This window comes from Coregonus clupeaformis, chromosome 2 (assembly GCF_020615455.1).
Source record: "Coregonus clupeaformis isolate EN_2021a chromosome 2, ASM2061545v1, whole genome shotgun sequence".
NCBI classification, from domain to species: Eukaryota; Metazoa; Chordata; class Actinopteri; order Salmoniformes; family Salmonidae; genus Coregonus; species Coregonus clupeaformis.
In genome coordinates, this window is record NC_059193.1 from 29,503,778 (window position 1) to 29,575,866 (window position 72,089).

The 72,089-nt window shown below is 42.6% G+C and overlaps 2 protein-coding genes and 1 long non-coding RNA gene across 3 annotated transcripts in view; 2 read left to right on the forward strand and 1 right to left on the reverse strand.

The window, feature by feature from the left end:
* The first annotated feature begins 19,138 nt into the window (after window positions 1-19,138).
* Window positions 19,139-49,106, forward strand: LOC121534541 (neuronal membrane glycoprotein M6-a-like). Its single transcript, XM_041841123.2, has 7 exons — window positions 19,139-19,541; window positions 39,576-39,768; window positions 43,691-43,847; window positions 44,345-44,498; window positions 44,760-44,836; window positions 45,117-45,182; window positions 46,976-49,106. The coding sequence occupies exons 1-7, from the start codon at window positions 19,505-19,507 to the stop codon at window positions 47,126-47,128; spliced, it is 837 nt and encodes a 278-aa protein (XP_041697057.1). The 5' UTR covers window positions 19,139-19,504; the 3' UTR covers window positions 47,129-49,106.
* On the reverse strand, window positions 29,981-34,007 carry LOC121534551. The gene is made up of 4 exons (XR_005994633.2): window positions 33,828-34,007; window positions 31,134-31,208; window positions 30,486-30,695; window positions 29,981-30,128 (listed from the first exon to the last, which is right to left on the reverse strand). It is a non-coding gene; the product is annotated as an uncharacterized LOC121534551 (long non-coding RNA).
* A 13,728-nt stretch (window positions 49,107-62,834) lies between the features above and the next one.
* Window positions 62,835-72,089, forward strand: part of LOC121537087 (leucine-rich repeat, immunoglobulin-like domain and transmembrane domain-containing protein 3) — a 19,758-nt gene continuing 10,503 nt past the window's right edge. Inside the window, exons 1-2 of the mRNA XM_041844855.1 lie at window positions 62,835-63,011; window positions 64,292-64,758. Coding sequence (XP_041700789.1) covers window positions 62,896-63,011; window positions 64,292-64,758 — 583 coding nt within the window. The 5' untranslated portion in view covers window positions 62,835-62,895. The remainder of the gene's footprint in view (window positions 63,012-64,291; window positions 64,759-72,089) is intronic.

Here is a 72,089-nt window from a genome sequence, read left to right on the forward strand (position 1 = left end):
AGTCTTCTTTTTTACCTATGAACATTGAGGCTATGCGATATCCAGCATCTGCTCAAAGCCGTCGGATATGCATGTGGTCTTTTACCCTTTCGCCCACAGATGATGTCTATCGACAAATCATATGCAAACTACTAGCAGCATTTATTAAGTGTCAGCTGCATGTTAGTTGATATGCAGCAAAAATGAGTCATACTAAATATACTTCTAACTCTCCATAGTCGTTTTGTAAGTGTCTTTCTCTAAAAGGAAACATGAATTCACTCTCCATAGCTCCATTCAAACAACCCCCATCTTGTTACTATGGTTGTCAAAGAGAACCAAAGCTCTATTCACGTATGAACCTCCTCACGGGTGTTCTGCAAACTTTGATCTGTTGATTTCTCTCAGCTTGACTGGGCGTGAACACACATTAGCGCTTAACACTGAACACTCTTTTGACTTGTTCGGTTGCCCAGTGATTTGTACTGGAATTGCTGGGTTTTCGAGGTTGAGCAAATAATACAGTAGATTTCAATGGAGAGAAAAAAATGCCGCTGTACAAATACATATTGTGATTTTTTTTCTCAGTTTAATTTCATTCTGAAATAAGTAGGACAATAAACCATGTTTTGAGCGTGATGATGAATAGAGGGAGTGGCTGAGGTTACAGAGGTGCTATTATTATTTATTCCATATCTTTCCTATTGAACGATGTCTGGCGTTGGTTGCTATGGCAACTTGCGAGCACATAGAGCACAAACTGGAGAGCAACCAGGAGACAGTAATAAGCTTACTGTGAGCTTCTTTGGCTCCTTCTGTTTGTGATGAGCAACAAACGCTGGCATATAATTTCACATGGACGCACGAACACATGCGTCCACACACACATGCACGCATGCGCTCATACACAAACACATTCACGCACACACTGACACACACAAACACACACACACTCTTACACCTCATTTCATACAGGGCTTGGCAGTGCCAGCCAACTGACGAGGGATGCATACTGCCTAGATGCCCTCACAGAGCGTTTCGCCATCTGCCGTTTTTTCTCTCTCATTCCCTACATCGGTACCGACAGAGCTAAACAGGAGGGATGAGAGGGAGGGAAGTGGGCATGAGGAGGGGGAAGGTGGGGGTCAGCCCCCCTCATTGAAAGCACAGACAGGAACATGACTAGCCAGGGGGTTATTGCGGGGGCTTGCGAGCTAAGGATTCCCCCAGAAAAGACGCCAACCCCCAACAGCAAATCTCCCAGCGCCATTAACAAAGCAGCCACGGCAGGCCTGTGTGTGTGAGGCAATGGTATCCAGGCCAAGGGTGGGGCGCTTTGTGTGTGTGTGTGTGTAAGAATGTGTGTGTGCGTGCGTGTATGTGTGTGTGTGTGTGTGTGCGAGTGTGTGTTTAGTGGTGCATCCTTTATAGCAGATTTTAATATAGTGTTCTATATTTGTGCAGGCAATGAACCACACTTGCTCATTTACATATTTTATTCAATTTGGTAATAAAACATGCATTCATGACTAATTAGCTGTCAGCTACTTAACTGTACATACTAAATTCTCATAAGGCTGGCTCAAATTCATTTTAAACTGAACTGTTTTCCATTCTCCCTGAGATACTAATTTAAACAGCGTAATTTGATAACAGCTTTTTTTTAAATTAATATATTTAGTTGAATGTATTCCCATATGGCTGTAAAGCACTAACACTTATAAATAAAAATGCAATTACCAAACTGCCAATGACAGTCCAATGAAAAAGTAATGTAGTGGGAGGACACTGCTTTGCCCCAAATTATACCCTATTCTCTATGCAGTGCACTACTTTTGACCAGGCTTGGTCAAAAGTAGTGCACTATAAAGGGAATATGTTGACATTTGGGATGCAAACTGTGAAATGCAGCTATCGTGTGACATTTAGTGGCAGCCTCCCACCACTCTACCATTATTGCCACTGTGTCTAACCTTACGTAACTCCATGTTAAATAATGGCCCCTTACCTACACTGTAACACTAGGCCCTAAATTGAGCCCTTTTTATTCTCTCTATAGAAGTTAAATATAGCATATCATTGTGAAAAGAGTGGAGCAGATCTACCCCCACCATCACACTGCACTGCACTGCATACAAGTTAGGTGTTTAATCCATACTGGGAATAGATATGAGTGGAATGTAACCACAATGAAATACAGAGATACTGCAATTTTCTCAATATTTTATTTTGTCAACATGTGATTGAATAATTAGCTTTCTTTCATCAGGGACGTGAACAAATATGTTAATATAATGTTAGATTATTTAAATAAATGACCATTGACCAATGGTTTGAATTTCACTCATGGAACATTCACAGAAGTTGTCTTTTTTCTGTGCCATATGTATCAAGCTACTCAGTGTAGGATTGCTGATTTAGGATCAGTTTTGCCTTTTAGATCACAATGAATAAGATTACATGGACAGTGGGACTGATCTTATACCCCTTTCAAACCAAGATGAAAAGTCACCAACTGGACCAATCCGTCAACTTTTTGCCACCCTTTCTTTATATCTGAAAAGTATTGCCGGCATCAAAGCCTGTAGTTTGTTTTCCGCCAACCAAGGTAGTCATGATAGCGGTAATATACTGTATGTAAAAGTCCCGCCAACGCCTCAGTATAAACATCTGCTTTCATCTTACTGGCTTTTGGCACGCAATAAACATTCTATTGTTGTTGTCAGACATCAAACATGTCCTAAGTATAAACACATAAACAGCATGATATTGCAGCAGCCTGGTCCATATAGAAACGTTACATGCTCTATTTCTTTCACCAAAAAAACCATCTGTTTCAAAATGTATTTAGGACAAGCCAGGCAACTAAGCCACTTTCTAGACAATGTTTTGGTTCATTGCTAGCTTGTTAGCTACAGATGTAGGATATTAATAGGGGTGTAACGATCCATCTACTACATCGATGTATCGATTTATATTCCTATGATCCAACTACATCGATCTGTGCTCGGCGAGTTGGCCTTTTGGACAACATATAGCGATCTAACATCGTTTTAAAATGTAATAAATCGATTGTATCGATACTAGGAAATAACCCATTGGATTTAAGCGCGTCAGACTTTATATGGATGTTTTTTCTTAGCACTTTTAATGATAAAGGCTTTAAACATTACTCGATTCAGTCTGCCTATCCGTGACGTCATCGCGCCAGCAGCAGCGCAAAGGCGCAAAGACAACAAAACATAGCATGGCGGTCGACAGAGGAGAAGCCGACGAGCGAGAAATTATCAAGCCCCCATTGCGGTCCTTACAAGTTACAGGAATCTAGGAAACTTCACCTGCACTGTCCAGTATCCAGGTATTTATTTCAGTCACACTGGTTGAATTTTTGGCTAAAAGGTTACTGAATCGATTTCAAGTCACTGAATCGTTTCGGATCGTATCGTTCTAAATGAACCAATATCGTCCTTGAATCGTATCGACAACCACGAATCGTGATACAAATCGAATCGTTGTTAAAACGAATCGTTACACCCCTAGATATTAATTTGATCACCCTGTTGCAGGAGAACTTTCCTGAAATGCAGGAAATGTAAAACGTGTAGTGTATTTGAGGTTTAAAAAGGCTTCTGAAGTTTGTAATTTCCACTTTGAAATGTCAAGCTTCAAATAAAATGTTATTTGTCACATTCATCGTAAACAACAAGTGTAGACTAACAGTGAAATGCTTATGGCCCTTCCCAACAATGCAGAGAGAAAAATATAGAAAAAATAATAACACAAGGAATAAATGCACAATAATTAATGACAACTTGGTTATATACACGGGGTACCAGGACCGAGTCGATGTGCAGGGTTATTTGTATTTATTATGGATCCCCATTAGCTGCTGCCAAGTAAGGTAGAAGGTAGATATGTACATATCCAGTGCCTTCAAAAAGTATTCACACCACTTTACTTTTTCCACATTTTGTTGTGTTACTGCCTGATTTTAAAATGGATTAAATATTATTATTATTTATTTATTTTTGTCACTGGCCTACACACATTACCCCATAATGTCAAAGTGGAATTATGTTTTTCAAAATTTTTACAAATTAATAAATAATGAAAAGCTGAAATATCTTAGGTCAATAAGTATTCAACCCCTTTGTTATGGCAAGCCTAAATAAGTTCAGGAGTTTAAAAAAATTGCTTAACAAGTCACATAATAAATGGCATGGAATCACTCTGTGTGCAATAATAGTGTTAAACATGATTTTTGAATGACTACCTCATCTCTGTACCCCACACATACAATTATCTGTAAGGTCCCTCAGTCGAGCAGTGAATTTCAAACACAGATTCAACCACAAACACCAGGGAGGTTTTCCAATGCCTCGCAAAGACACCTATTGGTAGATGGGTAAAAATAAAAAAGCAGACATTGAATATTCCTTTGAGCATGGTGAAGTTATTAATTACATTTTGGATGGTGTATCAATACACCCAGTCACTACAAAGATACAGGCATAAAACACTTACAGAGTTACTTTAAAACAGTTAGAGAGTTAATGGCTGTGATAGGAGAAAAGTGAGGATGGATCAACAACTTTGTAGCTACTCCACAATACTAACCTAATTGAAAGAGTAAAAAGAAGGACAACTGTACAGAATTCAAATATCCCAAAACATGCATCCTGTATGCAAAAAGGCACTAAAGTAATATTTTTAAAAAATGTGGCAAAGCAATTCACTTTTTCTCCTCAACACAAAGTGTTATATTTTGGGCATCATGTTATGAGGACAGTATGCTTGTAATCGTTAAGGACTGGGGAGTTTTTCAGGATAAAAAAGAAACGTAATGGAGATTAGCACAAGCAAAATCCTAGAAGAAAACCTGGTTCAGTATGCTTTCCACCTGTCACACCAGCCTTCACTTTGCCTCTCCCTCCTGTCCAGCTCAGGTGTTCGGCGTCGCCGGCCTTCTAGCTGCTGCTGAACCTGCTGGTGGCAAACGCCCTTAACTCATCAACACCGGACTTGTCTCGTCATCATTACACACACCTGGTTCCAATCCCCACTCTATCACTGTATATATACTCCCTCTGTCATTTGTCTTTGTCGGTCATTGTATATGTTGCTTGTTTTCCTGAGAGGAATCGCTCCTACTATTTCCTGAATACTTTATATTTTGCACTGTGGGTTTCGTCCCGCTTTAAGCTATGGTGCTTTACAGTTTTTTTTTACGATTGCTTACACACTAAAATTAAACTTTTCCCACAATTAGCAAAACCTTACACTCAAGGAGCAAAACACAAGGCTAGATTTGCACAACTGTAAGCACATTGTCAGCTTCACACTATTTACAAAACATTACACACAGTGATTTGCAAAACACTAAACACACTTGTATACATCAGACACAGAAGTAAATCATGATGTCACTTCCTTGCAATTCCAAAGCACTGACTGTCAAATTACCACACCTATGAGCCAATCTGTTAAACACAGCCATCAGGTGCACAAACACATGATTGCTAAATTGTAGACACACCAATCAGGTTTAAGCACTATAAAAATGCAGCAGGTAGGTTCACCTGCCTTCAACCAAAATGGAAGGAGTCAGAAGAAGTGTGAGGGTGAGAGGAGGAGTACACAGAGGAGGAGAAGGAGGTAGAGGAAGAGGCAGAGGCCGAGCCAGAGGTCGAGGAAGACCTGAAGCAGGAGGAGAACGTGCACAAAGAAGAAGAGTACCAAACTTATCAAATGACATTCGTGCAACACTAGTGGACCATGTTGTGACCCACGGATTGACGCTGAGGGAGGCTGGACTGAGAGTTCAGCCAAATCTTAGCAGATATAGAGTGGCATCTGTCATAAGGACTTTTCGACAGGAAAACAGGTGAAAGAAGATCTGTCTACAGTTACAGTAATCAGCCGCTTATTTTATGCACCATATCAGCACTTGTGATACCCCTTCCTGTGACATTGTACAGTAAGTTACATGTATTACTCTCTACATAGGATTGAGGGTCGGGAACGACAAGGAGGAAGGGGGCCCATATTCACGCAAGAACAAGAGAGAGAGAGATAATAAACATGGTTTTGGCCAATAATGCTATCAGGCTCAGAGAACTACAAGCCAACATTATCAGTGACCATGCCATTTTCAATAATGTCCATCAGGTCTCTCAGTCAACACTGGCACCCATCCTGAAAAGACATCAGGTTCAAATGAAACAACTTTATCAAGTGCCTTTTGAGCGGAATTCAGAGAGGGTCAAATGGCTGCGGCATGAGTATGTGGAGGTTTGTATTGTTCACTTTAGCACTGTGATGTTGCATACTGCACACATGACTTTTTTACATTGACTGTATACTAGACCTATCCTGAACTACACAATCTTGTCTTTCACTGTATTTCATAGAGTTTTGCAGATGGATGCTGAGGAAATCCTGCATGAATTCATATATATTGATGAGGCAGGGTTCAACCTCACAAAAGCAAGAAGGAGAGGCAGAAATATCATTGGCCACAGGGCTATAATCAATGTCCCAGGGCAACGTGGGGGTAACATCACCCTTTGCGCTGCCATTTCACAGCATGGGGTTCTCCTCCGTCATGCCAAAATGGGCCCTTACAACACACCTCACATTCTCGCATTTTTGGACCGATTGCACCACATCGTCACAGCAGGTAATGAAATGCACCAGATGCAATACACTGTCATCTAGGACAATGTGTCATTCCACCGCTCTGCTTTGGTCCAGAACTGGTTTCAACACCATCCACAGTTGACAGTACTATACCTTCCACCATACTCTCCGTTTCTAAACCCTATCGAAGAGTTTTTCTCTGCATGGCGTTGGAAGGTTTACAATCTCCAGCCCCAGGCTCCGGTACCCCTCATTCAGGCCATGGAGGACGCCTGTGACCAAGTCGATGCCGCAGCTGTGCAAGGATGGATTCAACATTCAAGACGGTTCTTCCCGCGTTGTCTTGCTAATGAGGATATTGCTTGTGATGTTGATGAAATTCTCTGGCCAGATCCAGCTAGGCGAAGAGATAATGTATTGTATGTTTACTGCAGTATTTTCTGTACAATATTGTCCGTTTTTTTCAGATTATTTTTTATGTTTGTTGTTGTTGTTATTTACTGTAATTGTAACCTGTACTGGATGCAGTAATTTACGTTTGTCTGTTTGCTGAGCTAACAGTGTTATGCACACTACTGTAGTAGCATGAAAACTGGGACATGTTTTGTTGTGATTCTCCATGTTGACATGTTGACTGATTTGGTCTTGTGTAGTGTTTGTGTAGTTGCACTTTCTCTGTGTACTTCATTTACAGTACTCTAATCACTGAGAATTAGACTTGCTAAAAGTGTTTTAGGTTAGCAACAGCAGTGTGTAACTGGTTCAAAAAGATTGAAGTCATATGAAATGTGTGTGTTTCGTATGCTAACAAAATATTGTTTTTATGAAGTCGTGTATAGTTTTGACAAAAGTGTTCCATTTTGCAAATTATCTGAAGTGTTGTGCTACTTTGGTGTAGGGATTTGCTAATTGTGTGTAGTGTTTTGACAAACCGGGCCCTGTTTTCAAAATTGTGCTTAAACAATTGAAAAAAAACTGTAATAAATTCAGTAGTTCTAAACCTGCGACTGCCTCCTGCCTACTCCTCTCTACACTTGTGACATCACCAGAACCTGGGAGAATAATTCACCTTTCAGCAGGAGGCAGGATAGAAAATAAACAGTAGCAGCAGCATATGTGATGAGTCAAAAGAGTTAGTGCAAAGAGAGTCAATGCAGATAGTCTGGGTAGCTATTTGTTTAACTATTTAGTAGTCTCATGGCTTGGGGGTAGAAGCTGTTCAGGGTCCTGTTGGTTCCAGACTTGATGCATCGGTACCACTTGCCATGCGGTAGCAGAGAGAACAGTCTGTGAAAATGTATCAACACCTGCAAAAATGTCCATTAATTATATTCCACATAATAATTCACATTTCCTTTTGCTGCAGGATTATTTTCCTGCTGTAGCAAACTGGCTCAAATTAAGATCCTACATCTGTAGCTAGCCAGCTCACATAATTACCAGAACATTACCGGCCCTCTCCTGTCCTCCTTTCGGCAAATCTGACCATGACTCCATTTTGCTCCTCCCCGCCTACAAACAAAGACTCAAGAGGTAAGTTCTGGTGGTCAGGTCTGTTTTGATTAAGTGGACTGGAATATGTTCCGGGTCGCCTCTGGGGATAACATCAATGAATACACCGACTCAGTCACTGGATTCATAAAAAAATGCATAGACGATGTGATACCGATGGTGTCTTTCAAAATGTACCCAAATCAAAAACTGTGGATTGATGGCAGCCTTGTCGGGAACTGAAGGACAGAGATGGTGACCAGGCACAATTGTATGGTTAAACAGTACAAATACGACCTATGTAGATGGATCAAGATGGCGAAACATAAGTATAGGGACAAAGTGGAGGAGCAGTTCAGCGGGTCGGACACGAGGTGTATGTGGCAGGGGCTTTTAAGGATCACGGATTACAAAAAGAAAGCCAGTCACGTCGCGGACACCAACGCCAACCTACTGGATGAGCTAAACACATTTTTCTCACACTTCGAGCATAACTACTGTGAGCTACGGTCTCCACGGAGGACGTATGTATGTAATTCAAACAAGACGGCATCTCTAGCCGCGCTCTCAGAGCATGTGGAGACCAGCTAGCTGTTGTGTTTTCAGACATTTTCAATCTCTCTCTAGCTCAGGCCGTTACCCCCACCTGCTTCATCCCCATGCCCAAGAAAAGGAACGTAACTGAACTGAATGACTCCCTAGCCATAGCACTCACTTTCTGTCATCATGAAGTGCTTTGATAGGCTAGTCAAAGAACACATCACCTCCTCCCTCCCTTTCACAGTCGACCCTTTCCAATTAAACTACCGCAAAGATAGATCCACGGACGATGCAATTGCCATTGCACTGCACACTGCCCTCACCCACCTGGACAAAAGGAATGCAAATGTGAGAATGCTGTTCATCGACTACAGCTCATCCTTCAATGCCATAGTGCCTACCAAGCTCACCACAAAGCTCATGGCCCTGGGACTGAACTCCTCCCTATGCAACTGGGTCCTGGACTTCCTGACGGGTGAAGGTAGGCAACATTACCTCCTCCACACTGATCCTCAACACGACGGCCCCACAAGGGTGCGTACTCAGTCCCCTCCTGTACTCCTTGTATACCCACGACTGCGTGGCCTCTCACAGGTCCAACTCCATCATCAAGTTCGCTGCTCACATGACAGTAGTAGGCCTGATTACCAACAATGACGAGATGGCCTACAGGGAGGAAGTAGGCACTCTGATGGATTGGTGCCAGCTAAACAACCTCTCCCTCAACATCAGCAAAAAAAAAGGATCAGATTGTGAACTTCAGGAGGAATCAGGCCTAATCAACGGGACTGCCATGGAGAAGGTGAAACATGTAAAGTTCCTCGGCGTACACATCTCTAAGGAGCTGAAATGGTCAAACCCCACGGACACCATGGTGAGATAGCCACAACATCGTCTCTTCAAACTCAGGAGTCTGAAGAAATTCAGCCTGTCCCTGAGGACCATCACAGTGTTCTACAGGAGCACCATCGAGAGCATATTGCGCTGCTGACCGCAAGGCGCTACAGAGGGTAGTACGCTCAGCCGAACGCACCATTGGATGCACACTGCCTGCCCTCCAGGACACCTACGCAGGAAGGCCAAGAAGATCATCAGGGACCCCAGCCACCCGAGCCACGGACTGTTCTCCCCGCTTCCATCAATCAGACGTGGGCAGTATAGGAGCATCATGGCAAAAACTGAAAGACTGTCCAATAGCGTCTACCTCCAGACCATAAGGCTGCTGAATAGCCACCACTAGTCAGCTACCTGCTCCCCTGTCTCACTTCTGCACCCCCGGACCACAGCTGTTCCTCTAAGGATATTTTTCCACCCACCTCAACTGACATTTACCCCCCTCCCCAAATGGTCAATGGTCATGTTCCAGTTGTTAATATATATTATAATGTATTTTTTTTATTGTTTCATTCACTTCCCTTTGTTTCATTCACTTCCCTTTAACCTGCACTGTTGGTGCTGGGAGCTTAAGATTTTCACTGTACCTTGCATTTCCATCTGCAACCCTGTGCATGTGACTAATTAAACTCTCTAAATCTAAATCGTATCTGACAACGTTTCAGTTTAACTGTAGCCAACTTTTTATTCACCATAACAGGAAAAGTAGCACATTACAAGGTAATTATTTATAAATTATTTACAAGTATGGCGAGCTGCTAACTATCTGTTGTGAATGTGAAAAAATGAAAAGCAATGCATTCTGTCTTTCTTACTTGTTGCTGTCACATCAGGTTACCATGACAACAATCTCAACGACAGGGTCAGATGAATGGGGCTGTTTGGAAGGTGATTATATAAACATTGCCCAATTGTTTTTACAGGCAACATACAGTGAATCCTATGTGAAAGGTGTATTAGTTCAGCACTCCTACTCTAAGATGCTTAGTAGATAGATAAGGCCCCTGATCTCTTTCAGTTGAAAGTAGGCTTAGTTGACGGAAGTTGAGAAACACTGGGCTGCAATTCTCAGTTCAAATGCATGAGATGAAGTAAACTGATATCAGGTGAGACATTGTGGTAATTACCCTAGTGATAAGAATCATCTTCGCACATATTTCTAGTTTCACCTAAGATATAAAGTGATGTTACATAATACTTTGCATAATTAATGTTTGGCATGTGATTCTTTGAAATCACTTCAGACACACTGTAGTTTTACCTAGCAACATGAATGCATGCTACGTCATTACACCCCTTCAGGGTTGTCTTTCATGACATGATACAATAACACAATACGTCATCCCCTTCCTATCTGATACTGACATATTCCCTGACTTAAAAGCGTCAACCATTTCTTGGGGGACTGTCAGTGTCTACCATCCATCCAGTGTCTACCATCCATCCATTCATCCATCAATCCATCAAACCACCCCATCAATCCACCCCATCAACCCTTAAGAAAAAAGATTGCTATCGGAGTGCAGTATAACCGCAGTGTGCTTCAAATACTGCATCCAATATACCACAGTCGACCACAGTTACTGCACTTTTACTGCAGTTTCAAAATGTAAATCATTTTTTGTAAGGGAATCCATCCACTTGTCTCACAGAGCAATAGTTTCACCCCATGACTGTATCAGCATTGCAATTGTATTCATTCAGTAATCAAAGAACTGGCTACACTCTTAAAAGAAAGGGTTCCAAAAGGGTTATCTTCAGAGGGATAGGGTTCTACCAAGAACCGTTATCATCTGAAGAACCCTTTTTGGAAGATGATGGTTCTTTGTAAAAAAAAAAATACTACAGTTTACTTTAGAATACTACATTACTTACTATAGAATTCTATAGTAAACTGTAGCATACTGTAGAATACTATACTACACACTGTGCTATCACTTGATCATGTGTAGTACTTACTATAGAATGTTGTAGTATACTGTAGAATACTATAGTAAATACAACAGTATCATCAGCAAAAAAAAGCACTGTAATAAATACTAAAGTAATGTCCACAAAAACACTACACTTTTTTAACTAAGTTTAAGTAAATAATACAGTATTTCATTTGCATATACCTTGCCCATTCCCCTCCCCATATCACAATTTGTGCCACCAATAAGTGAGAAACCTACATGACAAGTGCAGACCATATATTGTGTTCCCTATTGGTTGTAGAAAAGAGCAGAAGCTCTGAACTATCCATTCAGACCCCAGTCCTACCTACAGGTTATGTAAATGTGCTATTTTAGTATTTCTCTAGTAGGTGTCCTGAAGGAGAAAGCCTCCACTGCTGTGTCAAAGATAATAAAACAAAATCACTATATTAAATACTTTTTTTATTTTTTATTTCACCTTTATTTAACCAGGTAAACCAGTTGAGAACAAGTTCTAATTTACAACTGCGACCTGGCCAAGATAAAGCAAAGCAGTGCGATAAAAACAACAACACAGAGTTACATATGGGGTAAAACAAAACAAAGTCAGAAATACAACAGAAATACATATATACAGTGTGTGCAAATGTAGCAAGTTATGGAGGTAAGGCAATAAATAGGCTATAGTGCAAAATAATTACAATTAGTATTAACACTGGAATGATAGATGTGCAAGAGATGATGTGCAAATAGAGATACTGGGGTACAAATGAGCAAAATAAATAACAATATAGGGATGAGGTAGTTGTAACTAAATACTACAGTAATGTCTGCAAAAACACTACAGTAAATACTACAGTATATACTACAGTTTTATTTTACTACAGTATTTAGTTAACTATAAATACTACAGTATACCACAGTAAATACTATAGTTTTCACTGTAGTCTTTTTGAGGACTTTATTCACTACAGTGAATACTATAGTATTTCTACCATAGTATACTGTAGCATTTTTTTCATGTGGTAAGGGTTGTGATTAGAACCTTTTTCATCCTAAGAACTGTTTTTGGAAGAAAGGGTTATGTGATGATTATTTGGAAGGCAAGATGGATTCTTTGAAAGTCAAGAAGGATTCTTTGGAAGGCAAGAAGGGTTTATCAATTTATTGAAAATGAAATACAGAAGAATTGACACCTCAGAGTCAATACAAGGTAGAATACATTAACCTTTGGCAGTGATTACAGCTGTGAGTCTTTCTGGGTAAGTCTCTAAGATCATTGCACACATGGATTGTACAATATTTGCACATTATTATTTTTTTAATTCTTCAAGCTCTGTCAACTTGGTTGTTGATCATTGCTAAATAGCCATTTTCAAGTCTTGCAATAGATTTTCAAGCCGATTTAAGTCAAAACTATAACTAGGCCACTCAGGAACTGTCACGGATTCTGCCGAGGCTGCTCCTCCTCCTTGCTCGGGCAGGCTTCGGCGTTCGTCGTCCCCGGAGTACTAGCTACTGCCGTTCGATGTTATCGGTGTTTGTTTAGTTTTGTCTGTATTGTTTACACCTGTTCGTCATTATGTTAATTGTTTTCCTTATAATTACCCCTGTCTCTCATCTGTACTTTGTGTGTGATTGTTTTCCCCTTCACGGTTGTCTATTTTGTGAGCGGGTTATTTCCTCCCTGCGTGGAGTTATTTTCTGTGACCTTTTGGATCCTTTTCGTATTAAAAGTACGTATCCGAGAGTTCTGTGTCCTGCGCCTGACTTAGTTTACCGCATCTCACAGACAGTCGTGACAGAATCACACACCTTACCATGGAGTCAGCAGGAGCGACGGCACCGACTGGATCACTTGAGGAGCGCGTCCTACAACAGGCAGCGATGCTCCAAAATCTTGGTGGCGCTATGGATAACGTTATGAACACTTTGGGACAATGGGAGAGAGGAGGTTTGCCCACACCTCCTCCAACGATACCACCACCATCGGCTACTCCTATCGTCTCACATCCGGAGTCCAGTGGGATTCGGCTCTCGCTCCCGAGGGCTTATGATGGCACCGCAGCCGGGTGTCAGGGTTTCCTGCTCCAGGTGGAACTTTACCTGGCAACCATTCACCCGGCACCCTCGGGATACGAGAGCGTGTCCGCCCTCATCTCCTGTCTGTCTGGCAAGGCATTGGAGTGGGCCAACGCCGAGTGGGGAGGGATAGACGCCGCTACTGTGAACTATGCAGAGTTCACCCGCCGCTTCAGGGCAGTGTTCGATCATCCCCCGGAGGGGAAGGCGGCGGGTGCGCGTCTATTCCACCTCAGACAGGGGAGGAGGAGCGCGCAGGAATTCGCACTGGACTTCCGGACTCTGGCTGCCAATTCGGGATGGAATGAGAGGGCCCTCATCGACCACTACAGATGCAGCCTGAGGGAGGACGTTCGTCGAGAGCTGGCCTGCAGGGACACCAACCTAAGCTTCGATCAGCTGGTGGACATGTCGATTCGCTTGGATACCCTGTTGGCTACCCGTGGACGTCCAGCGCTGGGGCCGTCCATTCTATTCCCCAGCACCTCCGAGCCGAGCCCTATGGAGCTCGGGGTGCTGGTAGTAGGGAGGCCAGGAAGGAGGCTGTCCCCTGCACCAACTGTGGCCGCCGAGGGCACACGGCGGTTCGGTGCTGGGGAGGGTCTCCTCGAATTTTTTGATTTCTCATATAAGTTAGGGATCCCTTATTTCATGATCCATGCCCTAGATAGCCGGCCTTTGGGGTCGGGATTGATTAGGGAGGTCACAGCGCCACTTAAGATGAAAACGCAGGAGGGTCATGAGGAGACTATACAGTTGTATTTAATTGACTCTCCTGCGTTTCCAGTGGTGTTGGGACTTCCCTGGTTAATATCTCATGACCCCAACATTTCATGGCAACAGAGGGCTCTCAAGGGATGGTCTGATCAGTGTGTGGGGCGGTGTGTAGGTGTTTCCGTAGGGGCAACGACGGTGGAGAGTCCGAACCAAATGCCCACAATGCACATTCCTCCTGAGTATGCCGATTTGGCAAGCGCCTTCTGTAAGAAGAAGGCGACTCAATTACCACCTCATCGACAGGGGGATTGTGCGATAGACCTCCAGGTTGGCGCGGCGCTCCCTCGCAGCCATGTGTATCCTCTGTCTCAGGAGGAGACGGCTGCTATGGAGACATACGTCGCCGAATCCTTCAGACAGGGATACATACGGCCTTCCACTTCTCCTGCGTCCTCAAGTTTCTTTTTTGTGAAGAAGAAGGATGGGGGTTTACGCCCGTGTATTGATTACCGTGGTCTCAATCAGATCAAATACAGCTATATTAAATACAGCTATCCTCTCCCTCTGATTGCTAGTATGACGGAGTCATTACACGGGGCGCGCTTCTTCACAAAATTGGATCTCAGGAGCGCTTACAACCTGGTGCGCATTCGGGAGGGAGATGAGTGGAAAACAGCCTTCAGTACCACCTCGGGTCACTATGAGTACCTCGTCATGCCATACGGTCTAATGAATGCTCCTTCAGTCTTCCAATCATTTGTAGACGAGATTTTCCGGGATTTGCATGGACAGGGGGTAGTGGTGTATATTGATGACATTCTGATATACTCCGCTACACGTACCGAGCATGTGTCCCTGGTACGTCGTGTGTTGGAGCATGATCTGTATGTGAAGGCAGAGAAATGTCTGTTTTTCCAGGAGTCCATCTCCTTCCTGGGACACCGGTTGTCTGCGTCAGGGGTGGAGATGGAGATTGACCGCGTTTCAGCCGTGCGTAATTGGCAGACTCCAACTACAGTAAAGGAGGTGCAGCGGTTTTTGGGTTTTGCCAATTACTACAGGAGGTTCATCCGGGGTTTTGGACAGGTAGCGGCTCCCATTACCTCCCTGCTAAAGGGGGGCCCGGTGCGTTTGCAGTGGTCGGCTGAGGCGGACAGGGTGTTTAGTCATTTGAAGGACCTGTTCACCTCAGCTCCGGTGCTGGCACATCCGGATCCCTCTTTGGCGTTCCAAGTCGAGGTGGATGCGTCCGAGGCAAAGATCGGTCCTGTACTGTCTCAGCGCTCGGGCACGCCTCCAAAACTCAGCCCCTGTGCTTTCTATTCTAAGAAGCTCAGTCCGGCGGAGCGCAATTATGACGTGGGGGACAGGGAGCTGCTAGCTGTGGTCCAGGCCCTGAAGGTGTGGAGACATTGGCTTGAGGGGGCTAACCACCCTTTTCTCATTCTGACGGACCATCGTAACCTGGAGTACATTCGGGCAGCGAAGAGACTGAACCCTCGTCAGGCTAGGTGGGCCATGTTTCTGGCCCGGTTTGTATTTAAGATCACGTATATCCCCGGGTCACAGAACGTTAAGGCAGACGCCCTGTCCCGACGATATGACACAGAGGAGAGGTCCATTGAGCCCACTCCCATACTACCGGAGTCTTGTCTCATGGCACCGGTGGTGTGGGAGGTCGACACGGAAATCAAGCGGGCGTTACGTACAGACCCTTCTCCCCCAGAGTGTCCAGAGGGATGGAGGTACGTGCCGCTCGAGGTCCGTGACCGACTGATTTATTGGGCTCACACGTCACCCTCCTCTGGTCATCCTGGTATTGGTCGGACGGTGCACTGTCTTGGCGGGAAGTACTGGTGGCCCACCTTAGCTAAGGACGTGAGTGTTTACGTTTCTTCCTTCTCGGTGTGCGCCCAGTGTAAGGCGCCTAGACACCTGCCCAGGGGGAAGTTACAACCTCTCCCCGTTCCACAACGGCCGTGGTCTCACCTGTCGGTGGATTTTGTCACGGACCTTCCCCCCTCCCAGGGGAATACCACGATCTTGGTCGTTGTGGATCGGTTTTCTAAGGCCTGCCGTCTCATCCCTATGCCAGGTCTTCCTACAGCCCTACAAACGGCCGAAGCCATGTTTACTCACGTTTTCTGGCACTACGGGGTGCCTGAGGATATAGTGTCTGATCGGGGTCCCCAGTTCACCTCTAGAGTGTGGAGGGTGTTCATGGAACGTTTGGGGGTCTCGATCAGCCTTACCTCGGGTTTTCACCCTGAGAGTAATGGGCAGGTGGAGAGAGTAAACCAAGATGTAGGTAGGTTTCTGAGGTCCTACTGCCAGGACCGGCAGGAGGAGTGGTCGGGGTATATTCCCTTGGCAGAGATAGCCCAAAACTCACTCCGCCACTCCTCCACTAATCTCACTCCTTTCCAGTGTGTGTTGGGCTATCAGCCGGTTCTGGCACCCTGGCATCAGAGCCAGGTCGAGGCTCCTGCGGTGGATCAATGGTTTTGGCGCTCGGAGGAGACATGGAACGCTGCGCACGTCCATCTGCAGCGGGCCATCAGACGGCAAAAGGCGAGCGCCGATCGCCACCGCAGTGAGGGTCCGGTTTATGCACCGGGAGATCGGGTCTGGCTCTCGACCAGAAACCTGCCCCTTCACCTGCCCTACCGGAAGCTGGGCCGGCGGTTTGTCGGGCCATTTAAAGTCCTGAGGAGATTATAGGTTACAGCTGCCTGTTAATTATCGCATTAACCCCTCGTTCCATGTGTCTCTCCTCAGGCCGGTGGTAGCTGGTCCACTCCAGGAGAATGAGGTACGAGAGGCCCCTCCGCAACCACTAGACATCGAAGGGGCTCCAGTGTACTCAGTCCGTTCCATCGTGGATTCGAGGCGTCGGATGGGGGGTCTGCAGTATCTCGTGGAGTGGGAGGGGTACGGTCCGGAGGAACGGTGCTGGGTCCCTAGGAGGGACATCCTAGATCCCTCCCTGTTGACAGAGTTCCACCGGAGTCAGCCAACTCGCCCTGCTCCGCGTCCTCCTGGCCGTCCCCGAGGCCGTGGTCGGCGCACGGCTGGAGCCGCGCGTCAAGGGGGGGGTACTGTCACGGATTCTGCCGAGGCTGCTCCTCCTCCTTGCTCGGGCAGGCTTCGGCGTTCATCGTCCCCGGAGTACTAGCTACTGCCGTTCGATGTTATCTGTGTTTGTTTAGTTTTGTCTGTATTGTTTACACCTGTTCGTCATTATGTTAATTGTTTCCCTTATAATTACCCCTGTCTCTCATCTGTACTTTGTGTGTGATTGTTTTCCCCTTCACGGTTGTCTATTTTGTGAGCGGGTTATTTCCTCCCTGTGTCCTTTTGGATCCTTTTCGTATTAAAATTACGTATCCGAGAGTTCTGTGTCCTGCGCAGTCGTGACAGGAACATTCAATGTCATTTTGGTTAGCAACTCCAGTGTATATTTGGCCGTGAGTTTTAGATTATTTTACTGCTTAAAGGTGAATTCATCTCCCAGTGTCTGTTGGAAAGCAGACTGAACCAGGTTTTCCTCTAGGATTTTGCCTGTGCCTTAGCTTTATTCTGTTTCTTTTTATCCTATAAAACTTCCTAGTCCTTGCCGATCACAAGCATACCCATAACATGATGCAACCACCACCATGCTTGAAAATATGAAGAGTGGTACTCAGTGATGTGTTGGATTTGCTCCAAACATAACGCTTTGTATTCAGAACATAAAGTTTATTTCTTTGGCACATTTTTTGCAGTTTTACTTTAGTGCCTTACTGCAAACAGAATGCATGTTTTCCCCAAAACATTTTTCTGTAAAGGCTAGTGTTGTGGAATAACTACAATGATGTTGATCCATCCTCAGTTTTCTCCCATCAAAGCCATTAAACTCTATAACTTTTTTAAAGTCACTATTGGCCTTATGGTGAAATCCCTGAGCGATTTCCTTCCTCTCCGGCAACTGAGTTAGGAAAGACGTCTGTATCTTTGTAGTGACTGGGTGTATTGATACACCATCCAAAGTGTAATTAATAACTTCACCATGCTCAAAGGGATATTCAATGTTTGCTTTTTATATTTTTAACCATCTACCAATAGGTGCCCTTCTTTGCAAGGCATTGGAAAACCTCCCTGGTGTTTGTGGTTGAATCTGTGTTTGAAATTCCCTGCTCGACTGAGGGACCTTACAGATGATTGTTTGTGAGGTGTACAGAGATGAGATAGTCATTCAAAAATCGCTATTATTGCACACAGAGTGAGTCCATGCAACTTATGTGACTTGTGAAGCAAATTTGTACTCCCGATTTTATTTAGGCTTGCCATAACAAAGGGGTTGAATACTTATTGACTCAAGACATTTCAGCTTTTTATTTTTTATTAATTTGTAAAAAATTCTAAAACATAATTCCACTTTGACATTATGGAGTATTGTGTGTAGGCCAGTGACACAAAATCACAAAATGTGGAAAATGTGAAGGGGTGTGAGTACTATTTATGGAGACAAGCAGAAGAACCCTTTATGGTTCTACTTAGCACCTTTTTTCTATGAGTGTATGCCGCAGGCTAATTTTGGATGTTATTATTTTATCACTGTGGTTAATGCATGTCTTAAGGTAAACACCTATTATAAACTGATATTATATACTAAATACAGATTAATTATTTGTTGTATGACCATCATTTTCCAGATATTTTTGTCTTAAAGTGAACCAGTTTTCGAATGGACTACTACAAATGGTAGCCCACAGGTGGAAAATGAGGGACCATGGATAAAAACTTGTTTTAAACGCTTATTTGATCGTGAAGGACACATTCAACCCGACGAAGCAACTCCTTCGCCTACTCGGGTCTGTTTTTATGGTTGAGACCATTGCCTCTCTCTGCTTTCTGAGCACCTGTGCTTGCTAGCCCTCTCTCCTGCAAACATACTGCCTACTGAGACCACCCTTTTGCTCCCACAACGCCCTATTCTCCACTGCCAGAGCGACTCGCAATGGACAGCACTGTGAAGACGCACTGATCTCTCTCACGGCTCGACCACTTGAATGAAATCACTGCTGACAAGCAGTCTCAACACAGAACCGAGAGAGAGAGAGAGAGAGACAGAGAGAGAGAGCAAGGGAGAGCGAGATAGAGAGAGCTCTGTGGACTATCCCTCGCACACAGAAACAGGGTTTTGAACCTGCAAACCAAGGAGCTTCTGTCACATCTCTAGTTGCTCTACATCTAGAATAGCCAAGATGGAAGAAGATATGGATGAGGGGCAGACTCAGAAAGGTAAGGAAAGAGAAATAGTATTTTTTACATTTAGGTGGATGGATTGAGATTACCTTTAAGTAAAATCCTCTCCTAATATCTTTGTCTGTCTGTCAGTGAACTATTCATTCAGAAAGGATTGGGCAAATATTTGGTTAATACACTGGGTATGAAAGAGCATCTGTTTTGGTTGTTCCTTTGTCCACTGAGTGTCTGCTTGACTGAAGTGTGTTTGTGTGTGTGTGTTGTCTGCTGTCGAGACAGTCAGAGAGTGGTGTGAACTGCTTCTATGAACGTTAACTGTGAAAGCACAGGGAGAATTGTCTTTGTTCACTGGCGTCTCGGTAAGGCTCTCGCATGCCTGTCGAGATGGCTCAGGGGAACATTGAAGACAAGAGACCTCGAGCCAGCTCCGTTCACTAATAAAACCATTGTATCCAGAATATCCGCATGTCCAGCTATTGTATTAAAATCAAAGCTCTTTTATTATTTTAACAACCCCCCCAAAAAAGCAACAGGATTTGATGCATGTCAACATTTCTCTCTTGTTCATGTGCATGCAGGGTATGTCGTTTGCTTTGTGCAGAGGGGTTTCTATTTATAATGCAAACCCAACCCCTCCCATCCACCTGTGTTTAAGTGTACGCTTTTAGGGGAAAATAGTTGTGTATAAATACATTAATGTTTACCAGGTGCTGGCATTAGTTTGAATTTGCATTCTCCCATATTAATTCAATTGCTCTCTTTATGAATAAAGGATGCTATCGTTCTCTGAGGTGTGTCTCCCCCCTCCACTCCTCCTTCCTCCTTCCTTCCTTTTTTCCCTCCTTCCCAGGTTCTGTGCATGTGACAGGGCTTCATACGTCTGTGCTTCTTTTCTTGCCTCCTCCCCTCCCCGTCCCTCCCACCCTCCTTCCTCTCATCCCTGAAAACCAGTGAGTGCTACACAGGCATGAGGGAGAGCTGAAACAGTTGCCATGGCACTGGCCAAGTCTAGTCATTATCCCTGCAGCTACTCTCTGCTCTCTGTTCTGTTCCTGCAGATTACATTTTGGTATCCTGGCCAATCAGTTTACACAGTGTCTGTGTGCATGTGAGTGCGTTTGTGTGTGTGAGAGTGTCATGGATGCTAGTTTACCTAGAAATACTTATTGCAAAGTGATATGCCTTTATTGTGTGGTAAGATGTTAATACCATTGGTGGCTGCAATATTACATTGGCTCAGGAATTCTGTTTTCACAGTATGGTTCATGACTCTATAAGACTATAATGTCTCCAACCTGTGGGATGACTACCGGAAACTACCTGATAGCAGTGTTGATTAAATACACATCTGTCGCCATTACTAGGTGTGTACTCACTCTCTCTGTGTGAATTCTATTTCCTGAAAGCCCAATCTGTCACATCATACAGTTTGCAATCTCCCTCAATGTTCACCCAACTGAAAGAGACTAGCACCCAAGCTGTACATGCATGTCTTTAGTACACCATTTCCATTCATTTGGCTGAAGAAACCAGCTTGTTAGTCCATATATAATTACTTAGCCAAGCATGCGTTCCACTACTGGTGCTGCGGCCCCACTGTCCCAAATGTGGCTAACTGGCACATATCTTCTCTATCATATCTGGAAAGTTATACATCAAAACATGGCACTAAAGCAGTTTGGCTGAGTACTGCTCCACATTAATGTTCTTCTTTAGTGCTTCCTCACTGAATCAACACACTGACTGATGAACTTCAGTAGCCTGGTCCCAGACCTTTTTGCGCTGTATAGCCAACACCTATGGCCTTACATCATGCTAAACCATGACAATGATCATAGTTGGATACAGCACAAACAGGTCCGGGACCAGGTGTAATCGTTGTGAAATGCCTAGCTAGTTAGCGGTGAGTGCTAGTAGTGTTCAACCGGTGATGTCACTCGCTCTGAGACCTTGAAGTAGTTTCCCTTGCTCTGCAAGGACCATGGCTTTTGTGGAGCGATAGGTAATGGAGCTTCGTGGATGGCGGTTGTTGATGTGTTCAGAGGGTTCCTGGTTCGAGCCAGGTTCGGGCAAAGAGAGGGACGGAAGCAACACTGTTACACATGCTAGAACTACATCTAGGGACACCTAGCTAGAAGTCTAGTGCTTGAAACAAGACAATTTGATGCTCCTGTTTGCAATTATGTGAACCGAATGCATAAATAATGTAAGTGGCATGTAATAGACTGGCCTACATGCTGCTACAGTATATGCAGTGTGTCTTGCCCACTAGCAAATAATGGAATTTTGTTTCTCTGTTAATATTTGCTGTTTGGTTCCTCCATGCAAACCTTATCCCTAAAACCACCCCCTAAACAGAAAAAGCAACTACCTCAAACAAACAGAAAATTGCCCCAAAATTGTCATGACATTTCAAGTATTGACACAAGAAAAATACATTTGACTATACACAGCTACAGTAGCCATATTGAGGGGGACTTGGGTATGGTCTCACACTAATACCCTCACAGTGAGGTTATGTGGTTTATGTTATACTTTTTTTTAAATAACAGTAATAATCCACAGTGCAGCCATAAATAAAACTATTATTTGGCAAGCACCAAAACAACAATGAGTTATAACTATTTAATAATGATTTATACTTATAAAACCACCTAGCTTTTACCATGCATTTTTTCCACACTTATATATACAGTGTTGTTATGTGCTCTGTGCTGTAACCAGAAATCTGAGCAACCTCTCAGGAAGAAACAGCATTAAACAGTTTTGCTTTTCTATAATAGTCTATGTGACCTAACTATCATTTTGGGGTGACTGGTCACAATCTGACCCCCCACCTCAGAGAACCCTGAGTCCATTATGTATTTAAGAGGACAGTTGTAAGTGCACTTTCTCTGGGGTCATTCCTCCTGCAACTATCCCCCGTCACCTTCTATGAGGTCAGCTGTTATATGTGGACCAGAGCTCTATAGGTCATCTGTGGACCAGAGCTCTATAGGTCATCTGTGGACCAGAGCTCTATAGGTCATCTGTAGCCCTTTCCAGCCATTAGGAGCACTATGGACTAGCCAGGGGGCTACCATGAGAGAAGAGCAAAATGTAATGCACCTACTGTACAGAACATGACATCTTATGGTTTTCAGACACAACGTAACTGTACATGCATTGAAAAACAGTGTATTTTATACCTCTCAGTGCTGCTTTGTAAATCCTCAAAATAACAATAAACACCCACAAATAGTTTGCATTTCATTTATTTTTTACCATTAACAATTTCGAGGGACCTTCAATTGTCATTTGACAGGTATTGATCATCTTAGTGTTGATCTTCGGTTATATTGCTACTTATATTACAGATCCATTTAGGCTTTCAAATGGAAGAGGGATACTTCATAATAATAATATAAAGTACAGAGTTATAGATTGGGCCTTACTCTTATTTTGAGGTTCTAGAAACTAATAAAATATAGGAATATATTGTATTATAGGATCTCTATGGTCCATATACCTTCTTCCTTCCTCCTTCTCAGACTGCAAATCTCAGATTGTGAGTCAGATGCACCAGGTGGACTCAGCTCTCGTCATCTGTTAGCCAAATGTAGCGCTTCATGCCGCGTGCCACAAGGCACCAACATCAACAGCGGACGAACCTAATTCCCCAAAATAAAATGGCTTAATTAAAACTCATTTCTTATGTCAAAACATTAAATGAAGTCATAATCATATGTCCTAGCATGATCCGGAGGAATCAATTCCACTTTAGGCAGCATTTGTAATGACATACTGCTGTGACTGCTCCAGCTCTGAATGAAAGGAAAGATTGAGTAAGGCCCACCTGTTAGGATTAACTGAGCCAAGGCAAGGAATTAGTTCTCCTTCTGTTCAACTCAGTTGATCAAGTTTTATTGCCAATGTGTGATAATGTGCTCAGGAGTCAAGGCTCAATAGAGGGAAAATTCCACAGCAAATATGAATTCTTGGAATCTACAGTTGAAGTCGAAAGTTTACATACACCTTAGCCAAATACATTTAAACTCAGTTTTTCCACAATTCCTGACATTTAATCCTAGTAAAAATTCCCTGTTTTAGGTCAGTTAGGATCACCACTTTATTTTAAGAATGTGAAATGTCAGAATAATAGTAGAGAGAATGATTTATTTCAGCTTTTATTTCTTTCATCACATTCCCAGTGAGTGAGAAGTTTACATACACTCAATTTGTATTTGGTAGGATTGCCTTTAAATTGTTTAACTTGGGTCAAACGTTTCGGGTAGCCTTCCACAAGGTTCCCACAATAAGTTGGGTGAATTTTGGCCCATTCCTCCTGACAGAGCTACTGTAACTGAATCAGGTTTGAAGGCCTCCTTGCTCGCACACACTTTTTCAGTTCTGCCCACACATTTTCTATAGGATTGAGGTCAGGGCTTTGTGATGGCCACTCCAATACCTTGAATAGCCATTTTGCCACAACTTTGGAAGTATGCTTGGGGTCATTGTCCATTTGGAAGACCCATTTGCGACCAAGCTTTAACTTCCTGACTGATGTATTGAGATGTTGCTTCAATATATCCACATAATTTTCCTTCCTCATATTGCCATCTATTTTGTGAAGTGCACCAGTCCCTCCTGCAGCAAAGCACCCCACAGCATGATGCTGCCACCCCCGTGCTTCACGGTTGGGATGGTGTTCTTCGGCTTGCAAGCTACCCCCTTTTACCTCCAAACATAAAAATTGTCATTATGGGCAAACAGTTATATTTTTGTTTCATCAGACCAGAGGACATTTCTCCAAAAAGTAAGATCTTTGTCCCCATGTGCAGTTGCAAACCGTAGTCTGGCTTTTTTATGGCGGTTTTGGAGAAGTGGCTTCTTCCTTGCTGAGCGGCTTTCAGGTTATGTCGATATAGGAGTCGTTTTACTGTGGATATAGATACTTTTGTACCTGTTTCCTCCAGCATCTTCACAAGGTCCTTTGCTGTTGTTCTGGGATTGATTTGCACTTTTCGCACCAAAGCACGTTCATCTCTAGGAGACGAACGCCTCTCCTTCCTGAGCAGTATGATGGCTGCGTGGTCCCATGGTGTTTATACTTGCATACTATTGTTTGTACAGATGAACGTGGTACCTTCAGGCGTTTGGAAATTACTCCCAAGGATGAACCAGACTTGTGGAGGTCTACAAAACTTTTTCTGAGGTCTTGGCTCATTTCTTTTGATTTTCCCTTGATGTCAAGCAAAGAGGCACTGAGTTTGAAGGTAGGCCTTGAAATACATCCACAGGTACTCCTCCAATTGACTCAAATGATGTAAATTAGCCTATCAGAAGCTTCTATAGCCATTACATCATTTTCTGGAATTTTCCACGCTGTTTAAAGGCACAGTGAACATAGTGTATGTAAACTTCTGTCCCACTGGAATTGTGATACAGTGAATTATAAGTGAAATAATCTGTCTGTAAACAATTGTTGGAAAAATTACTTGTGTCATGCACAAAGTAGATATCCTAACCGATTTGCCAAAACTATAGTTTGTTAACAAGAAATTTGTGGAGTGGTTGAACAACGAGTTTTAATGACTCCAACCTAAGTGTATGTAAACTTCCGACTTCAACTGTATACTAAAACATTCATTGAAGTAGGGAAGCTATATCATTCAGATATTGCATTGCTGTAGTATATTAAATGTAAACTAATGAAATGTGCAATGTGGAACCATTAGCACACGTCATATGCTCTATTGCCCCATATAAACTGGACATTTGTGTTATAATGCAGCATTGCACATTTTGAGCCCCTCTAACATGGACTGTGACATTTCATGTCTTGATGCCTGGTTTCCCCTCTCCCAAATTCTTGCATTTATTATCCATGGAGTTCTTCTTCTCACACAGTGAATTCTGTCTTTCTCCACTGCTGACATGCTCTTCCACTTCCATTGTTTCGGACTCCAGCTGCCTCCCTCCAGGTCAAGGGAGTTCCACCAATTGTTCCCAAATGTTCCCCAAACTTTTGTCACAGCTATTAGGTGAGATTGGGGTAAGTTGAGCCGTTTTTACATTCAGCATCACTCTGCCAAGGGAAGTATAGAATTCTGTCTAACAAAGATATCTACATATATTTCAGGATGTTGTGTATCCATGGAAATAACCAGAATTATTGTAAACATTACAGTATAAAAAAAAGTGGTCTCTTGGCACAACTTACCCTGGGTATGGGACAGTGTAAGTTATGCCACCTACAAATGTCTGTACTTAATGAAATATTACCACCCTTTTTAAAACCATGTCTATCTTTATTTCCCAAACACTTTTTGTCTTTCAATCATTTTAAGCATATTTTAACACAGGTTGAACACCTAACAAACACTTTGTACTTTTAACATAGGCCACTTACCCCAAGGCAAACATTTTGCTAGGTTTAGAACCTCATATTGAAGCTTATAGAGATATTTAAAGTATCTACTTTGGTTTAGATACAAGCATCATGAAACTTCTAGCATAATAAATGTATTTGACTTGGTGAAAATCCGTTTTTCGGACCTAACTTGCTTACCACTTTTCCATGTGGTTTCTTTCTTCACAGACTCCATGAATTGATTACCTCTTCATAATTATTTGGTCAAATGATACATTTTGTATATAGTTTCCTATAAACAAGGGTGGCTCAACTGATGCCTTTGGCTCAACTTACCACACTCTCCCCTACTGGCCAACTTTTTTGGGTTTTCACAATGTTATCACAATAATTATTCACTAAAGTGTGATTTGACATCAGATTTGAGATAGTGTCTAGCAAGTGCTCAAAAAACGTGACAACATATTTCAATAACTTGACGGTGGGGATTGTCTTATCTTTTATCGAAGGTTATATGATTTTATATGATGTGATCATATTAACAGAAATATGAATTGTGCATCTAAAAACTTAATTTTAATGGTAAATATAGTCATTTTGGACTGAACTTAAAATCAGACATTGGAGACATCTGCACAAAACCTGCTCGCATGGTTAGAAATCTCACCAACCATTACAGAAGCATGTACATCGGTTGATTCATTGAGTCCCTTTAAAAACCAATGCCTGGGCTTTCAGACCTGACCTGGGCCTGTACTGCACTTCACCCCAGAGGGTTATCTGTGTAATGTGTCTCATTCACCCATTGTCCCAGTGAATTTGTTGACACACAGTAAGTGGGTCACAGCTCTGAAGTAACCGGTCTATTCTCAGATTTTGCACCGCGGTTGACATGGCAACCATACTGGTTGATTAAACATGCACAGAGTAGTCGGGGGCGTGCAGAGCTCTGAAAACCTGCTCGCTCCAGGCAGGGGAAGGGGCCGAACGAACGGTATAGGGAAAGCGAGTGTCGAGACTCTTCCGACATTCGCAGACTAAAACATCCAACCATACCCCCCACTGCTTAGTGTAAGTCTCCAGGCTACAAGATCTATTGAACATTAAATGTGCAAATGTACCTTATGTACACCACAAGCCACTCTAACCACACTCATTTGCTTTCTCTCATTTAATCTCTTTCCTTCTCTCTCAAGCTCTCCTTCTGTCTCCCTCCCTCCCCTCTTCATTATCAAACTTTGCATCATCAATGTTTTCTGAGAGGTGACCATTGTATGATGGTAACCTCTACCATTTATATGAGTCATTGGTTGTTGAGGGTGTGTGCATGTGTGCATGTTTGTGTGCTCGTGTGTGTGTGTATCCCTTTTGCCTGTCGGACATGACGCTGACAGATGGGAAAGAGGTGGGAATGGGGAGGGGGCATGGGAGAGGGATGTCCTTTCTCTTTGTATTAGAGACATGCCTTCTGTTGATTGGACTGGAGAGACATGTTTGGGGTCATGGCCAAATTACAGGCTTCAATTTTTGAAGAGAGGCTTTTTGTGTGGGGTACAATTGACCCTTCTCTAAGCCCCCCCTTTGTTACTGTTGCAACCTCGGACAACATTTCCCTCTGAAGCCCAATTCCTCATTCAAACTACTAGAGAAAACCCCTCTTCAATGATCTCAAACTGTGGTTTTAATACACAGTGAAATTAAACATAGACTACCCCTTGCTAATCAGAAGACTCTCGGGTATGTTGTGGTGGACTGTTATTACAATTGCACTGTAAGCGTACAGTCAAAGCTATTAACCACCTTTGGAGCTAACTTGCTCCCAAACAGCAGATGACAGTTGTATTCATAATATAGCTAACTTAGCTAGCTAACATACAATTGGAGAAAAGTTATGATAATTAACTAGCTAGCTTTCTAGCATTAGAAACACTTTTAATGGTGGCCAATGAGACTGAGAGCTTGCTAGCTAGCTAACTAGCTAACCAGCAACCAAGCAATTTCAGATTTAAAAAAATACTCCAACAGGCCTTGCATTTCAGGAATCACAGTTGCAAGTACCTTTGGTGCACTGTTAAATTATTTAGCCTAGCCAATTTAAACAATTTATTATTTGATAAACTCTCAGTTTTTGCCATTGCCCTCATTGGCTTCAAACCGTTTAAAAGGTGAGCTTGATTGAGGAGTCGGACTCGACGCCAGTTGCTATCCAACAGAACGTTGCGATTGGTTGCCCAAAATTCTGGGGCAGGGCATAGCGAAGGGTCAATTGAAGGTGGAGCCTGTCTCTTGATTCAGCATTTATTTGTAGCTAAAAGCTTATCCACGTGTAGCCATGTTTTGATATACTGTAGTAAGTTAATTTTATATTTAATGGTGCCCTAATCATACAAATAAAGTTCAAGAGCAAAGTATGATCATAATTTAAAGGGATAGTGCAAGATTCTGGCAATTAAGCCGTTTTTCTACTTACCCAGAGTCAGATGAACTCTTGGATACCATTTTTTATGTTTCTGCGTGCAGTTTGAAGGAAGTTGAAGGTAGTTTTGCGAGCCAATGCTAACTAGCATTAGCGCAATGACTTGAAGTCTACCAGAATCTCACACTATCCCTTTTCAAAAGTGACAGCCCCTAAAAAGCTACTTTGTGGCATCGATATGAGTCAGAAACATTTATTCTAGTGTCACAACGTACTACAAAGTGTAAATAGGATAATTTTTGTCATAAAGTCAGTCTCTTCCAAAAGATTTGCGAGATGATATTAATAAAAGATATATGTCACGGAATGAAGGGTATCGTAACAGTTTTCCTTGGGTTGGGTTCATTTTAATCCTGCCCACATGCCCACAGCTGGCAACACCTAAGTATTTATCAATTCGGAGCAGCCCGAGCATAATGCCCATGGTCAATTTGGTTTAACATTCGATATCCTTATGTGGCTAGTTAGGGAATATCAGTAAATTACACAATATTTCAAAAGGTCAATAGCTCCAAATTACAATTATTAAAAATTCTCAAACCAACTATAAATTGTAGAAAGCATTTAATGAGACAACTAAAAGATGTGCAACATGAAAATATTGTCCCATTTACATTGTGTAATTTATTGACGGTCCCTAACTATAGTTATTGTATTTGTTTTGTTGACGAAGCAGAGGTGGGGAGCGTTGCACATCAAGGTAAAATAAATTGCAGTAGGGGAGAGTGGGGTTAGTTGAGCCATTTTTTACATTCAGCATCACTCCGTTAAGGGTAATATTGTATTATTTCTAACAAAGATATCTAAATATATTTCAGGATGTTGTATATCTCTGAAAATCAATAAGAATTCATGTAAACATTACAGTTTTGAAAACATAGCTGCACAATTTGCTCCGTGGGACTGGACAAGTTAAGCCGCCTACACATTTCTATACTGAATGAAATATTACCACTACCTTTTTAAAACCAAGTCCATCTTTATTTCCCAACCACAATTCAATACAATCACGATCACTTTTTTGTCTTTTATTAGTTAAAGGGGAACTGCACCCGCTGATTTGGCCTCGTTTTTGGATTGCTCCTCAAGAAATGCTGCCGGTCATGACAAAAGCCAAACGCGATTTGGCTTGGGGGTGTGGTTTGATGTGGGTGTTTCTTGGGTGTGTCCTTGCCACCACCAAGACACACCCATCTGTCAGAACCTTGCCTGCAGAACAAACAAACCTCCTGCAGGTTGAGTTCAATAACTACTGGCAGGTGTATGGTGAGATGCCAGAGGAAAGCTTTGAATAGGTCAGTAGCCTACAGTGTAATATGAGAAGAATGCAATTGCTGAATTTATGTAGATATTCTAAACTAAGTGTTTTGATAACTTTCAAATGTAGTAACAGGTCCATGTAGAATAAACAACCCGTACATAATACCATAGAAGCAGTGTTCCGCTAATATAACAATGTGTACATTTCATCTTCCATTGTCATTCCCAGCCAGAAACAGATACTGTGCCTATTGGCATTTTGTCTAGTGGTAATGGGGCTACCTTGGAAACATGTCAGAGTGGTCATACCTTCCTGTGTGGTGTCCCATATACAACAGGAGTTCCCTGATCCTGGTACAGAATACACAGGGTTTCTCCCTCCCCATATTGACTGATACCATTCAATAATCAAAAATAAATAAATAAAAGTTGTGTCTAGTAAAATGTTGGTGAGCAGGCTAGAGATGAAGCTGGGGGTGAGGTCTTTGTCAGAGCAGCGTAGATCAGCTTCTGGCCCCTCATCAAAGATACTGGTCTGTCACACACACATAAACACACACACACACACACACACCAGAGCACTGATTACATTATCAATGGTGGTTATGATTAGCATGGTGTAACCAACCTGATCGCTGCATTCACCTTTCTATTTCACTTCAGATATCATAAAATGTGAAGTGAAATAGAATGGGCTGGTTCCGATCAGGCTGGTTCCACCAGGCTAGGTTATGGCCTGGACATTATATGCATCTAAGAAGTAGAAAATAAGCAACAAATAATGTAAGTTTACATACATTTTGTTTCACAATTGGGTTATCAAATGTATAAAAGTAATGAAGTGGGTTACCTTCTGTATTTGTACAAATAATGAGCCTGTGAAAGCTGTTACCGTTGACAGGTGAAGGTTGCTGGCCGGATATTTTCCAACATGTGGCTGACTGTTCCATTCATAGGAATGCTCACAATGAGGGCATGTCTGCATGATGCTGATGAGGGCCCCCTTGCTGATCTTCTCTATGCTGCATGTTCAGCTGCAAACTGGACATCTCTCGATCAACTGCAGCAGGCTATCTTATGAGGTGGTGTTGACTTGGAGGGCCTGTGACAGGATGATATAATAGGCACCCAAGTGGTCAATTGCATTTTGTTCTACGGAAAGGACAAAGCTTTTTGCTAATGCACTTCACTACCAAAATGACTCCACTAGTTTTATCTGCTTGGCTGGGGAATTAGCCTACTATTTTATCAAGCCGGATATTTTTGAATACATCGTTGTTGATGAAGCTGTCTGTGTCATAAGGGCAATAACTCGGGTCACTATCAGAGACCTCATGATGGCGTGTCCTTTTCATAGGAGTCGAGGGAGACTGGCAACAATGGAGGAAGTGTCACAAGGGTATTTGTGTTGCATGACACACTTTTATTCTGAGGTGTTGCCTGACAATTTGTGAAAATAACAAGTGAACAGTGAATTAAATTATTTTTGGAGGTTGCTAAACAATTGCAATCACATTGCAGGACTTGTTATGATACCCACCTTTGCTCCTTCTGGTAGGTCCCAGCATCCGTTCATGACCAGGGGATCAGTCTGGCACCCAACTGTGCACTTTGTCTAAAATAAAAACAGGGTCAACGATTGTCATCACCCCTCAATTATAAACATAGCTCAAGAAATATTGTAATCTCGTTTGGAAGCCAATTCTATGCTTTAGAGATGTATACTGACTGGCTCCAGATTGGATTATATTCAGGCCAGTGACGACGTTACAGTATGCAACCAACTGTGACATGTTTTGCTATGGCCCTGGGTTGGTTTGAGCTTGTTGCTGCTAGTTAGTACACTGTTGTAGACAGACATGAGTTAGCTAGTACCACCATAGCTGCATCCAATATGTATTTGTGCCTAGACATGGGTTGCACCTCGGAGGCTAGTGACTGTTTAGTCTCAATTACACTAACTTACAGTGGCATGGAAATATGATGACATTGCTAAAGTAGGCAAATAATTAGTAGGACATACCTTTGCAATATGATGTTGTCAAATTGACTTTAAATGTCAATAATGCCATTACTGTTACTGGCAGAGTTCGTAAAAAATACACTATATATACAAAAGTATGTGGACATCCCTTGGAATTAGTGGATTCGGCTATTTCAGCTACACCCGTTGCTGACAGGTGTATAAAATCGAGCACACAGCTATGCAATCTCCATAGACAAGCATTGACAGTAGAATGTCCTTACTGAAGAGCTCAGTGACTTTCAACGTGGCACCGTCATAGGATGCCACATTTCCAACAAGTCAGTTCGTCAAATTTCTGCTCTGCTAGAGCTGCCCCGTTCAACTGTAAGTGCTGTTATTGTGAAGTGGAAACATCTAGGAGCAACAACGGCTCAGCCGCGAAGTGATAGGCCACACAAGCTCACAGAATGGGACCGCCGAGTGCTGAAGCGCGTAGCGCATAGCGCGTAAAGATCGTCTGTCCTCGGCAGTGGTGTAAAGTACTTAAGTAAAAATATTTTTAAGTACTACTTAAGTTGTTTTTGTTGGGTATCTGTACTTAACTATTTACATTTTTCACAACTTTTACTTCACTACATTCCTAAAGAAAATTATGTACTTTTTACTCCATACAGTTTCCCTGACACCCAAAAGTATGTTACATTTTGAATGCTTAGCATGACAGGAAAATGGTCCAATTCACACACTTATCAAGAGAACATCCCTCATCCCTACTGCCTCTGATCTGACAGACTTACTAAACACACATGCTTATTTTGTAAATGGTGTTGGAGTGTGCCCCTGGTATCCATAAATAAATAAATAAATAAATAAACATATAACATATGCTTAATATACGGAATTTGAAATTATTTATACTTTTACTTTTGATACTTAAGTATATTTTAGGATTACATTTACTTTTGATAGTTAAGTATATTTAAAACCAAATACTTTTAGACTTTTACTCAAGTAGAATTTTACTGGGTGACTTTCACTTTTACTTGAATCATTTTCTATTAAAGTATCTTTACTTTCACTCAAGTATGACAATTGGGTACTTTTTACACCACTGGTCCTCGGTAGCAACACTCACTACCGAGTTCCAAACTGCCTCTGGAAGCAACGTCAGCACAATAACTGTTCGGCGGGAGCTTCATAAAATGGGTTTCCATGGCCACACACAAGCCTAAGATCACCATGCACAATGGCTCGCCGCCATTGGACTCTGGAGCAGTGGAAACCCGTTCTCTGGTGAGATGATTCACGCTTCACCATCTGGCAGTCTAACGGATGAATCTGGGTTTGGCGGATGCCAGGAGAATGCTACCTGCCCGAATGCATAGTGCCAACTGTAAAGTTTGGTGGAGGAGGAATAATGGTCTAGGGCTGGTTTTCATGGTTCGGGCTAGGCCCCTTAGTTCCAGTGAAGGGAAATCTTACTCTTAACGCTACAGACATTCTAGACGATTCTGTGCTTCCAACTTTGTGGCAACAGTTTGGGGAAGGCCCTTTCCTGTTTTAGCATGACAATGCCCCAGTGCACAAAGCGAGGTCCATACAGAAATGGCTTGTTGAGATCGGTGTGGAAGAACTTGACTGGCCTGCACAGAGCCCTGACCTCAAACCTATCGAACACCTTTGGAATGAATTGGAACGCCAACTGCGAGCCAGGCCTAATCGCCCAACATCAGTACCCGACCTCATTAATGCTCACTAAGCAAGTCCCCGCAGCAATGTTCCAACATCTAGTGGAAAGCCTTCCCTGAAGAGCAGAGATTGGTATAGCAGCAAAGGGCGGACCAACTCCATATTAATGCCAATGATTTTGGAATGAGATGTTCGACGAGTAGGTGTCCACATACTTTTGGTCATGTAGTGTACCTAGCAATGTTAATGTTAGGTAGCTAAAATACGGTGCTCCCCTCAATCTTAGCTGGCTAGAGTTTTACTGTATCTAAAGTAAATCAGGTGACATCACAATCATGAAAAGGTTTTCCTACAAATGATTTGCCACCTGTTTAAATATTGTTGTGTTTCCAAGCCAAATCCAAGATGTATTGAGGTAGGCTAACGTTAGCCAATTAGCTAGATAGGTAGCTAGCTAGCTAGTTGGCAGCTAGCTAATGTCAGCTATGCTAGCGATGATGGTTATAGCTACTGATTATCAAAATATACATAACCAAATACATAACCAGCAGTCTATGGTCTAGCTACTGGTATACTCACCACCACTGTGGACCAACAAACTCCAACCACCTATTCCGCATTATGACAGGGTCCTTCGGCAGGGCATGCAAACCATAGTTGTTGGCTGTGCATCCCGCTGGAAGCATGCATTGCATGTTCACTCCTTATAGGGCTTTTCAGTCTCAAACGGCAGTGGTCCTTTGTACGCGTTGGTTAGGGGTGATGCAACAACAAATCCCCATTCAGTTAAGGGAAGAAAAGTGGGCGTGGGTGCGATTTGCATGCGGAGCTTGGCAAAAAGGGGCATGATTTGTTGACATAATTGTAATTCAAACCCAACCTTCATTTACTCGTTGTGACGCACTGAGGTTCCAAACTTTGTTTTAGACGAGACTGACTTTATGACCAAAATGATCCTATTTACACTTTGTAGTCAATTTTGACACTAGAATAAATGTTTTTGACTCATATCGATGCCACATAGGCCGTTTTCAAAGGGATTAGTTGTTTTTTATTATCTTTTAACACACCTAACAAACACTTTGTACTTTTTTAAAAACACTTTTAACATAGACCAGGCCTGTTGTTACCTTATATCCCAGCGGCGCCTTGCATTATGCCTGGGAAGAAAATTTCAATTAGCTCAACCATTGTCTCAACTTACCCAAGGCAAACATTTTGACTATATTAGCCAACACAAGGATGCACTTTCATGCTAGGTTTAGAGCCTCATATTGAAGCTTATTGAGACCCCAACTGATGTATAGAACAATCGTAAAAGTATCTACTTTGGTTTTGATACAAGCATCATGAAACCTTTATCACAATAAATTAATTTGACCTGGTGAAAATCTGTTTTTTTTACCTAACTTTTTCCATGTGGTTTCTTCCTTCACAGACTCCATGAAATGATGACCTCTTCCTAAATATTAGGTCAAATGATACATTTTGTTTATGGTTTCCTAGAAACCCTTTTGGTTTTATTTACCCCACTCTCCCCTACATATGTTGCTGTTCTATCCACATGCAATGATGTCAGAGCTACAAAACAAGTTTTTGTTGTTTGCAGTAACTTCTTTGTTGTTGTAATTAAGGATTCCAGCTGTAATACTTGTATGAATATGAGATAAATAGGCTATAAAGGACAATATATGTCATTGTTGACCATTGGCCAATCTGTAAAAACAACAGTTAATTTCACTTGTCTCCAGGCAAAACTGTAGCTGTTCTCAGTTCGTGCTACTCCTTGTCTTGTCTGTGCCACTAGAGATCCTGGTTCGAATCCAGGCTCTGTCATAGCCGGCCGCGACCGGGAGACCCATGGGGCGCTGCACAATTGGTCCAGGGTAGGGGAGGGAATGGCCGGCAGGGATGTAGCTCAGTTGGTAGAGCATGGCGTTTGGCATGGCAGTCAATTCATACTAGTTGTCATTTTCACTAGCCTAGCGTCAACACACACAGATTGAGCCAGGAATCTCAATATCAATGTCGTTCTGTGAAATTAGAGTGTGATGATGGGAGGAGTTGCTGTTGTTTTCCAGTGGAGAATTGTTGAGATTGAAAACTTGTTAGAAGACAAAAGTGCCAGTGAAATCTGTGTTAATGCCAATATATGGTATCTCCTTCTCCTATAAATATTGAATGAGTAATGCAAATATGGCCATAATATATTTTGGTCATACATACAGTCGTTGAAATTATTTGTACAACATATTGATTACATACTGTATATTATCGGCCTATTGGTCTAATGCTAATTTGCTCCCAAACCTTGTCATTATATGATACCATCAATTGCCTTTATACTGAAAAAAACATACCGTAACCTCATTTACCTGCCAATCATGAATGCCCCATCCCTCGAGACAGAGTTTGGTGTGATCGTGTAGCTCAGTTGGTAGAGCATGGCGCTTGCAATGCCAGGGTTGTGGGTTCGTTTCCCACGGGGGGCCAGTATGAAAAATTCATGCATTCACTAACTGTAAGTCACTCTGGATAAGAGCATCTGCTAAATGACTAAAATGTTAATGTGAAAATGATCAACCCATGGCAGTTGCCATAGCAACACAATCCCATATAGCTTTAGTCTTCATAGTCAGGTCCCAGGGATATTATAACAGTATTTGTCGTGGCTAGTGATCCATAAATCACACCACCGCCTACTAACTCTGCCCAGTGGCAGACATATACATCAACACTAACGTGAATGCCTGCAACGTTTCTGCAATGGAAGTGTGGAAGCCAAGCTATGCCAAAAAATGTATAAGTTATGAAAAGAAGACTAACATTCTTATATACACAACCGGTCAAAAGTTTGGACACACCTACTCATTCAAGGGTTTTTCTTAATTTTTACAATTTTTTACATTGTAGAATAATAGTGACGACATCAAAACTATGAAATAACATATATAGAATCATATAGTAACCAAAAAAGTGTTAAACAAATCAAAATATATTTTATAATTGAGATTCTTCAAATAGCCACCCTTTGCCTTGATGACAGCTTTGCACACTCTTGGCATTCTCTCAACCAGTTTCATGAGGTAGTCACCTGGAATGCATTGCAATTAACAGGTGTGCCTTCTTAAAAGTTAATGTGTGGAATTTATTTCCTTCTTAATGCATTTGAGCCAATCAGTTGTGTTGTGACAAGGTAGGGGGGTATACAGAAGATAGCCCTATTTAGTAAAAGACCAAGTCCATATTATGGCAAGAACAGCTCAAATAAGCAAAGAGAAACGACAGTCCATCATTACTTTAAGACATGAAGGTCAGTCAATACGGAACATTTCAAGAACTTTGAACGTTTCTTCAAGTGTAGTCGCAAAAACCATAATGCGCTATGATGAAACTGGCTCTCATGAGGACCACCACAGGAATGGAAGACCCAGAGTTACCTCTGCTGCAGAGGATAAGTTCATTAGAGTTACCAGCCTCAGAAATTGCAGCCCAAATAAATGATTCACAGAGTTTAAGTAACAGACACATCTCAATATCAACTGTACAGAAGAGACTATGTGATCAGGCCTTCATGGTCGAATTGCTGCAAAGAAAGCACTACTAAAGGACACCAATAATAAGAAGAGACTTGCTTGGGCCAAGAAACACGAGCAATGGACATTAGACTTGTAGAAATGTGTCCTTTGTTCTTGAGTCCAAATTTGAGATTTTTGGTTCCCCATCCGCCGTGTCTTTGTGAGACGCGGTGTGGGTGAACGGATGATCTCCGCATGTGTATTTCCCACCATAAAGCATGGAGGAAGATGTGTTATGGTGTGGGGGTGCTTTGCTGGTGACACTGTCTGTGATTTATTTAGAATTCAAGGCACACTTAACCAGCATGGCTACCACAGCATTCTACAGAGATACGGCATCCCATCTGGTTTGGGCTTAGTGGGACTATCATTTGTTTTTCAATAGGACAATGACCCAACACACCTCCAAGCTATGAAAGGGCTATTTTACCAAGAAGGAGAGTGATGGAGTGCTGCATCAGATGGCCTGGCCTCCGCAATCCCCCGACCTCAACCAAATTGAGATGGTTTGGGATGAGTCTGACCACAGAGTGAAGGAAAAGCAGCCAACAAGTGCTCAGCATATGTGGGAACTCCTTCAAGACTGTTGGCAAAGTATTCCAGGTGAAGCTGGTTGAGAGAATGCCAAGAGTGTGCAAAGCTGTCATCAAGGCAAAGGGTGGCTATTTGAAGAATGTCAAGTATAAAATATATTTTGATTTGTTTAACACTTTTTTGGTTACTATATGATTCCATATGTGTTATTTCATAGTTTTGATGTCTTCACTATTATTCTACAATGTAGAAAATAGTAAAATAAAGAAAAACCCTTGAATGAGTAGGTGTTCTAAAACTTTTGACCGCTAGTGTATATATTTATTTCACCTTAGGTTCCTATTTTAAATCTGTGTAGTTTACATGTGTTTTAACATACTAATGGTTTGTAATAATAAATAGACACAACTTAGTGTAAAGCATTACAAAGACCCTTTTAAAATACACCTCAAATAAATGTGTCCTCCAATTATGGGTGACATATCTGAATAATGTATAAGCCTAATAAAACAATTTTAACGAACATGACATGACTCATTAACATCAATGGGCAATTAAGTCACATGCCCTCAATACAATAGAGAGCTCTCTTGTCACAGCTAGGCACACTTGACACTCTCTTATTGTCACCCATTCCCACTTAAAGCGAAGAGAGCCGCTAAATAGAGATGTCATAGCTGGGAAACGAGGTGAATCCGCTATGACGACACAACGATACAGGCTGGCATTGGATTACAACTGCGAGGATGCAGATAGGCTAGCCTAGGATGAGGATCAGTCTGAGACTCTCAGCCCTCCCCAACCTAGCAGGCTGTGGCGGAGGTAGCTAGCTAGACTACTTGGTATTCTATTCACAGTCTGTATAGAAACAGAAGCAGAGTGTGGAGGAGGGAGGAAGAAGAGGGTTATTGCTTTCGCATCGCAGCGCGAGGGAAGATCAACACGGCAACTGGCTGCGATGATGGAGATGTTCTTGATTGGTATCTCTGAGAATTACAATAAAAATGGACTCGGCATCGTTCATATACTTTTTCTTTTTGAATGGGAAACGTGAGCGGGGATTGAATAAGGATGAACGGGGAATAATTCATCAAGTTATGTAGATGCACTGGAGGAAATTCTCCAGTTGTATGAGCGTGAAATTACATTTGTGCATTTCATTAGTACTGTTCACTGATTTGGGGAGCATATTTCAGAGTGTACTGGGAGGAGAGGAAATACTATTTGACTCAATATCAGCTTATATCTGACCATGAAAGAGTGAGGTTCCCTAATAAAATTGGAATGGGACAAACCTGATGCATATTGCTTTAGCCTGAAACAAAGCTATGCATGTATAAAATGTATTTGTAGAGTATGTTGGCATAGCTGCCATTACTCATAAGATTAACTCACTGTCCAGATACATACACAAACACTAGCATACAGGAACATTCCATGGGTGTGTGATGCTTTCCTGATATGGACACAACATTTATTAGAAACACAACAATCCAGTCAAATACATCCATACATTTCATCCACAGACACAAAGACACTGAGGCACGGAACCCTATTAACTATTCACCCTGATCCCCTGGGATGTGTGACCAGACAGAGTGGACGCCCTGGATGCCTAGAGGTCAGACTTCACCTAGGGCTCAGGCTGAAAGGGTCAACTGCACCAGGGCTTTGCTGGGTTCAATAGGGGTTCAGCTGGGTTTACCTTATTCCTCATACTAAGCTGTATATCAATCTCTGGACCTAGAATCACAACCTAGAACACCTCTGACTGCATTTTACCATCAGTGTGTACAGGATGACCACTGTGTATAAAGATACCATACTGTACCACATTGTTCTTAGGTGAAGGATATTTTGTGTCGAAACCCCATGAAGTGTGCCACCCAGTTACATAATATCAATGTTTAGAAACAGTTACCATATTGATTATGGTAACTACTATTATGGTTACCAACTTCTATATGCAAATCAAACCACAACAACCTTTTAGTGGTTGTTGTGGTCATATAAAAGCCTTGTACTGACCACAGCTTAGTCTGATTGATTCATCTCAAGATTTTGTCCAGCACTCTCAACCAGTACTCTCAATCATGTTTTTCTCCAACCCTCTGTTGTCCCAAGGCTGTGATTTACTGTATATAGTGAACATTCCCTTTTGTCTTTCATGAGTGATGTCTGACCTTCTCTGTCTCTCTTCTCTGTGCATGCTCAGGATGCCTGGAGTGCTGCATCAAATGCCTGGGCGGCATCCCCTACCCGTCGCTCATCGCTACCATCCTGCTGTACGCTGGGGTGGCACTGTTCTGCGGCTGCGGGCACGAGGCCCTCTCTGGGACCGTCACCATCCTGCAGAACTACTTTGAGGTTGTCAGAGGACCCGTGGATTCCTTGGACGTGTTCACCATGTGAGCAGGCTACATACCTAGGGGCTACACTGGAAACATTTGAGATATACTGTTGTATACCAACTGAAAGTTAACCCTATACCAAGTAGCTGCTATGTACTTTGAGGAACCTGACATTGAGGAACCTAAATGTACAGTAATTGCAGATGGGGTAGAAAAGACAAACATTGTAATCTGGTAAAACAACACCTCTCGGTTTAAAATGATTTTCAAACAAGTCTACAGTAAACATGTCCCCCACGAATGATGTAGGCCTCCTTCTGGTTCCAATTAGTGACAAATATTCCAACGTACAGTACCAGTCAAAAGTTTGGACACACCTACACATTCAAGGGTTTTTCTTTATTTTTTACTATTTTCTACATTGTAGAATAATAGTGAATACATCAAAACTTTGAAATGACACATATTTAATCATGTAGTAACCAAAAAAGTGTTAAACAAATCAAAATATATACTGGATATTTGAGATTCTTCAAATAGCCACCCTTTGCCTTGATGACAGCTTTGCACACGCTTGGCATTCTCTCAACCAGCTTCACCTGGAATGATTTTCCAACAGTCTTGAAGGAGTTCCCACATATGCTGAGCACTTGCTGGCTGCTTTTCCTTCAGTCTGCGGTCCGACTCATCCCAAACCATCTCAATTGGGTTGAGGTTGGGGGATTGTGGAGACCAGGTCATCTGATGCAGCACTCCATCACTCTCCTTCTTGGTAAAATAGCCCTTACATAGCCTGGAGGTGTCTTGGGTCATTGTCCTGTTGAAAAACAAATGATAGTCCCACTAAGCCCAAACCAGACGGGATGGCGTATCGCTGCAGAATGCTGTGGTAGCCATGCTGGTTAAGTGTGCCTTGAATTCTTAATAAATCACAGACAGTTTCACCAGCAAAGCACCCCCACACCATAACACCTCCTCCTCCATGCTTTACGGTGGGAAATACACATGCGGAGCTCATCCGTTCACCCACACCGCTTCTCACAACCAAAAACCTCCAATTTGGACTCAAGAACAAAGGACACATTTCCACCGGTCTAATGTCCATTGCTCGTGTTTCTTGGCCCAAGCAAGTCTCTTCTTATTATTAGTGTCCTTTAGTAGTGGTTTCTTTGCAGCAATTCGACCATGAAGGCTTGATTCACACAGTCTCTTCTGAACAGTTGATGTTGAGATGTGTCTGTTACTTGAACTCTGTGAAGCATTTATTTTGGCTGCAATTTCTGTGGCTGGTAACTCTAATGAACTTATCCTCTGCAGCAGAGGTAACTCTGGTTCTTCCATTCCTGTGGCGGTCCTCATGAGAGCCAGTTTCATCATAGCGCTTGATGGTTTTTGCGACAGCACTTGAAGAAACTTTCAAAGTTCTTGAAATGTTCCATATTGACTGACCTTCATGTCTTAAGGTAATTATGGACTGTCGTTTCTCTTTGCTTATTTGAGCTGTTCTTGCCATAATATGGACTTGGTCTTTTACCAAATAGGGCTATCCTCTGTATATCTTGTCACAACACAACCAATTGGCTCAAATGCATTAAGAATGCATTAAGAAGGAAAGGAATTCCACAAATTAACTTTTACGAAGGCACACCTGTTAATTGCAATGCATTCCAGGTGACTACCTCATGAAGCTGGTTGAGAGAATGCCAAGAGTGTGCAAAGCTGTCATCAAGGCAAAGGGTGGCTATTTGAAGAATCTCAAATATAAAATATATTTTGATTTGTTTAACACTTTTTTAGTTACTGATTAGTTCAGATATTCTTTGAAGAGGTAGGGTTTCAGATGTTTGGGCAAGGGGTACCAGGACAGAGAAGAACTTTGACTGGGCTGAGCGGAAGCTTCCCTCCCGTAGAGGTGGGAGGGCCAAGAGACCAGAGGTGGCAGAATGAAGTACACGGGTTGGGGTGTAGGGTTTGAGCATAGCCTGAAGTTAGGGAGGGGCAGTTCCTCTTGCTGCTCAGTAGGCATGTACCATGGTCTTGTAGTGGATGCGAGCTTCGACTTGTGCGAAGGAGCGGGGTGACATGGGAGAACTTGGGAAGGTTGAACACTAAGCGAGCTGCAGTGTTCTGGATAAGTTGGGTTTGATGGCACAAGCGGGGAGCCCAGCCAACATCGAGTTGCAGTAGTCCAGATGGGAGATGGCAACGGCCTTGAATTAGGACCTGCACCACTTTCTGTGTGAGGTAGGGTCAAACTCTACGGATGTTGTAGGGAATGAACCTGCAGCAGCGACTCACTGCTTTGATGTTTGCAGAGTACGACAGAGTGTTGTCCAGGGTCATGCCAAGGTTATTTGCACTCTGGGAGGGAGACACCATGGAGTTGTCAACCATGATGGAGAGGTCTTGGAGTGGGTAGGTCTTTCCCGGGAGAAAGACCAGCTCTGTCTTGTCGAGGTTGAGGTGGTGGGCCGACATCTAAGCTGAGATATCTGTCAAGCACGCAGTGATGCGTTTTGCCACCTTAGTGTCAGAAGGGGGGAAGGACAAAAGTTGTTGAGTGTCATCCCCATAGCAATGATAGGAGAGACAATGTGAGAATATGATTTTGTGTATAGAAAGAAGAGGAGAGGACCTAGAACTGAGCCCTGGGGGACACCAGTAGTGAGAGTATGTGGTGCAGACACAGATCCTCTCCATGTCACCTGGTAGGAGCGGCCTGCCAGGTAGAATGCAATCCAAGAGTGTGCGGAGCCTGAGACGCCCAGCCCTGAGAGGGTGTAGAGGAGGATCTGAAGGTTCATGGTGTCAAACGCATCGGATAGATCTAGGAGGATGAGAACAGAGGAGAGAGAGTCAGCTTTGGCAATGCGGAGAGCCTCCGTGACACAGAGGAAAGCAGTCTCGGTTGAGTGACCCGTCTTGAAGCCTGACTGGTTAGGGTCAAGAAGATCGTTCTGAAACGGATAGCGAGAGAGTTGGTCAGAGACAGCACACTCAAGTGTTTTGGAAAGAAAAGAAAATGTTTGATGTCAGAGGGGTCGAGTGTTGGTTTCTTGAGGAGGGAAGCGACTCGGGTCATTTTGAAGTCAGAGGGGACGCAGCCAGTGGTCAGGGATGAGTGGATGAGGGAAGTGAGGAATGGGAGAAGGTCTCTAGAGATGGTTTGGAGAAGGGAGGAGGGGATGGGGTCAAGCGGGCAGGTTGTCGGGCGACCAGACCTCACTGTTAATTTGGAGGAATGAAATATAAGTTATGTTTTGTACACTACCTGTGCGTGTGCAAAATAAGTACCAAAATTATATAGGTTGTTATGGGAAACTTGTTTCTCATGAGGAGATGCATATGTCCAAAATTACATGACTGTAGCTCAAGTGGGGCAGGAGATATGCTTGTTCAAATTTGGTGGCGGACAAAAAGTCTAATTAGCAGAAAAACGAATGGGCGGAGCTTATAGGTCCTTATGAGGCTGCATATGTGAACCAATTTTCATGACAATAGCAAAGTTTGATATTTCAGTTGATTACTATAGCACCCTCTCTTGGGCAAATCAGTGTAATTTTGGAATTTCAGTTGAGTACTATAGCACCCCTCTTGTTCCAATCAGTGTAATTTTGTAAATGATGAATCTCCATGGCAAGATGCATCATTCAACCACGTTTCATCAAAATCAGGCCAGTGCTGTCTGAGATATCTCGTGTGACGAACGTACGACCGTGCTAATGTACTAACGGACGGAGACAGATCCACGGTTCCCTCCCCGATTTCATTGTGGGGGACAATAAGTCACTTATACAAGTGATTACTATATAAATACACTATCCAATGTAAGTACATGCTATCTATACAACTTCATGATAAGTTTGACTAAGCAGAAGTTACAGAGATTGTATAAACAACAATGAAACGACAATGAAACAACAATGCAATAACTGTACATTAAAGTTGTTTTCACACACATTTCCCTTTTTCCCTCTAGGATTGACATAATCAAGTATGTGATCTATGGCATTGCCTCAGCGTTCTTTGTCTACGGTATTCTGTTGATGGTGGAGGGCTTCTTTACCAGCGGAGCCATCAAGGACCTGTATGGAGACTTCAAGATCACCACCTGTGGACGTTGCGTCAGTGCTTGGGTAAGGGATAATTGATCACTGAATGATGAGGTTTACTGACATTCAAGAGTATCTCGTAATGTTTTCTATGAATGACCTGTATGCAATGCAGTGGCCCTTAGGGGCAAAGTAGCTTTTAAAATTGTAATGCCATATATCACAATATTGTAGATAAAATGTGTGCGTAATTTAGAGCTTAATGGCCGTAATGTCTCCCAAACCTCTCCCCATGTAGCCCCATCCATTCCACTTTCTATTCCAGTACTGGCACACCTGTTTCCAGTGGCCAATCATCAAGTCCATGATGAATTGAATTAGGTGTGCTAGTACTGGAATAGATCAAATAAGTGGAATGGGGGGTACTTGAGGAGAGGTTTGGGAAACACTTATATAGACTCGGTCTCAATTAATCCTGATGGGAAATTGGTGGGATGTCAATGTTATTCCTAAATCATTGTTTGGAGCACGGTATAACAATTGCAACCTGAAATCTAATGAGTCTCCTCTATCTGTCTTAGTTTATCATGCTGACGTACATCTTCATGCTGGCTTGGCTCGGGGTAACAGCGTTCACCTCCCTCCCCGTCTTCATGTACTTCAACATCTGGACCATTTGCCAAAACACCACTATCCTGGAGGGTGCCACTCTGTGCTTGGACCCGCGCCAATATGGTAAGGAATCAGGATATAGCTTGGTCTGATGCTTCTCTCTGGGCTTTTTCCAACATACAGTATTGTCCATGGGGGGTGGGCTACTGATGGACAGATTTACTAAGTGTTGTTACTGTTGCACGGAAATGGGTTGAAAAGGTGAAATACAGCTTTGGGAAGGCATGACGTGTAAAGGACAGCTTCATGGTTTAGTTTGATTTCGGTGTTGTATTTGACAGTGGAAATAACAGGTGCAAATGTCTTGTTCTCCCCTCATTTCAGGTATTGTGCCAATTGGGGAGGGGAAAACTGTATGCGCTGGTTCTGAGAAGTTTTACAAAATGTGTGAATCAAATGAGGTATGTCAAATAAAACACTTGACAAACATTGACATAACATGTGAGTACAGTATATGTTTGTTTATGTAATATGTGATTCCTGCTTCCAAAGTAATAAAACATCTGAAATAATATTGAAATATGGATGTGTGAAAGCTTATACATAATTACCATGTATTTAAAAACATTCCCATTCATATGAAGGCTTTTGCTTCTCATGTAATTAATTTGATCACAAAGTAAAAGGCGAGTAACATGGGGATGCCTGACTAACATGTCCTCTACTTTGTCTTTAACACAGCTGGACATGACATTCCACCTGTTCATTTGTGCCCTGGCTGGTGCTGGAGCAGCTGTCATTGCTATGGTGAGACACAAAAACCAATGACTTTTCTATCTCTGTTGATATATGTGACATTACAGCTTTGATTCATATCCATTTGAAGACAATATCACATCTAATGGACCATGTAATCTGTATGTGAACCTCTGAAATCTGTACAAGCCGCTGTATAGATTATATCTCATGTTTCTCATGAGAAAATATGAATCAGACATGTCCGATTTATTGAACTAGTCTATAGGCTAACAAATGGAAATACAAGGTTTTCATTTGACATGGCCATTTTATAAATGACAATAATAGGTCAAATACAAGCAGTAACGGGGTTGATTTCTATAGCTAAAAATCTATGTTTTGCTATATGCCTGTGAGAATGGCTAGGGAGGCTGTATTTGGCGCAGTGGAGGGACAAGGTTTTTCTCTCTCTCAGAGAAGCAAGGCATGTCACATCGTTGTCATGGAAACTGGGAGAAGAAAGGCCCAGAGCTTGGTGAAAACATCACTCAGTAATTTGTGAGGAGCCATTTTCTAAGAAAGGGAATGTGGTCGTTAGTCAAGGATGATGGTGCAAAGTGCGGCCCGACATTTAACAAAACAAATTGCTGGGAAAATTAAACAGTGGTACACAAACCCGTCAATAAAGCTGATTAGCTGATTATTTAATTGATTAATAAAACAAAATCTCCCGAGTGGCGCAGTGGTGTAAGGCACTGCATCGCAGTGCTAGCTGTGCCACTAGAGATCCTGGTTCGAATCCAGACTCTGTCGTAGCCGGCCGTGACCGGGAGACCCATGGGGCGGCACACAATTAGCCAGCGTCGTCCAGGGTAGGCGAGGAAATGGCCAGCAGGGACGTAGCTCAGTTGGTAGAGCATGGCGTTTGCAACACCAGGGTTGTGGGTTCGATTCCCACGTGGGGCCAGTATGAAATTGTGTGCACTCACTTAACTGTAAGTCGCTCTGGATAAGAGTGTCTGCTAAATGACTAAAATGTAAATACAAATTATGAGATGAGATGATGAATGGATGTAGAGTATTTTCCAGTCCTCACAGTTGAGACTACAGCTTTTGTTTACATTTTAGTCATTTAGTAGACGCTCTTATCCAGAGCGACTTACAGTTAGTGCATACATTCTTTTTTAAATTTTTCATACCCCCCGTATGTTTGAATCCTTTATAGACCAGTTGGTCTTTGTGTAGAGTTAAATCCATTAGCAGGCTGCTAATAATGACCATGATTCAATGTGAAAGGTGTGGCAATGTAACAACCACAGTCATTTAACCACAACACATTCACAATGGCAGTGTCTCAATGGAGCCTTTGCTGCCATGGAAACCCTGGATACTGCCCACTTTTTCTAATGTACTGCCACCTGCTGGCATGTCAGTGAAATGACACAATTGTACTAGAAAATTAAAAGATATCAACAAAGAATATCTTGAATTCAATACACTGTTTTTCACCCCTAAAATACCTATTGTAACTCATTTTTTCAGCTTGAATAAAAGTTGTGGCCCACAATAATTGCACTTTATATTTCTGCTGCAAATCCCTCTTCTAATAGAGTCTGGCAAAAGGAGCTTCATTAGAGGCTATATTCATTCATAGAGACTATTCCACATTTGAAAGAGAAATGGACCCAAAATTGTGTTTTCCAATTAAGTACACGGTGAAAATATGGTACACTTTCTTCCATTTTGTGGCAGGCATTCATCTTTCCCTAATCAATGTCAGTGGTGAATTGAAAGACCAATAGTTTGCGGCATGTTTGATTTTCTCCCTGACTGAACTTGTTGGTGACTCATCTCTGTTTCAGATCCACTACCTGATGGTGCTGTCGGCCAACTGGGCCTACGTGAAGGACGCGTGTAGGATGCAGAAGTATGAGGACATCAAGTCCAAAGAAGAGCAGGAGCTCCACGACATCCACTCCACCCGCTCCAAGGAGCGTCTCAACGCCTACACATAAGGCCAGTGTGAGGCCTGGCCCTGCCACCCTGCCCCCCTCCCCTCCTCTCCACCATCCCCTAAAGAGGGGGTTGGGTGGTGCCCGGGGTCCTCGCCACCGCTGATGTCACTGGTGCATCATATGACAAAGTGGTCCGGGGGACCCTCATACAACCCCCCCAAACAGCATTTCAGATGACGAGCCCCATTACCACTCTCATGGACTGCATTATTATTATTATTATTATTATCATTATTATCATCACCTGTATTATTGTGTTTTTTTAAATATTATTTGGTAGTTTAGCACGTAGTAGAATTAGAAGTAGATAGCTGCAGTATTTTTCGGATACGTTGTTACTTTGGAGAACTTTCATTTGGATTTTTACAAGTTTTATAGTTGCATCAAGTGTCATTATTTTTTCCCCTTGTATTATTTATTTCTCTTCATTTTTGAGGTGGTCAGTTGGGGCTTAAACGGGTTTCAAGCACATTTCTCATGTTTGTGTGTCTATATAAATATCATTTTAAAGAACTATGTAAATGGCTGGGTGATCAGTTTTTAATACTTTTTCAATCACACAGGGGAACTTTTAAAGCTCCTGAAGCCTTTACATACCAGTACTGCCAGGGATCTAAATAATAACTTTGAAGTGAAATAAATTAGAATCTTACTAGAAGTTTTTTTTTTTTTTCTCCAGTTACACGATAGTGTTACCAAATTTTTATTAAAAAATATATTATTTACTAGCTGTGCCAAGCCTGTTAAACAGGAAACACTTAGATCAATATCAAATAAGACATTTGTCCCCAAAATGATAAACAATGGATTCCTTTATTACTATATGAGGCATCTTGACAATTTAAAGCTATGTATGTAAGGCAGGGCTCTCCAACCCTGTTCCTGGAGAGCTACCGTCCTGTAGGTTTTCACTCCAACAGTAATCTAGCGCACCTGAATTTAATAATTAGCTGGTTGATCAGCTGCATCAGATTAGTTACAAATAGGGTTGGAACAAAAACCTACAGGAGGGTAGCTATCCAGGAACAGGGTTGGAGAACCCTGTTCCAAGAACTGTGAATGATTCCATTGTCTGTAATCATACGCCACACAAGCACATGCAAATATGTCCTCATACCTCCTTTTTTAATTTCATAAAGTCAAACTTTATAGATACTGGTATGAAACAAGTTTTTGCAGATTTCTGCATTGTATATATTGATATATAAATGCATACTTATATGTTTAGCACTTCAAATTCAGGACAATTCATAAAATAATAAAAATAAGTTACTGTGGTTGAATCCACTATTCATCTCTCAGTCTTTCAAAAAATCTTGACGCTAAAAAAAGTTGTTGGGATAAAATGTCACTTTTTGGTGGATTTATCAGACGTAAGAAAAGTGTTTGTCACACAGTAAGTTATTTTGTTTATGACATTAAACGTTTGATTTTCATGCTTACACATCATTATGCCATAGGACTATGAAGGTGGCCTACCATTTCATTGCCTGGCTAGTTTCGTGAACTTATTTGACCATTTCTGTGCTCTCTCTAGGTGTAAGCACATTGCTGTTCAACTCAGAGTTGGATAACTGTAATGTTAGGTAAAGACTGTGAATTTAGATGTTTTTCGTGGCATGGACATGCATTAATGGTATAGAATTATTAACTCAAAAGTCATTTTATTTACACTTTGCCTGTCTTGCTGGGTCAACCCTTTGTTATGTGCAGTAATAAACCCCCCACGCTAACAGCATTATGTTACTGATATTAGACTGTTTTGTTTGAGTTGTGTCTGTTTAGTTTGTGATGAGCTATCAACAATGTCTTAAACTGATTCTTGTGCCAATGTAGCTCCTACAGTAAATGACCTGACAATGCTTTCGGCTTTATCTTTTGTACTTTCACAAGAATGCTTACTTACGTAGTAGCAGGCTTTCAATTGAAAAAATTTGCTTGCATTAATAAAAATCACTTGTGTACTTGTTAATAAATACTATGTGGGTCTTGTGTGTTTATTCCCCGTTAACACTTTGCAGTGTTCATAATACTCTGTAACTATTCGTGTAAGTACAATTTAACAAGTATTGTAATTTCCAATGTCCAATTGGGTTGGGGTAAGAGTAGGGTTACTGCAGTAAGTACAGTGTAACATTGAGTAATTACAAAAAGAAAATGGTATGTACGTATGTACAGTATGTATGTATATACACTGCTCAAAAAAATAAAGGGAACACTAAAATAACACATCCTAGATCTGAATGAATGAAATAATCTTATTAAATACATTTTTCTTTACATAGTTGAATGTGCTGACAACAAAATCACACAAAAAGTATCAATGGAAATCAAATTTATCAACCCATGGAGGTCTGGATTTGGAGTCACCCTCAAAATTAAAGTGGAAAACCACACTACAGGCTGATCCAACTTTGATGTAATGTCCTTAAAACAAGTCAAAATGAGGCTCAGTAGTGTGTGTGGCCTCCACGTGCCTGTATGACCTCCCTACAACGCCTGGGCATGCTCCTGATGAGGTGGCGGATGGTCTCCTGAGGGATCTCCTCCCAGACCTGGACTAAAGCATCCGCCAACTCCTGGACAGTCTGTGGTGCAACGTGGCGAAGGTGGATGGAGCGAGACATAATGTCCCAGATGTGCTCAATTGGATTCAGGTCTGGGGAACGGGCGGGCCAGTCCATAGCATCAATGCCTTCCTCTTGCAGGAACTGCTGACACCCTCCAGCCACATGAGGTCTAGCATTGTCTTGCATTAGGAGGAACCCAGGGCCAACCGCACCAGCATATGGTCTCACAAGGGGTCTGAGGATCTCATCTCGGTACCTAATGGCAGTCAGGCTACCTCTGGCGAGCACATGGAGGGCTGTGCGGCCCCCCAAAGAAATGCCACCCCACACCATGACCGAACCACCGCCAAACCGGTCATGCTGGAGGATGTTGCAGGCAGCAGAACGTTCTCCACGGCGTCTCCAGACTCTGTCACGTCTGTCACATGTGCTCAGTGTGAACCTGCTTTCATCTGTGAAGAGCACAGGGCGCCAGTGGCGAATTTGCCAATCTTGGTGTTCTCTGGCAAATGCCAAACGTCCTGCACGGTGTTGGGCTGTAAGCACAACCCCCACCTGTGGACGTCGGGCCCTCATACCACCCTCATGGAGTCTGTTTCTGACCGTTTGAGCAGACACATGCACATTTGTGGCCTGCTGGAGGTCATTTTGCAGGGCTCTGGCAGTGCTCCTCCTGCTCCTCCTTGCACAAAGGCGGAGGTAGCAGTCCTGCTGCTGGGTTGTTGCCCTCCTACGGCCTCCTCCACGTCTCCTGATGTACTGGCCTGTCTCCTGGTAGCGCCTCCATGCTCTGGACACTACGCTGACAGACACAGCAAACCTTCTTGCCACAGCTCGCATTGATGTGCCATCCTGGATGAGCTGCACTACCTGAGCCACTTGTGTGGGTTGTAGACTCCGTCTCATGCTACCACTAGAGTGAAAGCACCGCCAGCATTCAAAAGTGACCAAAACATCAGCCAGGAAGCATAGGAACTGAGAAGTGGTCTGTGGTCACCACCTGCAAAACCAGTCCTTTATTGGGGGTGTCTTGCTAATTGCCTATAATTTCCACCTGTTGTCTATTCCATTTGCACAACAGCATGTGTAATTTATTGTCAATCAGTGTTGCTTCCTAAGTGGACAGTTTGATTTCACAGAAGTGTGATTGACTTGGAGTTACATTGTGTTGTTTAAGTGTTCCCTTAATTTTTTTGAGCAGTGTATATACAGTGGGGAAAAAAAGTATTTAGTCAGCCACCAATTGTGCAAGTTCTCCCACTTAAAAAGATGAGAGAGGCCTGTAATTTTCATCATAGGTACACGTCAACTATGACAGACAAATTTAGACAATTTTTTCCAGAAAATCACATTGTAGGATTTTTAATGAATTTATTTGCAAATTATGGTGGAAAATAAGTATTTGGTCACCTACAAACAAGCAAGATTTCTGGCTCTCACAGACCTGTAACTTCTTCTTTAAGAGGCTCCTCTGTCCTCCACTCGTTACCTGTATTAATGGCACCTGTTTGAACTTGTTATCAGTATAAAAGACACCTGTCCACAACCTCAAACAGTCACACTCCAAACTCCACTATGGCCAAGACCAAAGAGCTGTCAAAGGACACCAGAAACAAAATTGTAGACCTGCACCAGGCTGGGAAGACTGAATCTGCAATAGGTATGCAGCTTGGTTTGAAGAAATCAACTGTGGGAGCAATTATTAGGAAATGGAAGACATACAAGACCACTGATAATCTCCCTCGATCTGGGGCTCCACGCAAGATCTCACCCCGTGGGGTCAAAATGATCACAAGAACGGTGAGCAAAAATCCCAGAACCACAAGGAGAGGACCTAGTGAATGACCTGCAGAGAGCTGGGACCAAAGTAACAAAGCCTACCATCAGTAACACACTACGCCGCCAGGGACTCAAATCCTGCAGTGCCAGACGTGTACCCCTGCTTAAGCCAGTACATGTCCAGGCCCGTCTGAAGTTTGCCAGAGTGCATTTGGATGATCCAATCTCAATTTGTCTGTCATAGTTGACGTGTACCTATGATAAAAATTACAGTCCTTTAGCATTTTAGCTAATTAGCAACTTTGCAACTACTTACTACTTTTTAGCTTATTTGCAACAAAGCATGTTAGCTAACCCTAACGCTAACCTTAACCCTTTTAGCTAACCCTTCCCCTAACCCTAACCTTAACCCTAACCCCTAACGCTAACCCCTAGAGCTAATGTTAGCCAGCTACCTAACATTAGCGTTAGCCACCTAGCCACCTAGCTAATGTTAGCCACAACAAATTGGAATTCGTAACATCTCATACGTTTTGCAAATTTGTAACATGTTGTACATTTTCCATATTCATAACATATTGTACGAATTGCAATTTGTAACATATCATGCAAATTGTGATTCGTAACATATCATACCAAATGGATGATGGACTTCCACAAATTAATACATACTATAAAAACGTAACATGTCTCAGATTTAAGTACAGACGCTTTGTTTTTACACTGCTGCTACTCGCTGTTTATTATCTATGCATAGTCACTTTACCCCTACATACATGTACAAATTACCTCGACTAACCTGGACCCCCGCACACTGACTCGGTACCGGTACCCTCTGTATATAGCCTCATTATTGTTATTTTATTGTACAACATTATTTATATTTTATTTAATTTAGTTTATTTAATAACTATTTTCATAACTCTATTTTCTTAAAACTGCATTGTTGGTTAAGGGCTTGTAAGTAAGCATTTCACAGTAAGGTCTACACTTGTTGTATTTGCCGCATGTGACAAATATATACAGTACCAGTCAAAAGTTTGGACACACCTACTCATTCAAGGGTTTTTCTTTATTGTAGAATAATAGTGAAGACATCAAAACTATGAAACAACACATATGGAATCATGTAGTAACCAAAAAAGTGTTAAACAAATCAAGATATATTTTATATTTGAGATTCTTCAAATAGCCACCCTTTGCCTTGATGACCGCTTTGCACACTCTTGGCATTCTCTCAAGCTTTTCCAACAGTCTTGAAGAAGTTCCCACGTATGTTGAGCACTTGTTGGCTGCTTTTCCTTCACTCTGCTGTCCGACTCATCCCAAACCATCTCAATTGGGTTGAGGTCGGGGGATTGTGGAGGCCAGGTCATCTGATGCAGCACTCCATCACTCTCCTTCTTGATAAAATAGCCCTTACACAGCTTGGAGGTGAGTTGGGTCATTGTCCTGTTGAAAAGACATGGCGGTTAGAACCAAAAATCTCCAGACCAAAGGATACATTTCCACCAGTCTAATGTCCATTGATCATGTTTCTTGGCCCAAGCAGGTCTCTTCTTCTTATTGGTGTCCTTTAGTAGTGGTTTCTTTGCAGCAATTCGACCATGAAGGCCTGATTCACACAGTCCCCTCTGAACAGTTGATGTTGAGATGTGTCTGTGACTTGAACTCTGTGAATCATTTATTTGGGCTGCAATTTCTGAGGCTGGTAACTCTAATGAACTTATCCTCTGCAGCAGAGGTAACTCTCGGTCTTCCATTCCTGTGGCGGCCCTCATGAAAGCCAGTTTCATCATAGCGCTTGATGGTTTTTGCGACTGCACTTGAAGAAACGTTCAAAGTTCTTGAAATGTCCGTATTGACTAACCTTCATGTCTTAAAGTAATGATGGACTGTCGTTTCTCTTTGCTTATTTGAGCTGTTCTTGCCATAATATGGACTTGGTCTTTTACCAAATAGGGCTATCTTCTGTATACCTTCTCACAACACAACTGATTGGCTCAAACACATTAAGAAGAAAGAAATTCCACAAATGTACTTTTAAGAAGGCACACCTGTTAATTGAAATGCATTCCAGGTGACTTCCTCATGAAGCTGGTTGAGAGAATGCCAAGAGTGTGCAACGCTGTCATGTGGTCCTCTGTAGCTCAGCTGGTAGAGCACGGCGCTTGTAACGCCAAGGTAGTGGGTTCGATCCCCGGGACCACCCATACACAAAAATGTATGCACGCACGACTGTAAGTCGCTTTGGATAAAAGCGTCTGCTAAATGGCATATTATTATTATCAAGGCAAAGGGTGGCTATTTGAAGAATCTCAAATATAAAATATATTTTGATTTGTTTAACACTTATTTGGTTACTACATGATTCCATATTTGTTATTTCATAGTTTTGATGTCTTCACTATCATTCTACAATGTAGAAAATAGTAAAAATAAAGAAAAACCCTTGCATGAGTATTTGTGTCCAAACCTTTGACTGGTAGTGTATATTTTGAGAATAATACGGATATGCTCTCAGACCACGTTGAATCATCACCCCCCTAATATCACCACACAGAGCGTTATTCACAGCCAACTATGTCTTCTCCTGCTATCTAAAACAACTGACTCAGTGACCAAAGCTGCCCTCCTTAATATTAGCTCTTTAAATTCAAAAGGTGAGTTTATCTCTGACAATAAGATTGACTCTATGTGCATTACTGAGACATGGCAAAGCCCAAGTGAGTACTATATGTTAAATCAAGATTAATAATGATCTCATTCCGTCAGTAGAGGATGCCTGGTTGTTCTTTAAAAGTGCTTTCCTCTCAATCTGAAATAAGAATGCCCCATTCAAAAAATTCAGAACTAAGAACAGATATAGCCCCTGGTATTCCTCAGACTTGACTGCCCTTGACCAGCACAAAAACATCATGTGGCGTACTGCATTAGCATCGAATAGCCCCCGCGATATGCAACTTTTCAGGGAAGTTTGGAACCAATATACACAAGCAGTTAGGAAAGCAAAGGCTAGCTTTTTCAAACACAAATTTGCATCCTGTAGCACTAACTCCAAAAAGTTTTGGGACACTGTAAAGTCCATGGAGAATAAGAGCACCTCCTCCCAGCTGCCCACTGCACTGAGGCTAGGAAACACTATCACCACCGATAGATCTACAATAATCGAGAATTTCAACAAGCATTTTGCTACGGCTTGCCATGCTTTCCACCTGGCTACCACGACCCCGGCCACCAGCTCTGCACCCTCCACTGCAACTTGCCCATGCCCCCCCCGCTTCTCCTTCACACAAATTCAGACAGCTGATGTTCTGAAAGAGCTGCAAAATCTGGACCCCTACAAATCATCTGGGCTATACAATCTGGACCCTTTCTTTCTAAAAATAGCCGCCAAAATTGTCGCAACCCCTATTACTAGCCTGTTCAACCTCTCTTTCGTAACATCTGAGATCCCCAGAGATTGGAAAGCTGCCGCGGTCATCCACCTCTTCAAAGGGGGTGACACTCTAGATCCAAACTGTTACAGACCTATATCCATCCTGCCCTGCCTTTCGAAAGTTTTTGAAAGCCAAGTTAACAAACAGATCACCGACCATTTCGAATCCCACCATACCTTCTCCGCTATGCAATCCGGTTTCCGAGCTGGTCATGGGTGCACCTCAGCCACGCTCAAGGTCCTAAACAATATTATAACCGCGATTGATAGAAGACAGTACTGTGCAGCCATCTTCATCGACCTGGCCAAGGCTTTCGACTCTGTCAACAACCCCATTCTTATTGGCAGACTAAATAGCCTTTGTTTCTCAAATGACTGCCTCGCCTGGTTCACCAACTACTTCTCAGATAGAGTTCAATGTGTCAAATCGGAGGGCCTGTTGTCTGGACCTATTGCAGTCTCTATGGGGGTGCCACAGGGTTCAATTCTTGGGCCGACTCTTTTTTCCGTGTATATCAATGATGTCGCTCTTGCTGCTGGTGACTCTCAGACCCACCTCTACGCAGACAACACCATTTTGTAAACATCTGGCCCTTCATTGGACACTGTTAACAAACCTCCAAACGAGCTTCAATGCCATACAACACTCCTTCTGTAGCCTCCAACTGCTCTTAAACACTAGTAAAACTAAATGCATGCTCTTCAATCGAACGCTGCTTGCACCCGCCCACCCGACTAGAATCACTACTCTCGACGGGTCTGACCTAGAGTATGTGGACAACTACAAATACCTAGGTGTCTGGTTGGACTGTAAACTCTCCTTCCAGGCTCACATTAAGCATCTCCAATCCAAAGTTAAATCTAGAATCGGCTTCCTATTTTGCAACAAAGCCTCCTTCACTCATGCTGCCAAACATGCCCTCTTAAAAGTGACTATCCTACCAATCCTTGACATTGGCGATGTCATTTACAAAATAGCCTCCAACACTCTACTCAGCAAATTGGATGTAGTCTACCACAGTGCCATCCATTTTTTCACCAAAGCCCCATATACTACCCACCACTGTGACCTGTACGCTCTTGTTGGCTGGTCCTCACTACATATTCGTCGCCAAATCCACTGGCTCCAGGCCATCTATAAATCACTGCTAGGCAAATCTCCGCCTTATCTTAGCTCATTGGTCACCATAGCAACACCCACCCGTAGTATGCGCTCCAGCAGGTATATCTCACTGGTCATCCCCAAAGCCAACACCTCCTTTGGCCGCCATTCCTTCCAGTTCTCTGCTGCCAATGACTGGAACGAACTGCAAAACTCTCTGAAGCTGGAGACTCTTATCTCCCTCACTAACTTTAAGCATCAGTTGTCAGAGCACCTTACCGATCACTGCACCTGTACACAGCTTTTCTGAAATTAGCCCACTCAACTTCCTCATCCCCATATTGTTATTTATTTTGCTCATTTGCACCCCAGTATCTCTAATTGTAATTAATTTGCACTATGGCCTATTTATTGCCTTACCTCCATAACTTGCTACATTTGCACACACTGTATATATATTTTCTGTGGTATTTTTGACTTTATGTTTTGTTTTTCCCCATATGTAACTCTGTGTTGTTGTTTTTATCACACTGCTTTGCTTTATCTTGGCCAGGTCGCAGTTGTAAATGAGAACTTGTTCTCAACTGGCTTACCTGGTTAAATAAAGGTTAAATAAAAATATTAATAAAAAAAGTCACCCCATCTGGATATGCGTATATCGACCAGCCCCGCCCCTCTGGCAGAGGAGATGGGCTGGTGATCATACACATGGACAATATTAAGCTCAATAGAATCTGCACAGACAGCCCAACCTCATTTGAATGGCTTGCTGTGAAACTGTCATCACCCCAGCCATTGTTGATCATCTCAATCTATCTACTGCCCTCTCAAACCTAACCTATAGTTTCTATCTGAAATGTCTGTTCCAAACCTAACCCAGAGTTTCTAACGAACTGTCTGCTCTCATCACCACTCTCAGTCCTCTGTGCTCAGCCTCGCTGCTATTGGGGGACTTCAACATACACACTGACTCCGACAATTACATTTTTGCCAGTGGATTCCTTGCCTTGCTTGACTCTCTTGGCTTTACCCAGCTTGTTGACTTTGCCATACACAATCGTGGTTACACACTAGACCTGGTGTGCTCCAGCGGTATTACCATTGACAACCTGACTGGGTCTGATCTGGGCCTCTCTGACCACAAGGTAATCTCTATGGATGTAAGGCTCACCCTCCCCCCTCTGTGTCACGCCCTGGCTCTGGGGACTCTTTAATGTTGAGCCAGGGTGTTAGTTTCTATGTTTTGTGTTTCTATGTTGGCCGGGGTGGTTCTCAATCAGAGGCAACGTGAATCAGCTGTTGCTTGTTGTCTCTGATTGGGGCCCATACTTAGGTAGTCGTTTGGCATTTGTGTGGTGTGGTATCTTGTTCTGTGTTGGTTTGTGTATGTACCCAAGGACTTCACATATCGTTTTGTTGTTCTTGTTCGTGTGGTGAATAATAATAAAAGATGTTCGCATTCCACGCTGCGCATTGGTCCACTCCTTTCGACGATCGTGACACTCTGCGATAAACTTATTTTTGCAATCTCAAATCTCGGAAGCTCTGCCAGCCTTTATACACAGAACACTGGATGATGCAGTCTCTGTATAATGACTCACTCACTACAGCTCTCAATGACTTGGCCTCCCTAAATACCAGAGTAGTTTCACTTAAGCGCTCTGTCCCCTGGTAAACTGATGAAAATGGCTGGGTGGCGCCTTGAGCGGCAATACAGGAAGTCTGGGCTAACTGTCCATTCCCAAATGTATGACCACTACACAGCAGAGTACTGGCTAGCACTTACTGTAACTCTGCTCGCTCTAACTACTAATCTGTCATTATTGAGAGCAGCAGGGGCAACCCCAGAGTAGTCTTTTCCACTGTAAACTCACTGCTGAAACCTGCTGGCAATGCTACTGGACCCAACACCCCAGACCAATTCATGAGATTCTTTCAACATAAAATTGACAATATCAATGCTCTGCTCCTATCCTCCCCCTGCTGCTCCCCTGACCTGCCCATTAATTATACAACCCTTTAATGTTTACTCACAGCATTTACCCAAGTAAATGAGACCTATGTCACTGAACTTGTTGCTGGAATGCGTCCCACCACCTGGACCTGATGCCCACTGCCTTGGTCAAAGCATGTCTCCCTAATCTCTGTCCTCTCATTGTCAAAGTCACCAACCTATCATTTGAATCTGGCTATATCCCCACATAACTGACAACTGGTTCCATCAGACCTGTACTAAAAAAGCCTCGACCCTGACACTCTGGATAATTACAGGCCTATATCCAACCACCTTTTCCAAGGTGATGGAACATGCTGTATTCTCCCAACTACAAAATCAACTCACGTCCTACAAGCTTCTTGACCCATTCCAATCAGGCTTCAGGAAGCAGCACAGCACTGACACTGACTGCCCTAGTCAGAGTAATCAACAACCTCCAACTGGCTGCTGAGCATTCACGACACATGAGCATCTTGATCCTCCTGGACCTCAGTGCAGCCTTTGACACTGTGAACCACAACATCCTACTGGAAAGACTGGAGCAGCTCATTGGTCTCACTGGCCTGGCCCTTGCCTAGTTCAAATCCTCACAAACAGACAACAATTTGTGCCTAAGGACTCTAAGATAACCAGCCTAAATGACTACCGACCCGTAGCACTGACGTCTGTAGCCATGAAGTGCTTTGCATGAAGTGCTTTGAAAGGCTGGTCATGGCTCACATCAACAGCATTATCCCAGAAACCCTAGACCCACTCCAATTTGCATACCGCCCCAACAGATCCACAGATGATGCAATCTCTATTGCACTCCACACTGCCCTTTCCCACCTGGACAAGAGGAACACCTACGTGAGAATGCTATTCATTGACTACAGCTCAGCATTCAACACCATAGTGCCCTCAGAGCTCATCACTAAGCTAAGGATCCTGGGACTAAACACCTCCCTCTGCAACTGGATCCTGGACTTCCTGACGGGCCGCCCCCAGGTGGTAAGGGTAGGTAACAACACATCTGCCACACTGATCCTCAACACGGGGGCCCCTCAGGGGTGCGTGCTCAGTCCCCTCCTGTACTCTCTGTTCACCCATGACTGCATGGCCAGGCATGACTCCAACACCATCATTAAGTTTGCCGACGACACAACAGTGGTAGGCCTGATCACCGACAACGATGAGACAGCCTATAGGGAGGAGGTCAGAGACCTGGCCGTGTGGTGCCAGGACAACAACCTCTCCCTCAACGTGACCAAGACAAAGGAGATGATTGTGGACTACAGGAAAAAAAAGAGGACTGAGCACGCCCCCATTCTCATCGACGGGGCTGTAGTGGAACAGGTTGAGAGCTTCAAGGTCCTTGGTGTCCACATCACCAACGAACTATCATGGTCCAAACACACCAAGACAGTCGTGAAGAGGGCACGACAAAGCCTATTCCCCCTCAGGAGACTGAAAAGATTTGGCATGGGTCCTCAGATCCTCAAAAAATTCTACAGCTGCACCATCGAGAGCATCCTGACTGGTTGCATCACCGCCTGGTATGGGAACTGCTTGGCCTCCGACCGCAAGGCACTACAGAGGGTAGTGCATACGGCCCAGTACATCACTGGGGCCAAGCTTCCTGCCATCCAGGACCTCTATACCAGGCGGTGTCAGAGGAAGGCCCTCAAAATTGTCAAAGACTCCAGCCACCCTAGTCATAGACTGTTCTCTCTGCTACCGCACGGCAAGCGGTACCGGAGTGCCAAGTCTAGGTCCAAAAGACTTCTCAACAGCTTCTACCCCCAAGCCATAAGACTCCTGAACAGCTAATCATGGCTACCCGGACTATTTGCACTGCCCCCCCACCCCATCCTTTTTACGCTGCTGCTACTCTGTTAATTATTTATGCATAGTCACTTTAACTCTACCCACATGTACATATTACCTCAACTACCTCAACTAGCCGGTGCCCCCGCACATTGACTCTGCAACGGTACCCCCCTGTATATAGAGCCTCCCTACTGTCACTTTATTTTACTTCTGCTCTTTTTTTTCTCAACACTTTTTTTGTTGTTGTTTTATTTTTTATTTTTTTGTTAAAAATAAATACACTGTTGGTTAAGGGCTGTAAGTAAGCATTTCACTGTAATGTCTGCACCTGTTGTATTCGGCGCATGTGACCAATAAAATTTGATTTGATTTGTCACCATAGACAGTCTCAAATCCACCTCAACTATACTGTTCTGCACGGATTATTCAAAACCATGGACTGAACTACCACCTCTATGCTGATGACACTCAAGTATACATCAGAACAAAATCTGACCCCTCTTTTGCCATGACCCAACTACACAACTACCTTCATACAGTTAGAGCATGGATGTACAACAGCTTTCTCAAACTTAACTGCTAGAAAATGGCGGTCCTTCTAATTGGTTCAGATACCCTCCTCAAACCAATGACCTGTGTTTGACCATTGAGGAGGCCACAGTCAATGCTTCCCCCAAGCCAAACACCTAGGCGTTGTCAAGGACTCCTCACTATCATTTGAATCCCACATTAATAACACCAGACGGCTGTCCTTCTTCTATCTCAAAAGCTTTGCCAGTATCTGCCCATTCCTCTCCTTCACAGATACTGAAAAACTAATCCATTCATTCATCTCCTGTAATTTGGATTAATGCAATAGCCTCCCCTATGGTCTCCCCTCCCACCTAGTTAACAGATTCCAACTTGTCCAAAACTCAGCTGCCCGCACATCAACCCCATCCCGTCATCACGTCACCCCCATCCTCCAGGACGTGCATTGGCTCCCCATGAAGGAGAGGATGGACTTCAAAGTGCAGCACCTCACTTTCAAAAATCCTACATGACTCCGCCCTCTCCTACCTCTCACAGCTCCTCCAGCCCCACTGCCCGGCCGCTCCCTACACTCCTCTGACTCGGGCTTCCTGATGGTCCCCAAGACCAGGCTTCGCACCATGGGTGACAGGGCCTTTGCCTCTGCTGCCCCTCGCCTTTGGAATGCCCTGTCCTCTCATGTCAGAGCTACCGATAGCATTCCTAGTTATAAAACCAGGCTTAAAACCAACCTGTTTCGAGAGGCTTTTAATACTGTTCATGTCTTAACTGACTTGTGCCACGCCATTTACTTTAAGTTCATATTCGTATATTGTATTATTTCTTATTGTTGTTGCAATGTCGAGAAGGAACCTGCAAGTAAGCATTTCATTGGACGGTGTATACCATGTGTATCCCGTACATAGGTCTAATAAAACTTGAAACTTCTCTCTAGCCATTGTAGGCCTTTTGTGTCTTTATGTAATGTGCTATGTGTTTTTATTGATTTTATGTTTTATTATTTAAAATGTTGTGGCACTTTGGGTTTTTGAAAAGCTTGTTACAAATAAAATGTATTATTATTATGCATGCATGCATGTATGTATTTATTTATGTATGTATGTATTTATGTATGTATGTTTGTATTTATGTATGTATGTACTGTATTACCCACACAGGCAAAAGTATGACCAAACCGCCTGCTTTTCTACCACCAGATACCCCTCTTTCTCTTAGTCAGGACCAAGCTAGGACCATCAACAGTCTGTTTCGGATCTACTCATAGGTAAATATATACATTTCACTAATCATTTATCACTATTCTTTTTTGATGAGTAAAATGGCTAATGTATCCATCTTTCCTTGAAATGTGTGTATTTTGGTGTTCTCATACAATAGATGTGTGAAGTGGCCATTTCTACACAGTGGATGTGAATATAACACCTCTTAGATAAGAGGTGGAGCTCATTCAAGACAAATTCTTCTTACATTACTGATATATTCACCTGGCACCTCACAGAAGGAAATCTTTATATAAAATACCATGTTAGGCAGTACATTATATGCTTGGTATATTTCAACAAAAATATAAAATATTTTTCAACTAATATCCCCCACACCCCAAATATCAGCCATAGTCATGAACTTTTTCAACATCAGCCCATACATTTCTAAGATTTAAGCACCATGTATGTACTTTGATTAGCTTTTATAACATGCAATTACATCAAATACAAACTTAAATTGTCCCCTGTGGTCCATCAACTACATTACTTAACTATGTAAAATTAAGTCTAGACTGAGTCGAATATGGAACCTCAGGTACTACTTATGTCATAGTTTCCTGTGTGTGTGTGTGTGTGTATGTGTGTGTGTGTGCAATTGTGTGTGGATGTGTGTGTTCTTGGAGGCCATGTTGTTGAGCTGTCAGTCCATGCCCAGTACAGTCTGGCCTCCTACGCCACCCCCATCAACCCCATCACCCCCTCCACCCCATCCCCTCCAGGAAGATAAATCACTCCCCAGACTACAGCTTGCACCTTTGTGTCACTCGGATCTCCCTCACGCAACCTTTAGGAAAAGGCCCAGCCCAGTGTCAGCACGGGCACGGCTAGTGCCATAACAGTGGAGGTTAGAAGAGCTGTAAGGGAGGAGTCAACAGAGTAAAGAGGCAGGACAGGACTAAATAGACTGGGGTGACGAAGGTTGTGTGTGTGTGTTGGGGGGGTGGGGACCTCCCCTGGCAGAAGTGTGGTAGCCGATTAGCGCTTGTGTCCCCAAGACTAATTTCCATCCTCCCTGTCCTGGCTTGCGTGACCTAGTCAGCCCCATAAAATCCTCCGCTAATCTGGCCTTACTGTCCCCCCCCCCCTTCTCCCATCCTAACAATGGATCACCTGTAAGTACTTCTTATGTGTGCAGCACTACGGGACTATTCGTATGATTTCCTTTCTACCAAATATTAGTTATTTTTTCGACCTTTCTAAATGAATTTGGATGTCTTAAACTCTACTCTTTCTCCTGACCTTGTGATGTGAGCACTTTGGGTTGATTTGGTGAACCATGCATCGTCTTCTCTACGCCCATGTCTTCCTGTGCTGCTTCAGTGTGGCCCATTCCTTCTGTCCTTCCCAGTGCACCTGTGATTACCACGGACGGAGTGACGGAACGGGGACCAGGTATTTACCATTATTTCTTAGAGGAAGGTGTCTTTAGGTATTTTATTATAGTGTAATCTGGACCCTTTTCCACAGACATACAGTATCACTATCTTTTAAAAATGGTCCATGTATTGTGGAATTAAGATCAATATCAAGATTCATCATGAGTTTAATCATGATTATTTTACCTGTTTTGCCATCTGGCAATTACGAAATATTTACATTTTGATTCATTATTATGTCAAGACAGTGGGTCCTTCTCAATAATTGTTTAGATTTGTATCAATTTAATTCATTCATGCTAGCAGACGTGTAGGAGGTTTGCTGTTTGTTTTCCCCTGGAAACTGGATTCTAGGTTTGATTGAATATACAGATATAGAGTAGCAGAACATATGATCCAAAGTTCTCTAATAATTCACAGTACATCCTGCCCCTCTTAGACTTTGAATTATGAGTTCAATAGAGGAGCACTTTTTCTCTCTCAATACCTATCACAATATTTAGGATGACCGGAATTCGAGAGTTGGGAGCACAACATGGAGTCTTGAAAAACAGTCTGTTTGCAAGTAGATAAGGGAAAATGATAATAGAACAACTTTTCTAAAGTTCCACAAGTATGTAAGAAATAAACTGTGCAGGTGGAAGCACAAAGTATAGGCCTACACATCATCTAGCTCAGATTTCTATCATCCTGGTCCGGTGTCTAGGCTTTTGTACCAGCCCAGCATTAACACACATGACTCAACATATTAAGGGCTAGATTATCAGATTAATCAGGTAGTTTAGTAGGCTACTGATCTGAAACAAAATCCTGCACACCATGTGGTTCTCAAGGACACGGACTGAAACCCCAACCCCTTCCAAACTGTAATCACTTATCTGACTAGACTGGATAGGCCGAAGCTATGTAATGGATCCCTTGATTTGACCTATCCAGAAGAGTGATAACTCCATGGAAGGGAGAGAGGAAAGATTTGCGATGTACACTACATGACCAAATGTATGTGGACACCTGCTCATCGAACATCTCATTCCAAAATCATGGGCATTAATATGGAGTTGGTCCCCCCTTTGTTGCTATAACAGCCTCCACTCTGTTGAAAGTCACTGAGCTCTTCAGTAAGGCCATTCTACTGCCAATGTTTGTCAATGGGGATTGCATGGCTATGTGCTCGATTTTATAAACCTGTCAGCAACGGGTGTGGCTGAAATAGCTGAATCCACAAATTTGAAGGGGTGTCCACATTTTTTATGTATAGTGTATTTAAACCAAGTCCATGTTTTCTGTTCCACTCAGATCGGTGCTGTGCAATGACCCAGACATGTCCGACATCCCCGTCAACGTCCCCGTGGATACGGTCAAACTGCGGGTAGAGAAGACGGCAGTGCGGCGCATCCCCACCGAGGCCTTCTACTACCTGAACGACCTGCGCTACCTGTGGATCACCTACAACTCTATCTCCTCTGTGGACGCCGCCGCCTTCTACAACCTCAAGGTCCTCCACGAACTGCGGCTGGACGGGAACCTGATTTCCACCTTCCCCTGGAAGTCCCTGAAGGAGATGCCCAGTCTGAGGACGCTGGATCTTCACAACAACCGCTTGACCGATGTGGCCGTGGAGGCTACCCCATACCTGGTCAACATCACCTATCTGGATATCTCCAGCAACAAGCTGACCACTCTGTCTTCTGACTTTGTGGATATCTGGCTGCCTTTCAACGGCATGCCCATCTCCTCCAACCTGTCCCAGAAAGTGGTGCTCGGTAAGAGAACTGGGAATGGGGTGTGAGTGGGTGATGTGGGAATGAGGGTTTAAGGTTAGGACTTAACCCACCCTCAAGAGCTACTGGTTGTGCAGGCTTTTGTCCATCCATCTCTAGCAAACTTGCTTCTACTGATCAGCTGCTCTTCAGGAAGATTTTGATTAGCTGACTCAGGTGTATTAGAGCAGGGCTGGAGCAAAACCCTGCACTCCCAGTGGCTCTCCAGGAGGTGGGTTGGCCACCCCTACAGTAAAGCAGGTGTTCAGAGATAACAGAACATGGGATTGACCTGCATAGGAGTGTGTAGAGTTTTTGGTCGTTACATAGCCCATAAATGCATTGTGTATACTTAGTGACTGCTAACTTTAACCCAAAGGCATATTTCAATCTTCACATTGAGGTTCCAAGACCTATTTGATTAACTCTGTATTTACAAAAAAAGATTGCAGTTTTGAAACTACAGTAACTGTAGTCGACTGTGGTATTTTGGATGCAGTAATTGCAGAATAACTGCAATGTACTGCAGTTATACTGCACTCTAACTGCAGTTACCCTGCATTTACATTTACATTTACGTCATTTAGCAGACGCTCTTATCCAGAGCGACTTACAGTTAGCACATACATTATTTTATCGAACCCACAACCCTGGCGTTGCAAACGCCATGCTCTACCAACTGAGCTACATCCCCTGCCGGCCATTCCCTCCCCTACCCTGGACGACGCTGGGCCAATTGTGCGCCGCCCCATGGGTCTCCCGGTCGCGGCCGGCTACGACAGAGCCTGGATTCGAACCAGGATCTCTAGTGGCACAGCTAGCACTGCGATGCAGTGCCTTAGACCACTGCGCCACTCGGGAGAGTGCGAAATTGTGCAAAATTACTGCAGTAAAAAAAAGGTGTTATATTGGACGCAGTATTTGTAGCATACTGCAGTTATACTGCAACCTGACTGAAATCTTTTTTCGTAAGGACACATGTAACTACTCCCACAATTATTATAAACATTCACACAATCCTAAGGTTAACCATTAGAAAGTTGAATAAATCTGATCCTGTATCAATGGTTAGGAGAGGCTTGGACCTCCTCAGGTTTAAACCTGTCCAGGCACACAGCTCTCAGACCAGTCTCTATGTACAACACAGACCACTAATAACAGGAACACATCCCACAATTATTATTGGGCAGTGTTAACTATACCATTTATAGATTTGTTTTTGGCTTACGTTTTAAAGAAGTCATATACACTACATGGCCAAAAGTATATGGACATCCCTTCAAATTCGTGGATTCGGTTATTTCAGCCACACCCGTTGCTGACAAGTGTATAAAATCAAGCACACATCCATGCAATCTCCATAGACGATTCGAATGGCCCGTACTGAAGAGATCAGTGACTTTCAACGTGGCACCGTCATAGCATGCCACCTTTCCAACAAGTCAGTTCGTCAAATTTCTGCCCTGCTAGAGCTGCCTCGGTCAACTGTGCTGTTATTGTGAAGTGGAAACGTCTAGGAGCAACAACAGCTCAGCTGCGAATGATAGGCCACACAAGCTCACAGAATGGGACTGCCGAGTGCTGAAGCTCATAGCGCATAAAAATTGTCTGTACAAAGCGAGGTCCATACAGAAATGGTTTGTTGAGATCGGTGTGGAAGAACTTGACTGGCCTGCACAGAGCCCTGACTTTGAACCCCATTGAACACCTTTGGGTTGAATTGGAACGCCAACTGCGAGCCAGGCCTAATCGCCCAACATCAATGCCTGATCTCACTAATGCTCTTGTGGCTCTCTTGGAAAAGTTCACTGCTGCTGTGTATGACTGAGCAGTGATTGTGAAATCGAAGTAAATTCGTTTTTTTTTTTTATGAACAGTGATTGTTAATTGAAATCGATCATTATGTTTCCCAATTTTATAGTCAATTAAATCAGTAAAAAAAAAATGCAATCTCATAACACATTTTTTGTCTGTTTTCCCTGTCAGTTCTTATATTGTTCTCTCTGAAAACTGAAGTTATTTCTGTAAAAGTTTTATATTCTATTACATTCTACAGCATGTCATGCATCTCAACCATTGAAAGTGCTATTACTTTAAACATGGACACCAGAAAAAATGTCTCAACAACAATTATAGATATTTTTTAGAGCAGGTGCATTATGTTGTCCCTCTTCTGGACAGCCTGGTTACGGAGGGCCACTCTGTTGTCTGCAGGATCAGGGAATGGCATCCCGTTTTTCGGAAGGCCCCCTGATGGGAACGTGAGTGCCATCTATGCACCCAATCACACCAGGGAACCCTCTGATCCTCTGGAACCCAGCCTCCAGAACTGGAAACTGGGTGGGTGTTGGCCACTTTATGTAGGTGGGCATCAGCTGGTTCAGGCCATCTACTATTTGGAGCAGTTACTGGAGCAAATTCTATTTGCAAAGAGGTCGGAAACACCACGAAAACTCTCCTGATTGGCCAACAGCCACAGAAAGGCAAACATGCGATCCTCCAGGCGTTCTCTTCTGTATGGAACCAGAGGGTTGAGTTCCTCACACAATATCTGAAAACAAAGCAAAATTGGATTCTGTCATGTTAGAGTTTTGTCCTTCACCACTGTAACACAGAGGCAATTATTAACTATACAATTATGTATTGTTCATTATAGGCTTACTGTTCACAATGTAGGCTACATTGTAATTTTACATTGTACTTTTACATTTTTACATTTGAATTATGTGCCCTTTGTGGCTGTAAGGTTCTGTATTTGTTTTCTTAATTCACCTTGTGTTCTTGTACGTAGCCCTGTCTTTCATTTTTGTTCATTGATTTCACCTGTGTTAGTTACCCACCTGGTCTCACCAGCTCCACATTTAGTTCAGTTCTTTCTGTTTGTGCCTTGTGAGGTATTGTTAGTTTTGACTCTACTAAGCCTTTTCCTAGCTTGTTTGTGAGAACCAGTTTTAGCCTTCATAATAATAATAATAATAATAATAAATAATAATAATAATAGCCTTCAGTCATAGTTTTGTTTCACCTGCCTGTTTATGACCATTGCTTGCCAGTGACCACGATTCCTGCCTTCTGCGAAGGCGTAATAAACACCTGCCGTGCTCTGCGCGTAAATCTACACCTTTTTGCTCCCTGCGTATTCATTACAGTGGGAAGTGTTGATAGATAAGGGGCCTTATAAATAATATACAGTACTTACTGTATAACATGCATAAATAACAATTTGACTGATTATAAAGTAATTGGGTACGGTATTGCATTTTTATAGCTTATCAGTTATCACACCCCGGCCGTCTGGTTGGTTGACTGTACACCTCACCCACCCAGCTGTCTGGTTGGTCAACTAACTAGCTGGCTGGTGTGCATTCGTACTTATAGATAGATAGCTAGCTACAATCATTGGGGATTTTCGTGACGCTTAACTCATCTGAAAATGAGACCGAAAGCCAAAGTCATTGTAGAGAGGGATACCTTTCTCCATAACCATATGAATAGAACGGGCGTCCCCATTCAAGTCAATGATGGCATAATGGGGGGGACTGGCGGCCATTGCGATTGTACCCATAGGAGCACAGCAGGAAGCAAAAGCAAGAAGCAAAAGCAGGAAGTGTACCCATCAATATGTGCTGTGATTTGTTGATTCAACTCAACTGACATTACAAAAATTCCATTCCATTGCATGAGCCACATCAGTTAACATCATTTGAATGAACATTCATTACCATGGAAATTATTGCATCATAATACCAGGCAGCCATTGCGAGTGTACCCATGAGTTTACCAGTCAAATTGCCAATGTTAGAGGTTCCAAGCCCATTCTATTCATTCTATTTCTATGCACATAAACCAAACTTTTCGGTGTTGATACACCCACTAAAAGTTGCAGCCATTCCGTGACATCGGGAACAGGATCTAAAACATAATCTATTATGGCAGATGCCATAGCTAAAGCCAACATTTTGCATGGTCGGTCCATGATGTTATCAGTAAGAGTAGCTAAAACTAACATTTCTGCAAAAAAAAATGTTTTGAAACAAACACAGTTCACAGCAAACGTTCGCATCAATCATAAGTGGGGTGCAGGCCATAATGCCCTAATGGGCGGGCCACCGCTGCTGGGGTAATGTTAATGGGTGTTTAAGGACAAGCTATTTTATCCCTGCTGAAAAAGCTTGTTTTACTGTATGCCCTGGCGGACTTGAAGGAGAAACAAGAGTAGCCTTTCCCTAAGGAAGACACACAATGTCCCATGTAAAGAATACAGACACTTCCCGTACCATCACATGATAGAATACCCTTTTCAGCACTGTTCAGAGGTTGGCCCACTTCAATACTGAAAGGCTGCATCAAGAGTGTATCACAGAGCAATATTTGAGCTAGTCTTTAGTAAAACAATTCTCTAAACTGAAGTTTTTTTTTATAATATCCAAAACCTGAGCTAAAGAGTTAGAAATTAAACAAATGATTAGCGGTTAATGTTATTTTTTCCAATAGGTCTATTACAGTTTTTGTCAATTGCGTATAAACATTTTTTGGAACAATGTGGTCGATTTTCAAAACAGAGTTCACAAGACACAGAACTCTGTGTCCTTTTGCAAAACAATAAATGAAGTTGCCCAAAAATCCCAGTAGATCAATACATTTTCTTTGCAGTCATGACAATCAAAATTGGAAGTTCAACTATCCAAAGATGCAGAATCATGGGCAAATATTCTCCTTTTATGCATATTTCACCAAACAATTTAATGCACATCAAATCAAATATTATTCATGATTAAAAAAAGAAAATAAGCACACTGTGAACAGGATTCATTAATCGGTATCACCACAATACAATTCCATGTATTCAATACATAGGCTGGTTTGCTTAGTTTTGTACACTTTCCATTGGCACACAGAAACACAATCCACAATTGAAATAAGGAAAGGTGAATACAATGGAGGAACTCAACTGATATGTATATATAGGCTTCAGTATACACCAACGCAAAGCTCTATAATATAAGGTCACAATGTTGGAGAGGGGATGACTTAGTAGTAACCCAAAGTTACTTAGAAGTTCTCTGCATGTCTGCAATATTGTAAAAAACCATCCTAAAATTGACAGTCCCCATTGCCTAGATCTTTCCCTATATTAGACATGATATGACACTGATGGGGTGATTTAGAATTTTGTGATTGACGGAAACAGTGAATACAATTGCACACATTTCTCTTCTGATGAAAACAATGTGTTAATATTCTGTGAACAAAACACTTGAGTTAATTTTGTATTCACTGATGACATATGTATTTAATGTTTTGCAAAATATGGTCTAAGATATGCAAGTCAGGTAAAAAGGCAAAAAACGATCAGAAGTTCTGTAAATGTATTAGAGCATTTGATCATTGCTGTTCTGCTATAGATAGGTTTCAACACAGATCCAAAGATTACAGTTGTTCTCAATTGTGTACAAGCAAAGTGGCAATCTGCAGTTCAGACAATAACAAAGCAGCATCCCACCACTACTTTGGTAAAAGCTGAGGAATGGGGCTGGAGAAATGTAACCACTCTGAAATTCATAGACAGAGCTACGGATGTAAGGACTGACTATCCATGACAACAAAATATAGTTTTATCCAAGTTTTGAGGCTACACAGTTTGTTTACAATTACGGAGTTTACACACATTGGAGTAAAAAAAGGTTATATATGAGGTTTTGATGGGGTAAGACAATTGAACTAAGCTCATGGGGTATGTATAAGTTCTATTCTTTAATAATCAAAGGGTATACAGTATATAATTTATATAAAGTCCAAACATGTAACAACTGCAGATTGCCCCTTTAACCTCTACGGGATCGGTGTCCCGTATACGGGACGGTTGAGCTAACGTGCGCTAATGTGATTAGCATGATTGTTTTAAGTAACAGCAAACTTTCCAGGACATAGACATGACTTATATGGGCAGAAAGCTTAAATTCTTGTTAATCTAACTGCACTGTCCAATTTACAGTAGATATTACAGTGAAAAAATACCATGCTATTGTTTGAGGAGAGTGCACAACGACAAAAAACCTAACACGGCAACTGGTTTGATAGATTCACCTCTAAAGGTAAATAATGTACTTACATTCAGTAATCTTGCGCTGATTTGTCATTCTAAGTGTCCCAGAGATAAAATGTAGTATAGTTTTGTTTGATAAAATCAATTTTTATATTCAAAATGTAGGAACTGGCTTCTACAGTTTGAACTGCTGCTGTCTCTGGCTCCACACCCACCCCACCCGGCCATCTAGATGTGTGAAAGTTGGTGTATAAGCTAATGATCCATCATGTATGATATTCCTGGGAGTGTGACAACTTACATTTTGTATTACCATATAATTGTTGTATGTTCTCTATAGTTATGCACTTGAAAATGTATCAAATTGACCAATTCGGCACATTTGGTCAGACTTGATACAAAATAGTCCAGTATTGCAATGCTTCACTGGATCAATCTGAAACTTTGCACATGCACTGCTGCCACCTAGTGGCCAAAATCTAAATTGCGTCTAAACTACAACATTTTATTGTGGCCTTTGTCTTACATTTCAAAGATGATGGAACAAAAAGAAAAATGGAAAACACATGTTTTTTTGTTTGTATTATCTTTTACCAGATCTAATGTGTTATATTATCCTACATTAATTTCACGTTTCCACTAACATCAACATTTTTCCTTTCAAATGGTATCTTAGTGGGCGGCAGGTAGCTTAGTGGTTAAGAGCGTTGTGCCAGTAACCGAAAGGTCGCTGGTTCTAATCCCTGAGCCAACTAGGTGAAAAATCTGTCGGTGTGCCCTTGAGCAAGGCACATAACCCTAATTGCTCCTGTAAGTCGCTCTGGATAAGAGCGTCTGCTAAATGACACAAAAAATACAAAGAAAAAAGAATATACATATCCTTGCAGTCAGATTTGGGTGTGTCATTTTAGGGGAAAATGGAAAAAAAGGGTCCGATCCTTAAGAGGTAAGACCAGGTAGTGCACTGAAGTATGTTGGGGAAAAAGCCAACACCAGATTTTTCTGTTGGGTTGGCCGCTCTTAAGTACAGCTAATCTGGTTAATTTTACTAAAGTGGGCTAAATCAGGGTCACACAGAATGTTTCTTGGTAGTCTTAAACACATCTACTTTGAAACAAAAGTATACAACTCACACACATGGTTATGGGCTTAAAACACCTGTACCATGTTAGATACAGGGTTGAAATGTATTCAATTTTGAGTCCCAATATTACACTTTACAGTATATACAGTGCATTCGGAAAGTATTCAGACCCCTTCACTTTTTCCACATTTTGTTACGTTTCAG

What these genes read in the sequence shown, in the direction of transcription:
- LOC121534541 (XM_041841123.2), top strand. Translation starts at nt 19,505, where the DNA reads ATGGAAGAAGATATGGATGAGGGGCAGACTCAGAAAG. An exon ending in CTTGGACCCGCGCCAATATG is followed by an intron (nt 44,499 to 44,759) that starts GTAAGGAATCAG and finishes CCCTCATTTCAG; the next exon opens with GTATTGTGCCAATTGGGGAG. An exon ending in AAATGTGTGAATCAAATGAG is followed by an intron (nt 44,837 to 45,116) that starts GTATGTCAAATA and finishes TCTTTAACACAG; the next exon opens with CTGGACATGACATTCCACCT.